This window comes from Carica papaya, chromosome 6 (assembly GCF_054855325.1).
Source record: "Carica papaya isolate Zhongbai chromosome 6, ASM5485532v1, whole genome shotgun sequence".
NCBI classification, from domain to species: domain Eukaryota; kingdom Viridiplantae; phylum Streptophyta; class Magnoliopsida; order Brassicales; family Caricaceae; genus Carica; species Carica papaya.
The window spans coordinates 3,939,271-3,998,270 of NC_142314.1; the positions used below are offsets into that span (position 1 = coordinate 3,939,271).

Sequence of the window (59,000 nt, forward strand, 5' to 3'; positions counted from 1 at the left end):
TAAGATGAGACTGACTATCACTAGGACTGAACCTCTGTAGTATATTTTTCCAATCACAAGAGACCCCATTGAATTTCTGTAATTCAGAGAAACAGAGGTGCTATGAGCTAGTGAGTTTAGGCAGCTGAAACACTTGGTGCATTTTCTTATATAAGAATTCCTCTTCCTGTTAACTTGCCCAGATAAAATTTGACTTTTGCACATGTTTCCTTCATATGTTTTTTTATTCATCATTCTGATATATTATATTTGAACAAAACTGTGTAAACTATATCAGAAAAGATTGCTTTTAACATTTAAAAAACCTGCAATTTCTACCTTCAACAGTCAACAATTTGGAAGGCACACTGTCACAATCAATGTTCAACATCCAAGCAGGATTGGAATCTTTTAAATTGATTTAAATAATCAAACCATGATTCGTGGCACTGGGAGATGCTGGTTTTAATTCTGGATATGCTGCAAAATAGCATAATTCATGGCCAAGATAGTTAAAAGTCTTTCCAACATAAAAAAAGGAAAACATAATTTAGTCTATGTATGCTAAGGATTAATATTATCTCAAAATAAAATGATAATGAATAAAGAAAACGTAGTGAAGACCAAGATAAGCTTAAAGATAAGAACAAACTAATAAAGAAATCAGATTGCTTAAAAAGTCAGGTTGGTTCTGCAATAATCATCTAAAATAACAAGATTGGAAGAAATGCAAGATAAAATAATTTAATAATGCACTTGGATCAACTGTAATCATTATTTGGGAAAAAAAAAGTTTGAAGGCAACGCATAAATATATTAGTAAGTGCAGAGTTTTTAGGACAGAGCTATGTTTCAACTACCTAATTATTCTATAACGGGTGAAAATTTCTAGTTATGACAGAAAAAGATTAAAAGAACTTTCTTCATGATGCAGCACAAGTAATATTCAATGTTCTACGCAAACCATATTGGTTGACTACTAAGCCAGTTGAACCATTCCAAGAACATGTTATAGTTTAATTATCACAAATCCAAAGAATTCTCTGTTATTCTAAGCATGCTTTACTGGATCAAGAATAATTTAGCTTGTGTAAAGGGTCAAGACTATGAAAATCATACAGTAATATGTATGAGTTGCAGATTATGTAAACTCAACTTAGTATCTTGGCTACTCTGTGTGTATTGCTAAAAATGGGACTCATAAATTTTCTGAGAGTTTTAACTGATTTCAGCTCTTGTTTCTGAAATATATGGTTTGCTTAATTTATCATGAATAAGTAATTTGGAGATAATACAGCATGAAGAATCTCAATTGAATCCAAAATTCAACAAATAAGAGTAGAGCAGCCTTTCGTCTGCCTCTCCAGACATATTTTGTCTCATTAGTGAATAAGGGAATTTCTGTAGTATTTTTGACGTGGCATGCCTCCAAGGCACCTGTGCAGTAATTTCTTAACATCTCATGGCAAATCTGTAACACGGTGTAGTAATTACTAGTTACTGCATGATATTACTATGTTACTACATAATATCATCGACTGTAAGATGTCAAATTTAAAATTGCAGGCATGGTGCCCTGGAATCACCACAGTAGCACCTGCGGAAAAGATCTAAAGTTCATCTGGGAAAAAATATATATATAGATAGCTCGCACACAAACACACACCAAAAAGAAAATTCATTCCAACTCAACAGGAAATGGCCATCTACCTTTCACAGCCACAAACATTATTTTCATCTTCTATTCTATACAATAACAGTATTTTCCCTGAAATGAGTTCTACAGCAGCACAAGAATATAAGTGCAATCCTAGATTTCACTTTGTATAGCATATTCTATATTTTATCCCCTTTTTTTTTCTTCAGTAAAGGATATAGCACAGAGGCTAAGTTTGACCCAGAAACCTATGCTGAAATTTTAAAAATCCATACCATCACCTCATATACACATTAAAAAGATTATCTACTCTTACTCAGCTACTGATCCAACCACCAAGCACAAGAACTTTCCTCCTTCGCCACTAGGTTAATGCCATGGACCCAAAGCTCCAAATTATCATCATAAACTGTTTCAAAGTGAATCTCTCTTCCTGTCTCAGTAATCACCCTAAAAACCAGGTTGTTCTGACCTGTAGTAATCTTCCTTCTGTTCTTCAAGAAGCTTGAACTAGGTCCCACCACTGCCTCCTGACATACCACATTTCTCCGACTGGACTTTCCCCATGTCAATAAGCCAGATTTGAGCATCTGAACAAACTTTATATGAGGCGAACCTCTTCCTTCCCGGGTATGCTTTAAGAGCTCCTCCCCCCGCAAGACGTGAGAACGAGCCAAGAAATCAAATATCACAGTTTCTGCAGCCTTACATTTACTGCTTTTCTTTGCAAGAGATAAAGCTGTCTCGCCTCTACCATTTAAAATCCCAAAATCAGCACCCTTTTGCAATAACAGTTTGCATACATCAGTATGGCCCTCTTTGGCCGAAACCATGAGAGCTGAATTTCCATTTTCATCAAGACAATTTATGGGAAATTCCATTTTCAAAAGCTGAACTATCGCATGCAAATTGCCAATTTGTGCTGCAAAGTGCAGAGCTTTGAACTCAGTACAGCTTGTAAGAATGTGATCAAGCATAGCATCAAGCAGTATTTCTTCAAACCGAGTTTTGACACCAGCATAGGCATGATGCTCCAAAAGAGATAGAACTGTCTTCCCATCCCGGCTCTTAATATTAAGGTCAGCCCCAGAATTAACTAGGAGTCGGAAGAGCTCAGTATGTCCTGCCCTAGCTACAACCATAATGGGTGTCAATCCTAACCCATCATGCTCATTAATATCATCTGTTGCATATTGGAGGACCATCTGTAAAAGCTCCACATTACCAATTCCTGAAACAAAATGCAGTAGAGAGAACACCTCAAGATTGGTTGAGGTGACTTTAACTCCTGCAGTAATAGCCTTCTGAAAGATGTTAGCCAAAGAAGAACCAAACATACTTCTTTTTGCCAATTGAACTGCACTTTCACCATTATTATTAACCAGACCCAAATCTGCACCTGAAATAATGAGTTCAAGAAAACAATCTGCCTGATCAGCTTTAGCAGCCAACATCAAGGCTGTATCCCCAGCCTCAGTCTTTGAATTGACTTGGCATCCATGCAAGATCAACTGTTTCAGAATGGGAATGCAACCTATTCTAGCAGCCAGATGAAGTGGGTGGGATTCATGTCCTTTCTTGGTTCTAATGGGGAACTCAACATCAGCGCCAGCATTAAGGAGTATGGCTACAGCATCAGGATTCTGGCAGAGGATAGCATGGCAAAGAAGGCTTCGGCCTTGTTGTTGGCTTTCAACAGATGAAATCTTGTGCTGAAGCAGAAGATTTAAAATTTGACCACTTGCTTCATAGTACTCAACCGCACACCAAATTTCATTAAGCGGTTCACCCAAGCATGCACCCACCCTCAATTCCTCACCAGAGAAGATATCCCAGGACCAGGCTCCTAATCTGATATAGCAATCAGTTTTTGCACCGGCCTACATATAAATGTGCAGATCCTGTGGTTCAATGTCAGGAATTTCGAGATCTTACATACATGCTTTTAGTTGTCAGTACGCAGTAAAAAATGAAAAGCAAATATGCAATTTTCAAGAAAAAGTAAAATACATTCCTCCAAACAGATATATAAAGTTTGCAACACTATATGCTTAATAACTGCACTGGCAGACTGGTTGTTGAAAGTGAAATCAAAAAATGATTTACATGATCTTTTTTAACAATAAACATATTGTGAATGAACTAAGAGAGCAATACCTCCAGCAAATATTTTACAACTGACACCTGTCGACTTACAATGGCAGCCATCAGTGGTGTGCAATCCACGTTAGCATGCAAAGCAGGTTTTACTGAGCGTAAGAGAACCCTATCTGTGCAATTCTTGTCCACCCCATTCTGCAGAAGTAAAGTTTAATACAAGCATGCAAAGACTAGAAATTGAGCTGATATCAACTAAAAAATGAAGACCACACCTTGATTAAAGTATTCACGACACCAATAAACCCTCTGCAGCTAGCGGATACAAGAGCATGTTGTGCAACATCAGGCCCCGTCATTTCAGAGCACATCAACAATTCCGCTGCTTTAGCATGACCATAAAGGCAAGCTTCAACTAGGGCACTTTCACAAGCTGACTGAGATGCACCAGCCTTGAGAAGCATGTCAAGAATGAGACAATGACCTTCACGAGCTGCGGCAGTTGTTGCAAAGCCTCGAAATAACTGTTGGTTAACATCAGCTCCAGCTGACTTTAATGAAAAATTCAGAAGAGAATAAGTATGTGGCACAGCGCACCAAAATAGTGAACAAATTCTTGGACAAGTTCATAAACAGTAACTAGATAAATTGCACAAGTACAAAAATTTTATAAAAAGCAACAATACACTGTTCTAGCAGGACGATAAACGAATTTTGTCATTTATATTTGTTCTGATCAAAGCTTTTTAAACAATTTGATTCTATCTTTTACAATTTTATCATGTCTGTCAAGCAAAACACAAAACCAACATATCTGACTGACCATCGCTTATCTTTTATAACGCGCTAAATTCCAAAAGGCTATCTAGTAGTCGATGTATTCAACATATGCTAGTTAGCATAAAAGACAGGAACAATTTTTTTCTGCCATGTTAAATTTGATCTTAACTGGTTTTTAACTGAGTAATCACTAGATGATAATTAAACTACAAAGCCTTCATCAATCAAACAAAATTCACACAAAATAAATATAGAAGCCAAGAACTGTAAAACAAAAAGTCAACAAGTAATAGAAAATAATATAGTACTCTGTCAATACACCAGATCAAACAGAGTTCATTATGTACCAGCAGCTTCCTGACGATATCACTGTGACCTGAATGAGCAGCTGCGAAAAGTGGAGAGACATCTGTGACAAAATCTCTATATACAACCTCAGTATCATCAGGTTCTTCCTCTCTCACAACACTCTCAAAGCACTTGACCCTCAAGCTCACTGTGCCTATGTAGTTGACATCAACCGTCTTTGACCTCAAGCTCTGTGTCACACCCTCTACATCCACACTCAAAGCAGCCTCTATCAGCCTCTGAGACGGCAATGCCAGCTCGTCCCTGTCCCTGGCACCGACAAAACTGTACCTCCCCATGGCTCTCATCTTTGCTCAACCACCCGGCAAAGAAAACTATATCCACATTAAATTATAAAGAAACCCAAATCTTTTAACAAGACAATACTGACTACAGGTGAAACAAAATAATATTATAGGTGAAAGAGAGGAGTACACGGAATGATTATAGATACTACAAGACAATGTCTTTTTTCCTTCGTGAAATATAGATAATTCTCTGGTGGGCTAGCTTTTGGTGTATTATTTGATATTATAATAAGGGTTTTGTTTGGTAATCATTTAATCATATAATGCAGCAAGTGACAGTGAATCTGGCAGAAAATAAAAGGAGAACAAAATATATATAAAAAGAACAAGAAAATGGAAGGAACTTAGAAGGTTAGTGTTATGGGTGTGTGTGATGAGAATGGGAGAGAATGGTTTTAAGCTGAGAAAACGAAAGAACCGGTATAAGAAAGAAAAAAAAAAGTTACCGGTGACTGCAAATTCTGTTATTTTCTTCTCCTCCTCCTCCTGCTTCACTGTAAGTCTCTCTGAGTGTGATAAAATGGATTAAGTTAAAAAAGAAAAAAGGTAGGTAAAAAACTTTTGAGAAATCAACTGCTATGAAAGTGGGATACAGCAGGCTTTTGTTTTACCAAGTGCTAATCTTTTCACCTTCTGATGAAAAAAGGAGAAAGCTTTTTTATTTCTTGCTCCCTCAAAATGCAAAATTTGAGGAGTGATTGTGAAAAGTTGCGAAATTTGCTCTGCTCTGATGTGCCAACATGTAGGCCCATGTTCTGTGCTTGAGTATCTTGATCATCACCCCTACACCATGCCAATTTGATTTTGTCATTTGACCCACTTTTAGCCTTAACTACATAGTGAATTTACTCATTATATTATAATTAAATTTTTTTATATTTCTAAGAAATTCTCCCTTTTTTAAATTATATCTACTTATTTTTGTATATAAAATACAATATAAAAAATCAAATAAATAATAAAAATACTATTAAATAATAGTTAATACTAATCAAATTTTACACGATTTATTTACTCGATATATAATCAAAAGAGTTTGACTAATTAACGGATTAGATCTCTTAAAAATCATGTCTAAATAAATTAACAAAGTTAATAAATAAATTGAATAATTTTAAATAAATTAGTGAGATTATAAATAAATTGTGCACGAATTTTATTATATGAATTATTTGCATATTCAATAGTAATTATATAATTTTTAACCAATCAACAAATTACTGTACGAGAATTATTTGAATTTATGATTATGTTAGATATTTCATTTTTAACTCTTGTTTATCATAAAAATTAAAATACATATTACATTGTAATTTTTATAAAAAAAAAAAAAATTGTATGATTGATGACTCAAAATAATGCTGAAAACATTTAATATATCCGTTATAGTTAACGGAAGGCAATTGACTTAAATTTGTAACGGGGAAGATGCAAGAACCGACAAGTTAATATTTTGTTCGTTTTGCTGTCTGCTCCGATCCGTTATTTTCTTTTTGATATCGTGATATATGTACCATATAATCTGCATATTTTATATATTTTTGTTCTTATTCCTTCATTTTTTTAAAAAATAAAAAATAATAAATAAATATAAATATAAATATATATAATTGTGGGATTTGCTGTGTGATTGGAAGAACTCAATTATTATTGCAATTAAAAATAAATAAATTGGAAGTGGGTGTTGTATTAAGATATATAATAATAAATATTACCATATAATTATTGTTATTACTATAAGATTTGTCCATCTTAAAAACATTAACAAAATAAATATAAATTTTTAAATAAATTTTAAGTGATTTTTTATTCACAATTCTAATTATATAACATAAAATTTATATTTATTTAATTATATTAAATATAATATTTAAATTATTTTCTTTCATTAATATATTTTAGTCTATAATTATTTTAATTATAAAGACTTATAATTTAAATAAAAATAAAATTATAAATTAAATGTAGAAACGAAATAATAAAGTTATGGTTTATATTTCTTACGCAATACTTTAAAATGCCCAATAAAATTATGAGAATATCCTTTTTAAAATGAACAAACAAAAACAATTAAGTAATCATAAAATAACTTTCATTAGCTTTTGAAGAGAGTTCGGGTGGTGAACTATTCATAACTCCCTTGTTGGTCGGGATCTGAATCTTGATCATCTTGATCTGAAATAGTTAATAAATTAGTGAGGTACACTAACACAATAAGAATATTATACTAATCACAAATACGGAAAACTGAATATTTGTAGAAATCAGGAAAATAACAAATAGAGCATTTTATTTAATGTAAATTCATTTACTATAAAGAAAGTCATTTATTATGTATTTGTGTAACAAGTATTTCCTATCAATAACTTATGAAAACTCATATTCATACACTATTATTTATCACATAAAAGATAACAATAAACGATCATCTTACATTTGTACCCGTTTACCGGTACCCCTAGGATATATAGAGATGTCATACTACTCGTGAACCCAATATCCAATTGAACAGTTAATCAGTCGTTTACATACCCCGTCTGGTATGGGCGTCAAACATGCCAACATCTCGATACCCCATCTAGTATGAGGGTGAACCGTGTCTCCGAAACCTTACTAGTAAGGGACTTCTCAGCCCCGTTTAACTGAAATAACGTTCACAGTAGGACTCTCTATGTACCAGGCTCGTTCGCCATTTTTCGGGTACCCAGTAAGTATTTTCTATACAGATTTCCATCAGTATAACAATCAATCATTCAATAACTATATTTTATTTTATACTCACCATTCACTTAAACAACAATATAGTTTAACACAGCTAACTAACCAATGACTTGAATACCGACACGCAATGCAGGGGAAACAAATAACAAAATAACCAAAAAGACCCTAAAAAATATCAATCGAGTTACGCACAGTATAATAGTAAATAAATATAGGTAATATAGGAAAATAAATAGAAAATCAAAACGACTGTGAACTAATCGGTTCTGCCTCTATTAGTGACCTGTAATTATTTTTAAGGTTCTCTAGTTTTTCATAAAAATATAAAATTATTAATTATTAAGCCTCAAATTGACGTAATAGAGAAAATGGTGAGAGATTCTTATCCGGATCGGTGTCCGAAATACCAAATTTTATACTGCGCCTACTGGCGGTTCCTAAGTTTTCTAATTTTTTATGCAGAGATTAAAACATATTTCACGTACCTAATAATACCCAAAAAAATTCAAAATCGGTGTTAAAAATCCTTTCCGGCCAATTTTGAGGTTCCAGCATGACGGCACTGCCGTGTTCCAGCGATGGCACTGCCGTATTCTAGCAACGACACCACTACCTGCGGTGGCAATTTGCCTCGACCTAGCCGTTTTCGGGCAGTTTTGGTTAGTTTCGACCGTCACCGCCTTTATATATATTAGTACAAAAAAATATGTTATGAGGTCTCGATTGGCCGAAAAAATAAAAAACTTACCGGTAATGGGACTTTTCGGGTGCGGTGGCTCCGCTTGCTCACCTTCGTGGCTGAGATTTTTTCTTCAGTCAACCTGTAGAAAACAGAATAGTGAACATAACAGTGAAAAAATCGCACGAAACGAGAAACGAGAAGGGGCTCATCAAAAGAGGTTGCGAGTTTTGTCCATGATGGCACCGTTGGGCTTTGTCCACGATTTTCGACTCACTCATCGTTCGTTTTGCTCTGATATGGCCACATGGGTGCTCGAAATTGAATTTTGAACGGGTAGGAGAATTTTTACCTTTTTTTAGTAGTTAAAGGTGGCTTTAGTGCAGTCGACTCCCTTCTTCGGCAACTGGTTCTTCTTCTCCGGCAAGAGGCTGACGGCTAGGGTTCGAGTTTAATGTGATGTGAAATATTTATAACCATACCACGTTCATCGCATTTGATCTCGATTGTCCGATTGCACCTAAGGAGAAAATGAATATGGACCGTTCATCGTATTTGATCTCGATCGTCCGATCGTGCTTAAGGGAGAAACGGATCTGGACTGTTCACGTGTAGCACCCGGAAAGGAGGAGGAAAAAAAAAAAAAAAAAAAAAAAAGGGCCACGTCAGCAGCCACGTCAGCAGGCCCGGTCAGCAGTACCGGCCAACCGGGGCCTGCCACGTGGCGAGATCGCGTCACTCCGAAAAGAGCCACGTTGGCGATCCGCGTGGGTGCGATCCGACGGCCCAGATCAATCACGCGATCGGACGGCCCAGATTCAAACGCACGGACGGCCCAGATTCAATCAAAAACGAACGGCCCAGATTAAAACGAAACGAACGGCTGTGATCAAAAGGCAAGGGGTTATAAATAGAACCCCCACACCAGACCAAAAACCCTAGCCGCCAGCCGCTCGCCGGAGAAGACGAACCAGAGGCCGACCGCCGCCACTCGCCGCCGCACCGGGGAAATTTCCGACCGCCGATCGAGGTAAATTTCATACCCCCGACTCGTTTTTTCCCCACTGATTCCTCCTATGGCCAAATCGAAGCCGAAATCCCGGTCAAACGGCCGGAATACGCGGCCGAAGCCCAGCGGCACCGCCGCGCCCCCTCTCGGTTTTTGCCTCCGTGATCACCATTCTTTTCTCTACAGGTTGACCGAAGCCAAATCACCAAAACACGAACTTCGCCGGAGAGTCGCCGTACCCGAGAGCGCCGCCGCCGGTAAGCTCCGTTTTTCCGTGATTTTTTGGCCCCCCGAGGGCCCTAGGGTTGTTTTCTGACAAGGACCAATGCGAGTGTGGCCGAATTCGGCCAAAAACGGCCGAAAACAGTTAACCCGAGGCGACTCGCCGCCGCCAGCGGCGGCGCCGTCGCCGGAGCACGGCGGAGCCGCCGTGCCGGAGTTGCGATTTGGGCCGAAAGAGGCCCTGGGCCTAATTTGGATTTTTTTTGGAACCCGTGCAGGTACTGTTAGCGTGTTTCAGTTCCCCGGAAAAAATTCAGGGAAAATTAGGGACAGCCTGCAGGCGCACTGTGAATCGTATTCGGATCCCGAAAACAAGTAAGGACCCCTCACCCTATTTCCTATCACGGTATTAAAGTTCAAAATGATAAAACGGTATTTCTTGAATTAACGAATGTGTGAAATTGCTTAAGGTTGCTAATGGAGCCCGAGTCTAGTGTGATTGATGATTTACTGTTATTTGGCCTGTTTACAGCTTTAAATGCATTATGGGGTTTGATGTGTTCATTTTACAGATTTGTGTGCACGTACTACGTCTTATTAATTATGGGTTGAATGACTGAAAAACTGATACTGTATGTTGTCTGTTTGGTATGAATTACGATTTGCTTGTTTAAATGTGAATTGATGATGCTGATTGAGGAAAAGGAAAATGAAAGATTGTGTAGACTGATAATTGTATTATGGGGGTCAGCCTGACTAGATATCCTGGGAGATGGTGGACGGACCGGGTCCGTAGGGAACCCTACCTGGATTGTGGTCTCACATGCCGGACGGGGTATGGAGATTTTATGGTTTTGGCGCCCATACCGGACGGGGTATGGGGACGGCCCGTTTCACCCTCATACCGGACGGGGTATTGAGGTTCATGGTTTTGGCGCCCATACCGGACGGGGTATGGGGATGGCCCTGGAAACCGATTATGAATGTTAAAGGTTAACGGGTAGCGGAACCCCTATGGACCCCCACGGATACTAGTAGGCTGGTAAATGAGAAAAAAAAAGATATGTTGTACAATGATTGAATTACAAGAGGCGTGATAAGTGTTATGTTTTACAGCGTAGATTATTCAATGATTATGATAATGTTATTGTTTTTCTCATATTGTTTTCATAAATTCCACCAAGGTAAGTGGATGGTAAAAGATTTATTATTGATGAAAGGTTTTGTTGTTAATAAACGAGTTTATTGTAAATTATGCTCCATTGGTCTTTTTGTGGTTTTCTACCCACCTTTATCTCCGTGACGGTGAGATATCGTGATGTTCTTACTGGGCTAGTGTAGCTCACTCCTTAATTAACCATTTCAGATCAGGAAGACATGGTTCCCGAGCCCGTTCCGCAGGAGGACGACGAAGGGGATGCCTAGAGACTCTGTAGTCATACGCATAGTTTATTTTCGAGTTTTCTTTCTTAGTTAGTTTAACCTTTTATATTTTAAGTACGTTTGTTTGGTTTTTCGTGTAAGGGATGTTAACTGAAATTTTGATCTCGCTTCCGCATTCGATATATTTAAATACTCATTTCATTTTAATATTTTCCGGGGCCGTTACAGTTGGTATCAGAGCCGCGTTTCCTCGGACCCATCCCTTACACTATAGTCCTTTAAAGAAATACTCACCGATTGGTCGTTACTCAACCATTCCTTGTAAATGCAGGTACACAGAAATGAGGAGAGGAAGGCCCCCACTAAACCGAGCGGCCCAAGATAATTCGCTTCGGGAGGATTTGGACAGATTATATGAGATGGTGGAAGCTCTCGTAGCTGCTCAGCGAAGGCAAGAGGAGAGAAGGGAGTTACCCGGACCTCCTCCGCTAGCGCAGGTTGAGCCCCCGTTACAGCAGGCTGATCCCGAGCCACCCCGGCAGGAGCCTGTTCCTCCACAGTACCACCCGGCACCACAGCCGCGGTACGACCCGGTACCACAGCCACGGTACCAACAGGTACCGCCACAGCACATTCCAGTGCCCCCACCCCATCAGCAGGCGCCACCACAGGGTCCCCCAGTTCACCCTCAGCCGGCCCCAGTTCCTTTACCTCGGGACCCCGCTCCCTCCTTGATCGACCCTGGCTTCATAGAGAGGTACAGGAGACTGAACCCTTCTACTTTTTCGGGGGAATCCTCTTTTGAAGAGGCCCAATACTGGCTGGCGGAGACTGAGCGAGCCTTTGAGACCTTAGGAGTAATTCCTGAGCAGAGGGCTGCCATTGCCTCCTACATGCTGGTAGGGGAAGCAGTACGCTGGTGGGAGCTCAAGCGGGCCACCCTGCCTGTACCAGTTACTTGGGAGCAGTTCCTAGCGGCTTTCCATGCGGAGTATCTCCCTAAGCACATCCAACATTTAAAGGAAATTGAATTTGCTCAGTTGGTCCAGGGTAATATGACAGTGTCGGAGTATGCCCGCAAGTTCCTGGAGCTGGGCCGACATGCCCCGGAGACATTGTTGGATGAGGGCCGAAAGGCCAGGAAATTCCAGTGGGGTCTCCGCCCGGCGATCAGACAGCACTTGTTGGTGATGGAGCTCGAGACATATTCGGCAGTCCTGGCAAAGGCGCAGATCATAGAAAGGAGCTTCGACACCCGCCCTCAGCTAGCGGGAAGTTCCCGACCTTCAGCCCCGCTCCGCAGGCCAGCGCCTACCATGCCGGTCCAACCCAGCAAGAGACCCAGGCCTGCCGCTCAGGGCCCTCCTCAGGCTATGGGGGCAGCTCGTGGGAAGATCTGCCAGTACTGCGGCAGGGATCATGGGGACCGACCCTGCTACCGCCTCAACAACACCTGTCGCATATGCGGTAGTGCCCAGCACTATGCGAGGGAGTGTCCTAGGAACCAGAATCAAGGGAGGCCTCCAATCCAGGGCAGAGTTTACAACCTTACCCAGAAGGATGCCGATGCAGACCCGGACGTGGTACATGGTATGTATACTATCTCTGGCCACATTGCTCATATTTTGTTTGATACTGGTGCATCACATTCTTTTATTTCACATGTTCTTGCTTCCAAAATTTGTGTACCACCTGATAGACTTGATTCATTATTGTTTGTATCTACCACTGGGGGGGAGACATTACTAGGAGAGGTTGTCTACAGGGCATGTGCCGTGGAGATAGCAGATAGGAAATTGAGGGTAGACCTGATAGGGTTAGACACAGGGGATTTTGATGTAATCCTAGGAATGGATTGGCTGGCGGCGTATCACGCCACCATAGACTGCTTTAATAAAAAGATTGTATTTAATCCTCCCAACGAGGAGCCATTTACAAGTTAATAAAATTATTCGATACTAATTCTCCCTAATGACAAATTCTTTTCTTCTTAATTCCCAGTGCGTTGATATTGTATTTTCCCTAACTAGGTAAACCCAAGAAGGAAGTTTGTATCCAAGAGATTCCAGTAGTCCGAGACTTTCCAGACGTATTTCCGGATGAACTGCCCGGTCTACCAGAGGACAGAGAGGTCGAGTTCACCATAGACTTACAGCCAGGAACCCAACCCATCTCGGTAGCTCCTTACCGAATGAGCCGCATCGAGATGGAAGAGCTAAGGAAACAAATCACTGAGCTACAAAACAGTGGCTTCATTAGACACAGCATTTCCCCATGGGGTGCCGGGGTTACTTTTGCAAAGAAAGGAGATGGAACGTTGAGACTGTGTATTGATTATAGAAGGATAAACAAGGTAACAATTAAAAACAAGTACCCTCTCCCCCGGATTGATGACCTTTTCGATCAGTTGCAGGGTGCACAGGTCTTTTCTAAAATAGATCTACGATCAGGTTACCATCAGGTAAAAGTGAGAGCAGAAGACATCCCCAAGACGGCATTCCGAACCAGGTACGGACACTATGAGTTCCTGGTTATGCCGTTTGGGCTAACCAACGCCCCGGCCATCTTTATGGATCTAATGAACAGAATCTTCAGAGAGTTCTTGGATAAATTTGTCATCGTGTTCATCGATGATATCTTAGTCTACTCAAAAAGTAGAGAAGAACATGCTCATCATCTTGCCCAAGTCCTCCAGGTACTCAGGGAAAAGAAGTTGTATGCAAAGTTGAGCAAGTGTGGATTTTGGCTCGAGCAAACCGCCTTCCTAGGACATGTTATATCGAAGGAAGGGGTGTCGGTGAACCCCGAAAAGATTGAAGCGGTACTTAGTTGGAAAAGGCTGACAACAGTTAAGGAAATTCGCAGTTTCCTAGGGATGGCGGGTTATTACCGCCGGTTTGTCGAAGGGTTCTCCAGTCTAGCGGCCCCTCTAACCCGACTCACAAAGAAGAATGCAAAGTTTGATTGGAATGAGAACTGCGAAAGGAGTTTTTCAGAATTGAAGAAGCGACTGACTACTGCACCCGTGCTGGCTCTATCGAGTGGATCAGGAGGGTATACAGTTTATAGTGATGCCTCCTATCTGGGCCTGGGTTGTGTCCTGATGCAGCATGGAAAGGTTATAGCATATGGGTCTAGACAGCTAAAGAATCATGAGAAGAACTATCCTACCCATGATTTGGAGCTTGCCGCAATCATACACGCCTTGAAAATCTGGCGCCATTATTTGTATGGAGAGACCTTTCAGATCTACACCGATCATAAGAGCTTGAAGCACATCTTCACTCAGAAGGATCTCAACATGCGTCAGAGAAGGTGGATGGAACTCCTCAAGGACTATGATTGTGACATCCTATACCATCCAGGTAAGGGCAACGTAGTAGCCGATGCCCTCAGTAGGAAGAGTGCAGGCACCCTAGCCCATCTGATGGTTTCGAAATGCAGGTCCATTGGGGCTACGCAGCAGGTTCGACTGCAAGATCTGAAGAGGGCCACATGTTTGAGCCACCTAGCAGTCCAACCCGAGCTAATCCAAAGAATAAAGGAAGCCCAGTCAATCGACTCCGCCCTAGTAAACCGCAAGAAGGATGCAGAACAGGGAGTGAACTCAGAATTTCAGATCTCTGCCGACGGATTGATTCGTTTCAAGGACAGAATGTGTGTCCCAGACGACAATGAATTAAAAAGAGACATCATGACAGAGTCCCATAGTTCAAGGTTCGCCATGCATCCAGGAAGTACAAAAATGTACCAAACTATGCGACCCCGATTCTGGTGGAATGGGATGAAGAGAGATATAGCCGACTTTGTATCTAAGTGCTTGGTATGTCAGCAGGTCAAAGCAGAACATCAACGCCCAGGGGGGTTGCTTCAGCCTTTACCGATTCCAGAATGGAAGTGGGAACACATCACCATGGACTTCGTATCGGGACTACCCAAGGCACGATCGGGACACGATGCCATATGGGTAATTGTTGACCGACTCACTAAGTCTTCCCACTTCCTGGCCATCAGAATGACTGATTCGTTGGACAAGTTGGCAAGAATGTATGTCCGGGAAATAGTCAGACTGCATGGGGTCCCAGTAACAGTGGTATCCGACAGGGATCCCAGATTCACTTCTCGGTTTTGGAATAGTTTCCAGCAAGCCATGGGAACAAAGCTGTCCCTCAGTACTGCCTTCCACCCCCAAACCGATGGACAATCAGAGAGGACAATCCGTACGCTGGAGGATATGCTCCGAGCTTGTGTCCTTGACTCCGGAGGCCATTGGGACGACCATCTACCCCTGATAGAGTTTGCCTACAACAACAGTTACCAAGCAAGCATCGGCATGGCCCCATACGAGGCGCTATACGGGCGTCCGTGCAGGTCACCGATTTGTTGGGAGGAAGTGGGCGATAGAAGATTGTTTGGCCCGGATTTAGTGGAAGAAACCACGTCCAAGATAGTTAAGATCAAGAAGAACATCCAGACAGCTCAGAGTAGGCAAAAGAGCTATGCTGATACCCGGAGGAGAGACCTGACCTTTGAGAAAGGTGACCGGGTGTTTCTTAAAGTCACCCCCTTCAAGGGGATTAGTAGGTTCGGCAGAAGGGGAAAATTAAACCCCAGATACATTGGACCCTTTGAAATCTTAGACAAGATTGGTACCACTGCCTACAGACTTGCACTGCCCCCTGAGCTCTCCCGGGTTCACAATGTGTTTCATGTATCTATGCTGCGCAAGTACAATCCGGACCCTTCTCATGTCGTGGCTCATGAACCGCTCTCACTCCGAGAGGACTTGTCTTATGAAGAAGTACCGGTCAGTATCACGGACCGAGAAAGCAGAATACTCCGTAACCGGGAAATATCATTTGTAAAAGTCTTGTGGCAGAACCACACGCCTAGGGAGGCGACTTGGGAGCTGGAATCAGAATTTAGGGCCCAATATCCTCATCTGTTTGATCAAGAGTAATGAGGCAAATTTGGGGACCAAATTTCTTTATGGGGGGGAGAGTTGTAGCACCCGGAAAGGAGGAGGAAAAAAAAAAAAAAAAAAAAAAAAAAAAAAGGGGGCCACGTCAGCAGGCCCGGTCAGCAGTCCCGGCCAACCGGGGCCTGCCACGTGGCGAGATCGCGTCACTCCGAAAAGAGCCACGTTGGCGATCCGCGTGGGTGCGATCCGACGGCCCAGATCAATCACGCGATCGGACGGCCCAGATTCAAACGCACGGACGGCCCAGATTCAATCAAAAACGAACGGCCCAGATTAAAACGAAACGAACGGCTGTGATCAAAAGGCAAGGGGTTATAAATAGAACCCCCACACCAGACCAAAAACCCTAGCCGCCAGCCGCTCGCCGGAGAAGACGAACCAGAGGCCGACCGCCGCCACCCGCCGCCACTCGCCGCCGCACCGGGGAAATTTCCGACCGCCGATCGAGGTAAATTTCATACCCCCGACTCATTTTTTCCCCACTGATTCCTCCTATGGCCAAATCGAAGCCGAAATCCCGGCCAAACGGCCGGAATACGCGGCCGAAGCCCAGCGGCACCGCCGCGCCCCCTCTCGGTTTTTGCCTCCGACGAGGCCCTTCCCGGCCTCCGTTCGATGCAATTTTTATATCACCGTGATCACCATTCTTTTCTCTACAGGTTGACCGAAGCCAAATCACCAAAACACGAACTTCGCCGGAGAGTCGCCGTACCCGAGAGCGCCGCCGCCGGTAAGCTCCGTTTTTCCGTGATTTTTTGGCCCCCCGAGGGCCCTAGGGTTGTTTTCTGACAAGGACCAATGCGAGTGTGGCCGAATTCGGCCAAAAACGGCCGAAAACAGTTAACCCGAGGCGACTCGCCGCCGCCAGCGGCGGCGCCGTCGCCGGAGCACGGCGGAGCCGCCGTGCCGGAGTTGCGATTTGGGCCGAAAGAGGCCCTGGGCCTAATTTGGATTTTTTTTGGAACCCGTGCAGGTACTGTTAGCGTGTTTCAGTTCCCCGGAAAAAATTCAGGGAAAATTAGGGACAGCCTGCAGGCGCACTGTGAATCGTATTCGGATCCCGAAAACAAGTAAGGACCCCTCACCCTATTTCCTATCACGGTATTAAAGTTCAAAATGATAAAACGGTATTTCTTGAATTAACGAATGTGTGAAATTGCTTAAGGTTGCTAATGGAGCCCGAGTCTAGTGTGATTGATGATTTACTGTTATTTGGCCTGTTTACAGCTTTAAATGCATTATGGGGTTTGATGTGTTCATTTTACAGATTTGTGTGCACGTACTACGTCTTATTAATTATGGGTTGAATGACTGAAAAACTGATACTGTATGTTGTCTGTTTGGTATGAATTACGATTTGCTTGTTTAAATGTGAATTGATGATGCTGATTGAGGAAAAGGAAAATGAAAGATTGTGTAGACTGATAATTGTATTATGGGGGTCAGCCTGACTAGATATCCTGGGAGATGGTGGACGGACCGGGTCCGTAGGGAACCCTACCTGGATTGTGGTCTCACATGCCGGACGGGGTATGGAGATTTTATGGTTTTGGCGCCCATACCGGACGGGGTATGGGGACGGCCCGTTTCACCCTCATACCGGACGGGGTATTGAGGTTCATGGTTTTGGTGCCCATACCGGACGGGGTATGGGGATGGCCCTGGAAACCGATTATGAATGTTAAAGGTTAACGGGTAGCGGAACCCCTATGGACCCCCACGGATACTAGTAGGCTGGTAAATGAGAAAAAAAAAGATATGTTGTACAATGATTGAATTACAAGAGGCGTGATAAGTGTTATGTTTTACAGCGTAGATTATTCAATGATTATGATAATGTTATTGTTTTTCTCATATTGTTTTCATAAATTCCACCAAGGTAAGTGGATGGTAAAAGATTTATTATTGATGAAAGGTTTTGTTGTTAATAAACGAGTTTATTGTAAATTATGCTCCATTGGTCTTTTTGTGGTTTTCTACCCACCTTTATCTCCGTGACGGTGAGATATCGTGATGTTCTTACTGGGCTAGTGTAGCTCACTCCTTAATTAACCATTTCAGATCAGGAAGACATGGTTCCCGAGCCCGTTCCGCAGGAGGACGACGAAGGGGATGCCTAGAGACTCTGTAGTCATACGCATAGTTTATTTTCGAGTTTTCTTTCTTAGTTAGTTTAACCTTTTATATTTTAAGTACGTTTGTTTGGTTTTTCGTGTAAGGGATGTTAACTGAAATTTTGATCTCGCTTCCGCATTCGATATATTTAAATACTCATTTCATTTTAATATTTTCCGGGGCCGTTACATCACGCGTGCGTGATCGCTTCTGGGTCATCCGATTGTGAGGCACGCGGATCGTCAGTGTGGCCTCTCACGTGGTATCGAGTCAGCATGTCTTACCACGCGGCGTACTCCAATTCGTTGAGACTGCTGATTGGACAGTCCTGCGTAACTAATTTTTTTTATTTGTATTTTAATTCTCAGTTTCTAATTTTTCTTTCAAAAATACTATCCGAATCTAAATTTTCACTTATTATCTTTAAAATTATTTCCAATTTCATCTGTAATTTTTTTTTTCATAATTTTATATTAAATTTTTTGAAATTTTTTATACATTTTAGAATGTTAAAATTAATTTCGAGCCAAATTTTGTACCCAAATGTTACATAAGTTCTTTCTATTTTTTTTTATGTAAATTTTTATATCTTAAATTATATTAAAAATAAATTATTATTTATTTATAAATCTTAGTGAATGGAAAATAGATGGAAGGAAAGTAAGCGTGGGTGGGTCCCCTTCGTTCTCTCACGTTCTGCCTCTTTCTATTTTCCTTCACTCCTTCCCTCACCGCCTTCGGCTTCATCAGCCTGACACCCCGTTACGTACCAACATTCCCACTATTCTACTTCCATGAAATATATACATATATTTTTGTTCGACATAGTGTGTGTGTGTGTGTGTATATATATATATATAATTATAGCGGGTTTATTTTTCTTTAATTATTTTAATATAAGCTTTATTATGTATAATTAAATTATATTTGTAAAATTGTTCCTAATAACAAACTTTAAATAACTAGTAATTTATGTGGGAGAATAGTATTAGGGTGGGTAATGTAGCCATTTTTGAATTTTGAAATCTTTGTACAGAATGATGTAGGGACCACTTTTTCCTACCTTTCCATTTGACCAAACTACCCTTTCTTTCCCACTCTTTTTAAATTTTTTATTAATTTTTTAACACATCTTAAATAAATTAATATTCAAAATTGAAATTTCTATAGTTACATATGACTTAAATAATTACGTTACAAAACCATTGTTAATTATATTTTTAAATTATTATAATTATTTCAATTAAAAAATTTAATTATTATACAAAATTTATTTTTTTAATATTATAATAAATTTATTTTAATTTAATTATAACAGTTGTACCACGTAATTAATACTAACTCGTTTTAATTTCTTAAATTTGAGACTACGATGTATTGTAAACTCCGCGATTAAATCGAAGTGTTTAATAATCTTTTAATTTAATTACATATAAATACAAGATTTTCTCTTGCTTGCTAAGATAAACCAAGCAATTTGGTTGTATGAGACAATTTCTTGTAGATTGAGCACATGGAGCCCCTTAAATTATTTTCGGTACTTTGACTTTCTTTCTTTTATAATCCACATTACAAGTTTCATTAAAATTAAAACTATATTTTTTTATACTTGGTGATATAATTGAATTAATTTGTTTTAATTCTTAAAATTTAACAAATTAACTCTTAAAAATTAAGTACTTATTATAATTTAGTATTTAAATATAAAAAATATATAAAAACCTGCAGATTGCAGGACATGTTGATATCTCAAGCTCTTATTGTATATCACCTGAGAATTTAAGAGCAAAATTTGTATTTTTTTTTTATATAAAATATATACGTATATATATATATATATAAAGAAAATACCTCTCACCCACCACCCTTGGGTCCATTACCCAAGTTTATAATCATACCATATTTTCTACATTACTGGGTCCCCCCTTTTTTTTTTTAATTTTTAAAATAGTCTTACAGTTTATTAAATTATTAGATATAGAGAGGTTTACTTTATCAGCAGACTAAATTATACCAACAATAAAGCTAAGTTATCTGTTTTAAAGCAAATAATTAATCTCCTAAAAAAAGCAAGTAATTAAAAATTATAAGAAATAACTAAAAAAAAAAAAGATAATAAAGAGAAGGAAAAGCTGATGGGCCCACGGACGCGGACTTTTGTCATTCCAAGAAAAGTCAGGGGTAGTATTGGTAATAAACACTGGACTGGACTGTACCCTGTTCATCGCTGCCTGTCATTTTATTAAATTCCATATATTATTTTCTCGTGACAAAAACAATCAAACTTTACAAAGCATATATAATTTACAGGTGGCCCATTCCTTCCATTGTTTCTGATTGAGCTCACGAAAGCCGCCACCACCACCACTATCATCACCATCTCCATTTTTTGCGTATTTAAACAGAAACTTGATTAGTTTCTGTGGCTGTTGATGTTGTAGTCTCCTTCGTTGCTGTAGTTAATGGGGTCCTCTCTGTAATGCGCCTCTCGGATTGAAGAGGGAGGAAAGTTGATTTGGTTCCTTAAAGTTGAAGCTTTCTTTTGTTAATTCGACATGGGAATCGGCAGAACTCAAAAGGCCGTTGCCAATGGCGTTTCCACCAGATGGGTTGCTCTCTTCTGCATCGCCAGCTTTTTGTTGGGTGTTAGTGTTGTCGATAGGTTCTGTCTCTCTCTCTCTCTCTCTCTCTCTCTCTCTCTCTCTCTCTCTCTCTCTCATTCTCTTTCGCGAACTCAAGATCTTGTTTTGAGTGATCGGCTTTTAGATTTTCTTCAAAGCTAACTTTTTACTGTTTTCATCATCTTCAAACTATTCTTCTATTTTCTGAGTTTATTTTGGTGTTTTCAGTTGTTTTGATACAGAATTTGCATGGTAAATGTTAATGCATTTGGTCTGGATTCCTGGTGACTTTCTTTTAACCAGTGTTTGTTATCTGGGTGTCTGGCATTTTCTGTCCATTGTTAGTAATTGGTTAGCTTTTATTGTTCTTTTCTGTGTGCGAGATGCGCGTACTATGTATGAGTGTGTCTGTGTGAAATGGCGACAGTTAATGCCTCTTTTCCCGGCGGCTAATACTAGATTTGGAGGATTTGGTTGTAAATGCTGTCTGATTTCATGGCTTTTCTGGTAGTAGATTCGCTGACACTTTGGCTCCGGTCAAGTTTGTGGACTTTGTCAAAAGGGATTCAGTTGTTTGAAAGTTGGTCTTAGACAGTGGAAGTTTCAGGAGTTTCTTAAGGGCTAGTTGAAAAGCTTATGGAGGGAAGTCATTTTGCAGGTTAGTAAAGGGTTTCTTGAAAATGGGTGGAGTATAAGAGAGCAATTGGTTCCTCAGGATGTGTCTGTTGAACTTTTTAAAATTCTGAGTCATTTGGGATGTTGGGATTGTGATCTTTATCTTGATTTGATCTGGGAATTCTTCTGTCTTGTCATCAACCAAAGTCCAAATGCGGATAATTTCTCATGGGGGTGTGATTTAAATGCGGTATTCAATTATTTCTCTCCAGTTTTTCATGTTGATTCAAATAATTCTGTAGTCAGGGATGAAGATTGCAAAGGGAGGTGTTCCCTTGTTTGAGCCAATAGTGAAAATGGTGGCAATCCATGTTTACAATGTCAATTAGCATCGAAACATCTTAGTTGCTCACAAAGAAATTGACTTCTGAAGAATTACTGGGGCTGTAGTTGACTACAAATTTTCATATTAGTATTCGTTTTGGTATTACTTGAAGAATGTTAGACTACTTTTGGTAAAATATATCAAATATTTTTATTTTGTCTCCATTGAACAATATGGATATATATATATATATATATATATCCATTTCACTCTGTACAATTTAGTTTCACTGGGTTAAGCTCTATTTCAGCATACGCCCTCTTGCAACTCCACTAATTGCATCAACTACGCCCTTAGAGCAGATTATGCTTTGTTTTGCAGTTCTAATTGATTGTGATAGGTCCCAATCAGAAGCCTGATTAATTTGATAAGAAAATTTTCTCATTTGGGTGAGAAAAACCACAATTTGCTTGCAAATTTTTCGATGCCTCTTATTGCTGCAAATGAGTGTTTAAACAAATAAAATTTCTAATTGAATTTACCGATAAACTAGAGGAAAGGATTCAAAAATAAAAGATAAGCTTAAAGATAAGATTGAGCTGATTCTGGCTAACATATTTTCTGCATGTTTTCTTCTTCCTCTTCTGCACATTCTGCACATGTGCTTTTACTCAGTCCAAATACCGTTTGGGTTTGATGGTGGGACGTTGTGGTCTTTGCGGTTTATCATTACCTCCCCCTTTTTTGGGAACCTTGTCCTCAAGGTTCAGGTTGCCATAGTGTTTTTGCAGTGCTTCAACATTTTCCCATGTTGCATCTTCTCTTGGCAATTGTTTCCATTGGACCAAGTTTTCTTCTATAATGCGGGAGCCATGCTTTGCCCAACGGGCATCAAGGATGGCATCTGGCTGTAGAATGGGGTCCTCTTCATCTGTCATTGCTGGTAGTGCATCTGGCCAACTGGGGGAGTCTCCTATTTTCTTTTTGAGCATGGACACATGGAAGATTGGGTGTATTCGGGCCTCGGAAGGTAGTTGTAGTTTGTATGCGACTGGTCCGATCTTTTGTATGATTTTGTAGGGTCCATAAAAGCGACAAGCCAATTTGTGAAAAACTCACTTGAAGGCTGACTGCTGTCTGTGGGGTTATAGCTTAAGAAATATCCAGTCCCCTTCCTTAAATTAAACATCGCATCTCTTGACTTTGGAAAACTGTTGCATTCTGTTTTGTGTTGTTTGCATATTGGCCTTGAGCTGTCTGAGTAGCCCATCTCTAGTAGTTAACTGAACATCAACTTCGTCAATAGAAGTTGCACCTGGTTGGTACTTGGGAATAATTAGTGGTGGGCGACTGTAAAGAGCCTAAAATGGGGACATGCCAATGGTTGAGTGGTAGGTAGTGTTGTACCAAAATTCTGCCTATGAAAATATTGTGCTCCATTTGCGAGGTTGTTGGTGGCTAAAGCAACGTAACTATTGTTCTAGACACCGGTTGACTACTTCGGATTGCCCATCTATTTGCGAGTGGTAAGATGAGCTCATCTTTAGCTGGGTTCTTGAGAGCTTGAAGAACTCTTGGCAGAAATGACTAATAAATACTGGGTCTCGGTTGCTTATAATAGATCTCGGCATGCCATGCAATTTTACTACACTGTCCACAAATCTCTCGACTACAGTCTTGGCTGAGAACGGATGAGATAGAGCAACAAAATGAGCTGACTTACTGAGGCGGTCGACTACCACAAATATGACAGTTCTCCCATTGGAAGGGGGGGAGTCCTTCAATAAAATTCATGGTGATGTCATCCCATACCTGATATGGAATTAGCAAAGGTTAAAGAAGACCTGTCGGGGAGAGAGTTTCCACTTTTGTCCTTTGGCATGTATCAGAGGCCGAAACATACTGATGAACTGTTTTGCGCATTGTGGGCCAATAAAATTGTTGAGCTAGGCGTTTGTAAGTTCTTACTACGCCTGAATGACCTCCTGATGGAGAGTTATGAAATTCTTGGAGTAACTATTGACTAATCTCAGTATCTGGGGGTACCACTACCCGATTCTTATAGTAGACCAGCCCATTTTTCTCGGTGTACGGTTGCCTTGGGGTTGTCGGAGGCTAGTTTTTTAAGTTTCTGCATATAAGGATGCCCAAGTGTTGCCTTCTAGATGCTGTCCCAGATATTACAGTGGGGAGGGGATAGGTGATGCAAGATGGGGCTTCCTTCTTTACGAGAAAGGGCATCTGCAGCGGAGTTTTCTTTTCCTGGTTTGTAGAGAATCTCATAGTCATACCCGAAGAGCTTGGACATCCATTTCTATTGTTCTGGGGTAGTGATGCGCTGCCCTAGAAGATACTTGAGACTTCTCTGATCTGTCTTGATGAAAAATTTATGGCCAAGGAGGTAGGGTCTCCAGAGTCGTACAACCACGACTATTGCTAACATTTCTTTTGCATAGACGGACCAAGATTGCTTTGATATTCCGAGGGCCCTGCATATGTAGGCTATGGGTTTTCCATCCTGAGTGAGGACAACTCAAATTCCCTCTCCTGAAACATCTGTCTCAATGGTAAATGGCTCATTGAAGTTGGGTAAAACCAAGGTTGGTGTGGTGGTCATAGCTTTCTTCAAGTTCTCAAATGCTTCCCCTGCATCTGTTGTCCATTCAAATTTTCCTTTCTTTAACAGGTTGGTCAGTGATCTGGCTAAGAGTCTGTAATTGCACACAAACTTTCTACAGTACCTGGTTAAACCCAAGAAGCCTTTGAGTTCGGTGGTGTTGCTTGGTGGAGGCCAGTAGGTTTTAGCTTGAATCTTTTTCTTATCAACTTTTACTCCGCCAGAGGTGACAATGTGCCTCAGATATTCAATCTCTTGTAGCCCAAACTCACACTTCTTTAGCTTGAGAAAGAATTGATTTTGTTTTAAGACTTATAGTACTTGTCTCACATGATCAAGGTGGAGGGTCCAAGTAGTACTGTAAACCAAAATATCATCAAAAAATACTAGAACAAACTTACGGAGGAACGATCAGAACATGTCGTTCATGAGAGCCCGAAATGTGGAGGGGGTGTTTCATCGGGTGAAAGGCATCACCAAATATTCATAATGGCCACTGTGAGTCCAGAAGGCCATCTTGTACATATTAGGGGGTATACTCTGACTTGGTGGTACCCAGCTATGAGATCCAATTTAGTGAAAAAAGTGGTAACATGTAACTCGTCGAGCATGTCATACACGGTTGGGATAGGGAAGCGATCTTTGATGGTGACCGCATTGAGAGCCTTATAATCGGTGCAGAATTGTCAGGTGCTATCTTTCTTCCGTACTAGTAATATCGGGGATGAAAAGGGGTTGGTGTTGTGTTGTATGAGTCTGGTTTTAAGCATTGCATCCACCTGTTTCTCTATCTCAACCTTCTGAAAGTAGGCGTACCGGTATGGGCGGACATTCACCGGTTCAGCCCTTTCGCGGAGGTTGATGTGGTGGTCAATTTTTCTGGCAGGTAGCAATGAATCAGGTGTGCGGAAAATTGCTTGGAATTCATCCAAAATAGTTTTCATATCAGACTTGACTTCGACAGTGGGTGTGGTGGAGACGTTGGTCTTCACACAGAGGGCAAATACAGAGGGTCGTCTACTGAGTTCTCTGGCCATGGTGTTGCCGGAAGTGGGTTATATTGGTTCGGTCTACATGCCTTGCAAGTGGTGGAGCCAACAGTCTTTGGTGAACTCCATCGTCCCAGTTTTCCAATCACAACAGACCGGACCCAAGTTTTCTAGCCATTGTATGTCTAGAACCAAATCCAACCTGATTAGTGGTAAAGTAAAGAGAGTAAGTCGGAAGGGAATACCGTTTAATAGCACCGGGATATCCTCAAAGCGGCCTCGGCATCTTATCGGGTCGCCATTTGCGACCTTGACCAGCAAGGGAGGTGTCGGCACCACTGGGAGCTGCAGAGAGTTGGCGAGTCGCTCACTAATGAAGTTGTGAGTCGACCGGTTGTCAATGAGGGCAATGGATTCTTGTTTCTGAATGGTGGCACGGACCTTCATGGTTTTTGGAGTCAACCACCCCATGAGGGCATAGAGGGAGATTTCTGGTTCATCGGGCCTTGCTTCCTCTTCGTCTTCTTTATTCCTGCCTTTGAGGAGTAGGAGTTGCGGTCGTTTGCACCAATGGCTTGCAGTGAACTTCTTGTCACAATGGTAGCACAAATCCTATGTGCGGCAGCGTTGTGCCTCGTTCCAAGAGAGTCGTCGAGGTGGAACATTTGTAGCCGCTAGGGTTTCTAGTGGACCGGTCGGATTTCGAGGGACCCGGATCAACCTCTTCTGTCGGATTTCGAGTTGCTCCTCCCTTATGTGGGCCAGGCTGGTTGCCTCTTTCAGTGTTTTGGGCCTGAACATGTGGATACTTCCGCGATTTCGGGTTTAAGCCCGCCGATGAAAGTGCCCACCAGCGGTTTCTGGGTCCAACCCTGCACTTGATTGCCCTGCACTTGATTGCCCAACTTCTCAAACTCCTTCTGGTATTCGGGTAATGGGCCGGACTGCTTCACACGGGATAGAGCCTCATCAAAGTCTTCGCACTCCGTCAACCTGAATCAAGCCCAAAGCTCCTCCTGAAAGATAGCCCACGTGACCTCTCTCCCTTCTTCTCTATCTGTGCGGTGAAGCCACTACCACCACTGGTTGGCTTCGCCCGTCAGGAAGCTAAGAAGACCTTCTGGTTGTTGGTGATGTTATGGAAGTCGAAGAATTGCTCGGTTTGGTTACACCATTCAGTCAGGTCGTCTTTGTCGAAGGTGGGAAAGTCCAACTTTGTAATTTTGGAACCAAACATCGGCCCCCTTCCGTCTGCTCTGGAACTTCTTCGCGAGGCAAATGCGATTGCTTGGGACGATCGGTGGTGTTGCTGCTAGCCCCCTCCCTATTGAGCATCAGGGAGTCAACGAGTCGTCGGGCGGTATGTTCGAGCTGAAGCATGTGGTCGACCAGGCCAATCTCCATTCGGCTGAGATGGTCCTGCATTTCGTCCACACTGTTTTCCAGGTTTTCTATCCTTTCTTTGTTGGTGGCCATGCCTTTGATACTAATTGATAGGTCTCAATCAGAAGCTTCTTTAATTTGATAAGAAAATTTTCTCGTTTGGGTGAGAAGAACCACAATTTGTTTGCAAATTTGTCAATGCTTCTTATTGCTGCAAATGAGTGTTTAAATACATAAAATTTCTAACTGAATCTACCATTAAACTAGGGGAAAGAATTCAAAAATAAAAGATAAGCTTAAAGATAAGATTGAGCTGATTCCGGCAAGCATTTTCTACACGTTTTCTTCTTCCTCTTCTGCACGTTCTGCACATGTGCTTTTACTCAGTCCAAATACCGTTTGGGTTTGATGGTGGGATGTTGTGGCCTTTGCGGTTTATTAGATTGTTTATTTGTTGACTTTTCGTGAAGTCCCATTCTTACGATCTTTATGTGATATGATTTTGCCTTTTTCTAATTCTGCTCTTAAGGGCTCAATTTACCAGTTTCCTATGCATCCTCACATGTTGCAGCATGTTCTTGCTTATTTTCTCTGCTTCATTTCATTGAATCTTGATTATAAAACATGGGTTTTACAGGTGAAGGTGGTCATTAATGAGATTTTGTGTTTGGTTGTATAGGTTTTGGTCTATTCCTGATCCAGTCAAAATGGATGAGGGAGCTTCTTCCACGGAAGAACATCAATCAAAAGCACTTCACCCCATAGTTAATTGTGAGAAGAAGGCAAGTAAGAAAAATAAAGCTTTAAGAAGCTTTACTGCTTTGTAATAATGGATTATTTTTTTTTATTTTGTATGTTATTACAGGATGCCTCTGTACAGGAGGGCGATATCCTTTCTCAGGTCTCTCAAACTCATGATGTAATCTTGTAAGTTACTTTTTCTTGCTGAGTAGTCTTTGTAAGGATCTTGAATCTTCCTTGAGGGTTTCTTCTGGTATCTTTTCAGATTTCCTATGAGAGCATTCAAGTGATTGTTAAAGTTACAATACCAAACAGCACGAGATCATTATTTGACTGAATTTATTGTCTATTTTAGTTTTATTTATTTATTTCTACTGTTAGTGGAGAAGTTAATAGATTTTGGTTTCCTATTATTTGGAGACTTGTCGTTGATGGAGAAGTTAGTGACAGAGAATATGACTTGGTTAGTGGGGAAGTTAATGATAGAGAATAAGAGAACATAATTTGATTAGTGGAGAAGTTAGTGGCAGAGAATAAGAGAGCATAGCTTGATTAATGGGGAAGTTAATGGCAGGGAACATGACTTATATGAGCTCTTAGGGACTAGTTGGGTGATTTCTGGGACTATGAGGGGGAAAATTTGGGCTTGGGATGGGCTTACCTGCAAATGTAATGTTGTCAACTTGATTTCTTTGACTGTTTTTTGGGTTCTTTGGAAAGAAAGAAATGCTAGAGTCTTTGATGGTAAAGGGTTAGGTCTGTATAAATTAAGAGATAGGTGGATTAACTATTTTGGGACTAGTTTGTTGGGTTATAATATTGTTAGGGATGAGGATTGTGGAGATATCATTGGCATACTAACTACTTTGTAAATCTCCATGGGTTGGTACGCCCCTTTTTTTTGGTACTTTGTTAATATACAAGTTACATTTTATTTCAAAAAAAAAATATGCCCATAAAAGACAGCCTATTTAAATGAATTTATTCCTTTGTAGCTTCACTTACTGTTTTGTGATTTATCTTTCTTTGAGTACATTTCCTCTTTCATCTCTGCAATGTTTATATTTTGTTGTGACTCTTTTGTTGTGTTCCTCAACAGTAATGACGTTGGTTGCTAAAATGTATATAAAACTAAAGATGACATTTATGACTATTAATGCTGATATACTTTCAGGACACTAGACAGAACAATCTCTTCATTGGAAATGCAGCTAGCTGCAGCAAGAGCTGCCAAAGCTGACAGTGAGGTAGGATCTCCAACAGTTACACAATCAGGAACTGAGCAGTTGAAGGACCGGCAGAAGGTTTTCTTTGTGATGGGAATAATTACAGCATTCAGCAGCAGAAAACGACGGGACTCAATCAGAGAAACTTGGATGCCAAAAGGTCCAGCTAAATAATTCTGGTGTTCACTTATAGGATGAATAAGTCCAGATATTAACAAAATAAGTCTGAAATTTTCCATTTCAGGCGACGAGTTGAAGAAGTTGGAGAAGGAGAAGGGAATTATAATACGATTTGTTATAGGACACAGGTAGCAGTCTCCTCAATTTGGTAGGATTAGCATACTGATTTATCGTTTTGGTTTTGATTAATAGAGACCGTAAAATCTTGTGGTTTCCAGTGCAACTCCTGGTGGTGTCTTGGATCGGGCTATTGAAGCAGAAGAAGAGCAGCACAAGGATTTCTTGCGATTGGTATGATGATAATTCGCCTAAGCTTTTTCTTTTAACAATCATTTACCTGGAATATTTGCTGAGCCTGTCAGAAAAGACTTGCTGATAAGTTATCCTGTTGCTTATCTTGCAGAATCACATCGAGGGCTATCATGAATTGTCTTCAAAAACTCAAATATACTTCTCAACTGCTGTGGCTAAGTGGGATGCTGATTTCTACATCAAAGTTGATGATGATGTCCACATTAATCTCGGTAAGTTTATGTGCCTGTTTTTGGGCTTAACATGCATGTCTCTACTTCAAGAATAGCACGAGCATGTCTAATTAATATGTGGCATATGTTGGAGAAACTTAATTGATTTTAACAATTTCCAGGGATGGTTGGTTCCACTTTGGCCCGTCACAGATCAAAACCGCGTATTTATATTGGTTGTATGAAGTCTGGACCCGTCCTAGCACAGAAGTAAGTTCTCAAGCTTACACTATATGTCGTTTGCATATATCAGCATCAAATTTACCTGGACCATTATGTGCAGAGGGGTTAAGTACCATGAACCAGAATACTGGAAATTCGGTGAGGAGGGAAATAAGTATTTTAGGCATGCGACAGGGCAAATATATGCAATCTCCAAAGATTTGGCAACCTATATTTCAGTAAACCGGTGAGCCCTTACGGAATGTTAAATCATTCCACTTTGTGTTATTTACCATTATACCCTTCGCTAATCATATTTTATTATTGTTAGGCACATACTTCATAGGTATGCAAATGAGGATGTTTCCCTGGGTTCTTGGTTTATTGGTCTCGATGTAGAGCATATCGATGATAGAAGCCTCTGCTGTGGAACACCCATGGGTAAGATGGTTGATTATGTGTTGAAAAATTATTTGAGAAGTTCAGTTCGTTTTTTCTAACATCATTGATTGTGTCCAATATTTTAAAAGTTTAACACGATAGAAAATGACTAGATTCATTATTTAAACATTGACATGATCCCTCAACCTTCCTCACTTACAAGCCCACTTAGTTGAAAGCATGAATCGAACACAAGCCTCATATCTTGTGCTGAAATTTGATTGACAAAGAAATAAGCGGTAGTCAAAATTTGACCTTTAGACTTTTGGCTTCAATATCATGTGAAATAATATAATATAATTAATCACCAAAAGCTTAATGATTAAAATTTGAACTTCAGATCATCAGTTATCTGTTTAAATTCCTATTCATTTGTCTGCTGGGACGACCAGCAAGCTCAATAGTAGACACCCTTTGAAACTAAACTTTTACTGATACTATTAGCATGACATTGATAGATTGTGAGTGGAAAGCCCAAGCGGGCAACCCCTGTGCAGCATCGTTTGACTGGAGCTGCAGTGGCATTTGCAAGTCTGTGGAGAGAATGGATGAAGTGCACCAGCGGTGTGGGGAAGGTGACGGAGCTATCTGGCATACAAGCTTCTGAAACATGACATATGATGAATGTAAATTGATTATGTTAGATCAAACCCTTTGTCGATACAGTGCCATCTGCCCGAATTTTGGTTGTTTGTTGCCTCGGGACAGCTGGTACATGATTAAACGAAATCAATGAAGAGAAAATATGGATTCTCTTTTGCGAAAAGAGAAGTTAAAGTGATTTCCCATGGATGAAATTCCATTTCCATGTATTATATTATCGTGCTCCCGATGCACCATGCCTTAAAAAGCAATTATCGAGTATCTGATTGTAATCCCCTAACTTTTTTCATAGTAATTAATATTTATGTAGAAAAATTAGGCATCAAAGATCTTTCCCATTTGATTTTGTCATGTGGAACACATGGATTTGTAATTGGTTCCTATATTTTGAATTGAGCGGATTTACAGAAAAAAGAAGAGAGAGAGAGAGATGCGTTACCCAGAAAAAGAAATCCAGCCGGGAAGGTTTTTAGTGAGGTCTGAGTTTGAAAGACATGTGAAACTAATGGTTGGTACGGCAGAAATCATGACTCAAAGTGAGAAAACTGAGATCTGTTTGGCAGCCGAGAATCCTGAATTCAAAACTCCCCTTCCCCCACACCAACAGTATTTCTCTGGGTATATTCAAAAATTTGGACGGAAAAATTATTTTCCTCTTCCTTGAATATAAATTATTATTCTCCATCAATTAGAATATTTCATGATGGACCAAAGATTTTGATGGTACCAAATATTTGTAAAGATTCAATTATCACAAACAAGTCAAAATCAATGCCGTGTTTTCTCTACGGATCACATCTGACTTGGAAACTGAAAAAGATAAAGAACATGTGGTCAATGCCCGAAAATCAAACATGCACCGCACGAGCAGTATAAATACAAAGTTAAAAAGTGATTTTGGTTTAGTCTAACCCAGTTTAAGGTGTTGACAAATTAAACCCTTAGCTTAATTTGACTTACGATTGGTTATATATATATATATATATATATGTATGTATGTATGTACGTATTTGCATAATATTTTAAGTCAACAATCATCACCTCCACGAGAGGCAGCTCGGGACCGAGTTTGGCAACAAGGGAACACACACGCTAATCAACAACTTAAATTAAATAAATAATAAACTAAGTACTTGTAATAATTATTATTAAATTGCTTAATTAATCTTCAACCAATATATTTATGATATCACCAAAAGAATATTCTTTAGTGGCAAGTGTTTTACAATAAATTTATAAATAATGTAATTAATTATTTTACAAATATTCAAATAAAATATATCTATAAACACTATTTTACAAATATTCAAATGTACCGTACCGCGCAGAGCACTAGACCAGCATTATTTATTAACGTCTCTCTCCCTGCTAAGTTGAAACTTTCAACTCGCTAAAAGTATATGCATGATATATATACATTCACACGTGTGTATATTGTAATGAAGATTGAAATCCTCCTATAGTTTGACCAAAGATAAATGTTGACCCCCTTTTTAATTAATTACCACCATCCTATTCCATTAATCTAACCCTAACACTGAGTATCAAATTATTGTTATAATTAAATTTGCCTTTCGGATGTGCCAGCTACCTCATCCATCATTTTATTAATTTTATATCATCCGAAATTATTGTATTTACTAAAATCATAACGACAGGTTCAAATTTTTTGTATAATTAATATTTTAAATTATGATTAAGGATTAAATATTATATTAAGACGAAGTAGATCGATATAAAAAGTCAGCTACTGTATATTTGGTGTAACATTTGGTTCTTAGATAGAAAAACTGAATAACCAGTTTAGTCCCAATTTGGCCAGTAAATAAATAAATAAATAAAATCAAAATTCTCAAAATTTAAAATAAAAACCATAATCTGATCCTAAACTAAAAAGTCACTCCCCCTTAAAATCAATTGCCACTGCCCATTAAAGTCATTAATTTTGTTACTGTTCCGAAATCGAGTATATTGCATGACTTGAAGTCTGTAACTTGCTTAGGCCTCAAATCTAGCTCCAACACCTTAGCTCTTAGGCAATAAGGCCCTCACTCCAACACCTCTCACTTGTCAGCTTTCACTCTACAGATCCAGTAGTTCCTCCTCTCAACACATGCTCGTTGCTCTCTTCAGTCCCTCAACTCAGCTCTCACTTGAGTCACCTATCCTAACTCTTTGCAACCTTGGCCTTTGAGGCCTTGTTCATTCTCCAACTCCAGCAACACCTCCTCTCAGCTCATGCTTGTTGCTTTTCTCAATCCATCAACTCCAGTTCATTGCTCGTTACTCATTTATATATAAATTATTTATGATTTTATTTTATGTTTTAATAAAAAAATATGATCCATTTTAGTCAGAATCAAAAAATTCAATTTATACTGAATTAAACTAAATCTAATATAGTATAATTGTCTATTAGAGAGTTACAGATTTTTTCAGTACTAATTCAATTTATAATAAGAGGTTGAATTCAATTATAGTGAAACTTGTTTAAAAGTGTTTTGTTATCATCACCAATTATGAATATAAAAAAGTTATACATTAATATTAGATGAATTTTAAGAAGGTAATGAGAATAAGATTTGAAACGAGAAATTTATTGTTAAGATTCTAAAATTTCGATATCTTTATCTTTTAACTCTATTTAAAAAGATTTATTAAATAATTGTCAGTACTTCTTTATTTTTATCCATAAATTTTTTTAGGAAATATAGGTACGTTTATTTTCATGTCATACACGTGTGCATAGTTAGTTTTTTTACTCTATCTTTACTTTCTTAACTATTAATTCAATTTTTTTAATCTAATAATAAACTTTATTTTTATTAAACAGTATTTCAATTCACAAAAAGTGAAAAAAAAAAAAAAAATTGAGGATCTCCATTAATCACATTCAAAACAAAAAAAGTTATAATGTGCTATAAATAACATATTGAATGACGTAATAATTCAAAATATTTTAAAAAATACATTGCGTAATTTATGGAAGAATTTAATATAAACCAACTTGTTTTGGTTCAATTTTTATGGGTCATAAATTGTTTTATTTTCTACACTTTTCAATTACGTCACCTAAAAATAGTAAAATAATAATATTAATAAAAAAAGTTTGAAAGGTGAAAAAAAAATGTGAAGTAAAATCCAAAAGGGAAACGTGAAAAACGAGGATGCGGCGACTACAAAGACGTGTAAGGTAGTGGTGGGGAGGCAATAGCCAATAGAAAAGCTTAAATAAATAGTAAAACGCACACAATAACTTCATAAAACGACATCCTTTGCCCAACTCCCAATCTACCACCAACTCAGACCGTAACTCCTCCACTCAGTTCTTATCCCCTTCTCCTCCATTTCTTTTTCGCCACTTCGTTACCCATTTTGATTTTTTGCCCAAACGCTTTCCTCACTTTGGTCCAAATTATACACAACAGAAGAGCGCAACCTCATTACCAATATAATATTATATATATATATATATGTTTGTATAGACGTATCAAGCTCTGGTAAGCCGAGGGGGAAAATTGGTATAATAGTCTGAAATGGGCCTACGGTAATCCTGCCAACAGCTCTCTCTACCGCTGATAACAGAATCCTTATCTTCATCGCTGCTTAATCTTTTGTCTCCTTCTCTCGGCTGTGTTCTTTGCAATACCCATATCTTTATCTCTTATTCAATTCAGTCCCCCCCTCCTCTCTCTCTTCTTCTTTTTCTTCTTTTTCTTTCATTTCTTTGGTTTGGTATCTCTGGTTGGTGTCTTCAAGGGTTTTCTTCCTTAAAAACCCTCGAAAAATCGCTGTGCTTAACGCTGACTTTTCTGATTGAATCGAGGGTTTTTCTTATTTTTCCGCTTTGATTGTCTGTGACTTTATCTGGGTCATTTTTGGATATTCCTGGTTTTGCTCCGGCTGATATGGGTTTAGCTTCGGTTTTCCTGGAGATTCTGAGGAAGCCCACGATTGGAGATGTGTTTAGTGAGCTCATGGTGCTTATAGCGCCGTTGTGGATTGCAGTGATTTTTGGAGTTCTTGTCGGCTGGGCATGGAAGCCCAAATGGGCCAACTTGGGAAGAGAAATGTTCGATTGCGTCTCTTCTGCAAACGCTTCCGGGAAATCTGAAACGTCAACTTCTTCCGCCATCGCTTCTTTTCCGTGCTTGAATTTCGTCAAGCTTCAGTTGCCCAATTACATCCCTTGGATTGCCGATGACCGAGTCCGAGAGGACTCAATCTCTGCGCCGTCGAACCAAAGCACTGCTACTGATTGCAGGTTTGTGAAAATTCTTTCAAATTTTTGTATGTATAGCTTGTTTTACTCGATTTTTTGTTATCTTCCCCTTGGATAAATGAAATAGCTGACAGCTTAACTTCTGCAGTTCATCGCAGCTGGAAAAGGATAAAAACGCGCTTGTGACGGAGGAGGATTTAGAGCATTTATGCAAGTTAGTTGAGGTTAAAGATGGAGGTCCAGCTTGGATTCAGATGATGGATCGGTCTACTTCAACTATGAGTTATCAAGCTTGGCGGAGAGATCCTGCGGTAAAATTTCTTCCATTCCACCTGATGGATATTGCTAAATTTTTGTCTTTTTGATTGCATAATTAGCAAGAAAAGCATTTTGAAGGTTAACTTTTCACCCTGTTTAAATTTGTTAGCTTCTGTGTAATTATTCAGTCTACTCAAGTTATTGATTGAATTTATTTGGTGGGTATGATAGACTGGTCCTCCCCAATACCGTAGCAGAACTGTCTTTGAGGATGCTAGTCCTGAGATGGTTAGGGATTTTTTCTGGGATGATGAATTTCGTTTGAAGTGGGATGACATGCTTGTATATGCTGGAATTTTGGAGGAATGCCCTACTACTGGAGCTATGGTTGTTCACTGGGTGCGAAAGGTTGGATTCTGTTCTACTTCGTCTTTGCTTTCCTCAATTCTCTTGCTTTCTTGAATTATCTTATGTTTTAAATGCTTTCTTTGTGCAGTTTCCGTTCTTCTGCAGTGATAGAGAGTACATGATAGGGCGGCGAATTTGGGAATCAGGACGATTATATTACTGTGTTACAAAGGTATGTGAATGCAAAAGCTCTCTGCTTCTTCCCTGATCTTGTACCAGACTTGAAATTCATATACCTGCATTTATTTAGCTCCTCTATAAATTGATATTGTTGAGTCTAATTGGTTTGTAGTTGGGTTTTAGAGGGCTAGAATCTTAGCATCAGAATGTATAAATCAACTTACTGGTTTTGATTTGAATGTTTGATGAAGTCTTATAAAGAGAGTCAAGTTGAGTGGAGTTGGCAGGATCCATTCACTGTGTTTACGGTTTTTGTCTGGATAATGAAGTCTCAGATGAAAAGTTTTCCTGGGTTGAGACTATAAGATTATATATGTATTTTTTGAAATAATCAAACAAAATTCATCATCCCAGAAAAAATCCCTAACCATATCTCAGGACTAGCATCCTCAAAGACAGTTCTGCTACGGTATTGGGGAGGACCAATCTCAGGATCTCTCTACCAAGCTTGATAACTGATAGTTGAAGTAGACAGATCCATCATCTGAATCCAAGCTGGACCTCCATCTTTAACCTCAACTAACCTGCATAAATGCTCTAAATCCTCCTCCGTCACAAGTGCCTTTCTTTCCTTTTCCAGCTGTGACGAACTTCAATCAGTAGCAGTTCAGATGAGATTATAATTTTGCAATGGCATGCTAGTTGTTTGCCTATAATTGCCAAGGAGCTAAAGAAAATTTTCTTGGTAAAGACTATAAGATTATATGACTATACAAAAGTAGAATGGCATGCTAGTTGATTGCCAACAACTGCCAAGCAGCTCAAGCCTCCTTGATTCCATTCAGAAATGCGCCTCCTTTAAGAACTGAAGTACGCTAAAAGACTTAGTTGAGCTGATAATGTGGAAAAATGGTTATATGTTAGCTGATAATGTAAAACTCGGTTGGTTTATGGTTTACATTGCCATCTGGGAGAACCAGATGTTCACTGCTGCTGGCAATAAATTCGCTAGGGCATTTAGTTTTGTTGCCTGCGATTGTTTTCAGTTGCATTGCTGATCATATTTCTTCATTTTCAGAATGCTTCCTTCAGTTTGCTTTTATTAAGTGTTTGTATGTTCTTCCTTTAGGGAGTACCTTACCCCTCTATGCCAAGACACAACAAGCCACGGCGAGTTGACCGTTACTATTCAAGTTGGTGCATTCGTGCGGGTAATTTTTCATATATTGTTCGTATAAAATGTTTCTCTATTGTAAGCATAGTGCCTTGTTTGGCTCTTCACTTGATGAATTTTTCTTATTCATACCATAACCTCCGAAAGATCTATGATTAACAAATCTCTTTGTTGGATTTAAATCAGTTGAATCGAGAAGGGGTGATGGGCAGCTGACTGCGTGTGAAGTATTACTGTTCCATCATGAGGATATGGGTATACCTTGGGAAATTGCCAAGCTTGGAGTGAGGCAGGGCATGTGGGGAGCAGTCAAGAAAATCGACCCTGGTTTGCGTGCGTATCAGAAGCAGAGAGCATCCGGAGATCCATTGTCACGGTGTGGATTCATGGCTCGGATCAACACCAAAGTAAGTCCAGACTACCTGAGGTCCTTGGAAGACAATGACACTGATTTATCAGCGGTTGAAATTTCAAATTCATCAGAGAAACCATTAGGGAAAAATATACCTAAGCTTCTAGTGGTTGGAGGAGCTATTGTTCTTGCTTGTAGCCTTGACCGCGGACTCCTAACTAAGGCAGTCATCTTTGGTGTTGCCAGACGGTTTGCGAAAATTGGAAGGAGGTTGTGATCAAAGATTTTTTTTTTTTTTGTTTTTTTTCTCCATGATTCCGATAGTGCAAGCCAAAGAAGCCACAGTAAAAAGCGGGTAATGGATTTCCCGACTTGCTACAGTTTTTATAAGATGGGAAAGAAGAATTCTTTTGTGTGATATTTGAGCCATGACAAAGCTGCATCGGATGTAAAAGAAGTAGAGATTAGAAAATAGAGATGATAGAGTTGTAACTTTCTTTCTTCCTTCTTTTGTTTTTTTTTCTTTCCCCCACCCGGAAAAGATTGGCAGTGGAAATAACAAATTTTCAGCTTCCTTTTCGTTCACTCTTTATCTTGCTGACATGAAATGCAATGCTTTTAGCTAAAAAGCACATGATGGTGTCCTCCAAAACGTTGCTAGTGGCCAGGAAACCCGGTGGTGACGATCTCCAGTTCATCAACGCAAGTTGATATTTCCCGTGATTTGATTACTCTTCTCTTCGAAGTACGAAGAAGCACTTGTATTTTTAAACGCAACAAAAGATATTTATTCCGGAGAGAAAAAGCGGCGTGCAATTCGTGTTTCTTCTACTAATCTCTCCATTAATCCAATCATATTCTTTATTATTAATTTCTTTACTAATTAAATAAATTTAAGTTAATATTTTTAATTATTGATTTTAGATAAATAAAAAAAAGTAACTATTGTTTTCTTCCATTAGATCATTAAATACTGTTTCAAAAAATTAAAATTATTAATTTAATTGGGTTAAAAAAAACATTTTAAAAATAAAAAAAAAATTATATCTAATTTGATGCAGTTGAAATTAGTTATTCTAAAACTGACAAATTATTGCATTTTTTAATCCATTATTCTAATTTTATGTATATAAATTAATTTTTTTGTTATTTCTAGATTTGCATAAAATTTTTAAGTTTTAAATATAAATCCACAGAAGAATTTTTGAGTGTTTTTAATATACTTAAAAAGTATGGAATTTATAAAAATATATTTTAATTTTTGAAAAATAAAATTTTACTATACAGTTATATTCATTATATCCTCATTATCTTTTAAATGTATTATTACTGAAGAAAATCAATTTGGATATTTCTTTTTTTCTTGTTTTTGAACCAAAAGTAAATTAAAACAAGAAAAGAATTCACGATTGATTTGGCGCCATCCAAATTGCTTGACAGTTGACGCTTAAAGAGTTCTAGACGAAAAAGTGAACTACTCTGCAACGTTTGCGTGTTCGATATAATCGCCGGCTAATCAATAAACAAAATTGCAGATAATCATGGAATTGGAATTATCAGTTAGACGAACAAATTCGTTTCTTGCATGAACATGGAACTGGAATTTGGGAATTTGATCCAGAAAAACCAATACCCTAAAGAATGAATCGAACCAGATGTTTTTACAACTCAACTTGTATATCGGTATATAAAATCAGTCAAAATCCCTAGTTAAGACCTCAACATATGAAGAAACCCCAAAAACAAAAAAGAAATATCAGGTATGATATCAGATCAATAGGGGACAAGAGTTTCGAAACAGTTCAGCCCATCGAGTTCTGGAGCAAAACGCGGCGTTTTTCGCTGCTGTCGCGCTTCGGCCTTCTCGCCTGCGTCAGAGTTTTTCTTCTGTTGAACACTTTTAGCTTTTTCCTCCATCGTCGTTGTCGAAGCAGCAGCACCTGAAGACGAAGAAGAAGCAGAAGGAGAAGGAGCGTAGACAGCCTTCACCTTATGTCCCAATAACTCGGCACACAGAAAATCGAAGGAACTGAACATTGAATTCATTATGAAAACTTTTGTTATTGCTTGAAGGATTTTCGGAGCAAGTTAAAGATTGAAAGAGAGCTTTGAGAGAGGGTTTGTTGATTGTGAGGGACTCAAGGTTAGAGAAAGGATTTTATATACAGAGTCGTAGAGACGAGTAAGTCTTCTAGGAAAGCGACACCGAAAGAGGAAAGAAGAAGGAGTTGATTGGGTTCCAAGTCTTGACGACCAAAACGACGCCGCCTACAGCTTCAAACCGTGTTGTGTAACGTATTGGACGGTTGTTAGGGCCCCACCTACTTCTTAACTGTCTTACCAGGTCAGAAGCCACGTGGCAAGATTCTTACGCGATCGGTCAAAGCCGTCGTGACGTTGCCGTTCGATAACGGCCACAAGGCTTAACATAATAAATTTATAAATTAAAGTTATTGTGAGATAATAAATTAAACAAGTAATTAAAACAATTGAATTATTAAATAAAAAAATATTATATTAATGTAATAATTATAATTATGAAAAAACAATAGGTGTAAAATGGACGGTGAGTCATCATCCGACGTGGAACGATGAGAACGAAATAAAATATTTGATTTATTATTTATTATTTCCGCGGTGCAGGTGTCTACAAAGCATTAACCTGACACAAAGTTGAATCTGGAAAGTGTACTCATCAATTCCCAAAAGATTTGTGTGGTAACCGATTAATCTCGTACAAAAATTAACATTACTTAATTAATTATGGATTAGTGAAATTAACTTCATCTAATTCTTCTAATCAATGTGATATTATACGTTGTACCGATATAATGACACAATGTTTTTACCTACTGGTTCCTCTTTTAACCATAAAAGGCAATAAATTATTACCAATCAGTATCGCACTGTAAAAAAATAATTACCGTACTGTATCTGTATTATCATGTGCATTACTTATTATTTTAATTTTTTTTTTTCTATAGAAGCTATACGCATTTTTTATTATTTTGGAATATTCAAATTTCTTGAAAGTAAAGTTTCAAGGGAAAAATAATATTTTAATATTTTTTTTTAATTTTTAATAGTAAATATCTATTATTATTTATCTGTTGATAAATAATATTATAAATTTAAATATATTAAAACATATCCAACTAGTTATTATTTTTTGTTTTTTGTTTTTTTATTTCTGTGAGGTTCTCTCTCTCTCGATTTTGGAACATAAATTCTTTTTTATTATCGTTGTTAATTTTTTTTTAGTTATCAATCATTTATATCCAAAATTTTGAAATAAAAATATTATCTGTGATTATATTTATTAATTTACAAATGAAACTTTCTGCGTACGAATTAAATCTCATTATTAGTAAAACTAATAAAATATCGTATGATGATTTAATATTTGCATTCAACAATACTCAAAAAGATAATATAATTGATAAAAAAAATTTATTGCATGTTTGAATAATAGTATATATATTTTATATTTAGATAGACAAATTTATCGACAAAATAAAGAGATTAATCTTATTGCATGCATTTTGTGTTAAAAGTTAATATAAAAATACATTTGTTTGCAAAATAATAATTAACAATGATATTATTCTCAAAATATGAAAAATATATTACATTTATATGTAATATTATAGTTCGTAACTTCAGTTCTTATACCATTGTTTTGTTAATAAATATTGAATTATACTTGAGATATATATAAAATGATCTTATTCAAAATTTTAATATCAATAAAAAGTATTCGATGCCGATATTAAAATAGTAAAATATTAAAGAAAATAAAAAAAAAAAAAATTAATGATAAATTAATAGATTAAAAATTATCTTGGACATAAATTTCAAAAAATTTAAATGGAATACCTTATATTTTAACCAAATAAGTCAGATGGATCAAAATTTTGTAACTTGCATTGAACTTTATCAAATTTCTATGCGTTTTATACCCATTATAATTTTTTGCTTTTTCTATATATTATTCATTATATATATATATATATAATCAACGTTGACTCTATAAGATATTATACATTATAGTTGACCTTGACTAAACCTAGCATGCCTATATATTTAACATAAGCGAATGACGTCATCCCCGCGAAAACACACCCAACATGATTTTATGCGCCACCCAACAAAGAATTGGTCGTGGACCATTAGCTTTTCAAAAACCACAAGAACAAGCCCATTAAATAAACTTTTAATTATTTGTATTATAAAATACTAGGCACATAATATAATCTTTATGATTATAATAAAAACATTATTTTATATAAATAAAATTATAAAGAAGTAAAAAAATATATAATAAAAAATTATCGTGCTTTAGTTTTTGGTAAAAGATTTACGGAATGAATAATATATGTGGATAAAATATATGACCAAGAGTTTGTAATCAACTAAAAATAAATTACATAAAAATATAATTATACGCCCGCATTATCTGTTTATATTTAAAATATTTAAATAAATAATTATTATATATTATCACGTTAAGTTATTATTTTAACATATTTAAAATTGTTCCATGAATTTTTAAGAAATTTCATTTTACACTTTGTCATGGTGATCTTAATCCATGTATATTTTACTCTCTTTTTTATTTAACAATCCATTATTAATTTGTGATGAAGAAGTTTCGTTGATTATACACAGTAGTCTGATAATTTACTAATTAAAATAAATAAACAATGTTTTTTATTCTAAATTAATTATTACATCTAAATTAACAAAAATATAACAATTATTAGATTGTAATTTTAACATTAGATTTTATTGATCAACAAAATAGTAGTTTAATACTTAAAATATTTGTATTATATTTAAAAATTACGATTTTTAATTTAAATAATAACGTAAAGTTTATCATTTTATAGACGTGTTATGAGTTAATGACGATTGATTTATAATATTTAATTTAGTGAGATCAAAAATTTAATTCAATAGTTTGTCAAGAAGATACCATGACTATATTTAATAAAATTTCAGTGAATCTATAATGTTTTTGGGCAAAAAAAATATTCTGTAACAAATATATTCTTTTAATTAAAATACACATGTAATACCTTTAATTAAATTTAATATAATTAAAATTAATGTATAAATATAATTTTTTATTTAATATAAAAATAAAAAAATAGGTAGATGATGAAATTAAAAATAATTTTGAAAAAAATTGATAAAAATTTGAGTTCCAATGGTGTTTTTAAAAAAAAAATCAGAAACTATAGGTCAAAACGCAATTTAAGAAAATTGTGACACGTAGGATGTCTAGCCAACAACCCCGACGAACCGGAGCACGCTGACGCGCGGTGCCACGCTGGCGATCTGCATGCCCGCGATCAGACGGTCTGGATTTGTTCCTGCGTGCACAGACGGTCCAGATTCGTTCTCTCTTTAAACACGATCAGATGGTTCAGATCAAATTGTGATAAACGGTGTAGATCCATTTCATATTTAAACGCGATTGGACGGCTCAAATCAAATCGAGATGAATGGTCGAGATTCATTTCTTATTTAAACGCGATCGGACGGTTCAGATCAAATGTGATGGACGGTTCAAATAAAAAAAATGAATATAAATAACCATCTTCACACCAAATCCTAACCCTAGTCGCTAAAACACCCCCCCCCCCCCCCCGGGCCGTAGAAGAAGAACCAGTCGTCAGGAAGGGAGTTGATTGTCGTTTGCCGCCGCATCGGAGCTACTTCCGATCGCCAAAAGAGGTAAAAAAAAAATTCATTAGCTCAAAATTCAATTTTGAACACCCATGTGGCCAAATCAGAGAAAAAAAATTGATGGACAAGGCAAAAACTGCGGGCAAAGCCCGGCAGCACTGCCGCAGAAAAAAATAAAAACTAAATCCGATGAGGTCCTTCCCGATTCCCGTTTAGTGTAATTTTTTCACTATTGTAATTATCATTCATTTCTCTACAGGTTGACCGAAGTAAAATACCCAACCGTAAATGTGAGTCGGCAGAGTCGCTGCACCCAAAAACTTCGCCACCGATAAACTTCGATTTTTCAATTTTTTCAGCCAACCGAAGCCTCTTAACATGTTTTATCGTAGAGATGAGTACAAAACTAGCCGAAATTGACTAAAAACGACCGAAAATGGCCAACCCAAGGCAAACTACTACTGCGGGTGGCGGTGCCATCGGTGGGGCACGGCAAAGCTGCCGTGCCGGAATTTTAGAATTGGCCAAAAAAGGTTTCTAAACTAATTTTGGACTTTTTATGGTATTTCTAGGTACTTGAAACATGTTTTAATCTTAAAGAAAAATTTAGGAAATCCGGGAACCGCCAATAGGTGCAACCAAAAGTTTAGCATTCGTACACCAATTCAAATAAGAATCTCTTACCTTATTTCCTGTTATGGAATTGAAGTTTAATTAATAATAATATGATATTTTCTATAATTATAAAATATTTATAATTAATTATATGTCACTAATGGAATCGGAACCGGTTATTTATTATTGTCTGTCGTGTTTAGCTGATTAGTTGATTTTACAGTTTTGAATGCATGGTAATATACTGGAATTGGTATGATGATGTGATTGTATTTCCTTGATGCATATATTGGTTGTTTTATGTTAATTACAGTTAAATTAGAAAATAAAAAATTTAAGGTAAACGAGAAATTGTTTGATTAAGTAAATAAATGAACGGTAACCTTACTGGAAATTCTGGGAGATGGTGGACAGATTGGGTACATACAGAATCCTACCGTGAACGTTGACTCATATTGGACGGAGTATTGAGGATTAGTATTTTAACGCTCATACTAGACAGTGTATGGGGACGACATGTTTCACCCTCATACCGGACGAAAAATTGCGGGATGGTATTTTAGCGCTCATACTGGATGGGGTATGGGGACAGTCGTTAATTGAAAATGTTAAAAAGATAGGTCACGCATAGTGGGAACATCCTTGTAGACCCCTGTGGCTACCAGTAAGCTGATAAAAAAAAAGTTATTATTGTCGACTGATTGCATATTAGATTATAATATTGTTTATGTTATTTACTTTATAGATTAGTTTTGAAAATTTCGCTACAGTAAGTATGCAGTAAATTATTTTATTTATGATAAATGAATTTATTTAAATTAAGAACTTCATTAGTTGTTTTCATGATTTTTACCAACCTGCATTTCTGTGTCGGTGAGTAGCGTAATATTCTTACTAGACTAGTATAGCTCACTCTTTCATTAATCATTTCAGATCAAAAGGACTAAGATCCAAAGCTCGATACACAAGAGGGTTGCGAGTAAGATGCCCAGTTGTTTATTTTCTATTTATTTATTTGATTTTCGTTATTTTGTTTAAAATAGTCATTATCGTAGTCCTATTGGGTAATCTGAATTATTGTGTAAGGAGTGTAAACCCTAACTATTTATTTTGTTTCCGCATTCAATTCATAATTTATTTCCTTTCAAGTTCACGGAGTCGTTACAACATACAACAAGTTAAAAGTTCAATTTAATATTTTTTCTTTAAAAAGTTAGATTTTATAATATATTATTTATTTACTAAATATTTAATTCTTATTTTTACGATACAATTATTGCTTTGTAAAACCTATAGGAATTATAATAGTTAAAAGTATTAGTCAATTATCCATCGTTTGGATTGTGGTATTTCATGATTAGTTAACATAGGGTATGGTGTTGAGATGATAAAATTGTATTTATTTTTTGATAGCATGGTATCCAAAAGACAAATTTTGGGTAAATTTTTAAAATCACCGATTTAGTGATTTTTTATGGGTTTATATTTTTTGTTATGATTATACTCTCATTAAATCTTGTTATTTTTTATTTTATCCTAAAAAATCCTCATTTGTTTACCACCATAATTATTTAAAACATCTTTCAACTTTTTATTTATTAAAATATTTTAAATTTAATATAATAATATGTCATTATAACCACTTGTTTTTAATATATAAATAATTTTAATTTTATTAAAATAAAATTAATGTAATAGTATAAATAATAATTATATATTATTAAATATAATAATTTAATGTAACAGTGTGTAATAATTATTTATTTAAATATAAATTTAATTATTTTTTTATATAATTTACTTTTTCTTTATTACATTTTTTTATATACTATTGTTTTATTTAATATTACATACAATAAGATAGAGATAAATTAATAATTTGACTGAATATAAAACTATACTATCATATCAATTCAAACAAAATAATTGTTATTATCATACATTAATATACAATTTTTTCATACGTAATATAACTTTATCATTACTATTATGTATCATTATTAAATATTATGTACATTAATTATTCATCACAAAATTTATTCAAATAGAACATTACTATCCTATAATTTTATGATGTCAGTAGTTTTCATATGGGTGACTTTTATATGTTAGGTGTCTATTAATTATTGTACGATTCTACTTTATAATAATTAACAATTATGAAGCATAGTCTAATTTTGTATTTGCAGAAAAATTAATAGTTTATGTTTATAAATGAATAATGGGTTTGCTAATAATAATTAGAATAGAAACAATTATTAAAATACGTGTAAGTTTTATTTTTACACCCACACAAAAATTGACATTGAAGATATATATTAAATTACCACCATTCTAAAAATGCCTCCTAAATCTTAGATGCATGCATGAAAGCTCCTTGTTTAATAATTTGTTTTCTTCTTTTTCTATTTTTTTTTTTAAATTAAAAGTTTAATTTCAATATTTCAAAAATTAAAAAATAAAACATTACAATTAAATAATTTTAAAAAAGTTTACATGGAATAATAAAAAAAATATAATTAATAAAACGGCGTCGGCCCTCAGCACAAAAAACGTTCACGCAAACCCACCAGAATTCCACCCACATGCTCTTCTTTTCTTTCCATCCAATCAAAGCATAATTTTATTATTATTTATTATTTTTTTAAAAAGAGAAATAATCTCCTACTGCTAATCCACCCAATAAATCTGGAATCAACAGATTCCCGCAACGCACGCGCATGCACCATTCGTGGGTCGCCGCTTTCCCTTAATATTCGGGATTAAAAAACTTACACCCTGTTCTGCGTCTCTATCTCTAGATGCCACGCTGTCAGACAATATTCCACGTGGCAGTCAATAATCGAAAGTGAAAAGTGACCTGGCAACACGTGGAATTGACGTGGCCGAGGATTTAAAAATAGCAACAGAAACCGGAACTAACATCAAATTTCAATTCGGTTAAAATGAAGAGGCTGTCGACGTCATCCTCTGTCTCGTCTGGGAATATAAAAACGCGTTACCCACCAAACTCTAAAAACATCGTCGGAGAAAATCCCAAACACCAGACGAGGTGGTCGAGATCCGGCGGAGTTCGTCGGGTTTCGCCCATTTTATCTGAGCTCCGGAAAATCCTTCCCTCGAATAGACAGGTAGGCAGAGAGAATCAGAAGGAGAATATGAAGGGCTCCGCTACCCTCGTGGCTTCTTTGTTTGCCGCATCCACTGTGGCTCTCACATCATCTTCCTCAGCAGGACTCCACGATTCTCCTTATTTTCCAATCAGCAACCAGGTTTTTTTATTCTTCTATATACTCTTTCTTATTTTCGTTCGCGCTCCTGTTTCTGAGTGCTCGTGATTGCAGATTCGATTATGAGTTTTTTCTTTTCCAAAATGTAACTTTGGATCTAGACGCCGCTCTCTGTCATGTATCCACCGTTTTTTGGTGTTAATTACCCCGAAAATTTCATTTAAAACATAATTTATTGATACAGCCAGTTACGGTTTTTCGTCCTCGAAATCTGGTGAACATGGAAATTTCCCCTAAATTCCATCTCACGTGATTTCTTTTAAAGCAGGATTTTGCATTTCAATGCAAACGAATATTAGACCCAATGCATATACTAGGGCTAATTACTCTGTAAACTTTAATCGGTGATTGGAATTCGGGAAAAGAAAAAGTTCTTTTTGTTTTGTCTGTCTCTTTAATTGTCGTAAATTTTTGACTTTTTAATCTTCATCGTGTCGGTGTTGTTTTTAATTAGGGGTTTTCTCATTCAACGAAGAATGGTGCTCGCGAGACGCATACGACGTCGGATAAGGAAAAATTCGCGCCCCGATTTGATGGGTTGAGGTTCATAGAGACATTAATCACGGCTCACAGATGAATAATAATAACCCATGCCATTAACATCAAAACGGCGTCCATTTTCTTCGTTTTGAATTCCGGGTCGGGTTAATGGGAATACCAAGTAAAAATCATTTTACTCGGGAAATTCCTGAGGTGTGAGTGTACGGATTATTGGGAGCTTTTCTGTGTTCTATTGATGGGTCGTTTTTTCTTAACTTTGGACGGTGCAGATTAAAGCAAAAGTCCAAAGGTGACAGATTTTTTTCTCTCTCTCTCTTTTTTTCCCTCTGGAACTATGTCGTATCGGTGTTTTGGATTCTTATTCTTATTGGTATCTCAATACTGAATTTGATGGGAGAGAAATTGCCCATATTTTCTGGTCTTCGGCTCTTCTGTCTAAACTTGGGTTGGAAATTAGCTGGATTATATCTGGATGCAAAGTGAGGTTAGGTGTTCCATCACATGCTTAATTATGGGCATGACGTAAATAATAAAAATGTTATTAAAAATATAAAATATTGACTTGGTATGATTGACATTATTGAAGCTCGACAAATTGGTGAAAATTCAAAATTTTTTGTATTCTTAGTATAGTTTGGACGAGTGTACCAACTCTAATATATACACACGAGAGAGAGGAGTATGTAGAGATTCTCTTTTGCTTTAACGATATGTACACAAATTATATATACATACAAAAGGGAGAGCCACGAGTCTTTTGGGTTGACCCCAAAAAACGGAATAGGGTAAGGAAGAGAGAGAGAGATTAAAGTATATGCCAATTTGGTGCTGTCTTTTTAATTGGTCAAAAAAAAAATGTAAGACTCAAAAAAATGGTGGCAAGGAACGTCGCACCTTCTTCTTCTTTAAAAGTTTATTTACTCACCACAACATTATTTCCTTGTACTTGGGACTGAAATTTAGAACAACATTGTTTTTAATTCAAATAATAGGCTTATATATTCAATATATATTTGAATTTATTCAATCATATATATACAATTTCCTATTAAGGAAACAATAATAAAATACTCAATATAAAATTCATTCAAAATTATAATCACTCGTATTATTGATCATACTTTGACATCGTGTTAATTTCAGTACATACGTTATTAACATTAATGTAAATTTTAGATGTCTGTATGAAAGCCAAACTGACTTTTTCACACGGCACCAATTAAATGAAATTAACAAAAGATAACTTCTTCTCTTCAATATATATATATATATCTATTTAATTAAAGTTAAAAACCGTCACATATGGTATTTAAGAAATTATTTATAAGATAATTCAAATTCAAATTCAAATTCCACCCTAGCAAGCCCAATAAAATATTTTTAATCTTATCTTAGAAATTAATAAAAATACACGCCGTAACACTCGTCGAAGTCATATGGTGGTGATCCAAGTGATTGTGACCCATAAAGTCTTAAAAAATAATGACTACTCGTAAATAGTAGCCATCAAAGTTCGATGTTCAGCTTGTGGCTTAGTCATGGCTAGCCAGCCCCCATGTTTCTTTCAGCCATAACAAGTTTGAGTCCACAAAATCTTTATTTACATTTTCTTATTTTAAACATATATTAAAACTAATTGATAGAATTTGATTCTCAAAATAATGTTATGATTATTACAAAAATATTTTATTTGTACTTAAATAAACTTCCCAAGTAAATAATTTTGTAAGAAATTAAAGGTAAATTAGAAAAACTAAAAAAATAGTAAAATTACACTAAAAAAAATTGATTTCTTCCTATTATAACGGCTAGAGTTAAGATTACGTGAATGAAAAAAAAAAATTAAAATTTTTATATGATCATTATTATGTCGTTCAGTTAGTTACAATTTCTTATCATTAGAAAGGTTTCTACCTTATTTTTTTGTTATATATAGTTTTTAAAATAGTAAGGTCTCTTAAATAGAGATATTAAAAAATATTGTAATCATAAAGTATCTCTCTATCTCTAAAACTTTCTTTTTCTTTTTCTTTTTATTATTTTTTTTAAATTTCAACTATAAATAAAATCCGTTATATAACTCTTATATAGAAAAACTTTAATTCAATGCACAAAAATATGCAACATTAAGAAAATGTTGTTACTTCCAAATTCATAGTTTAGTACATATCTTGGTGTATATGCTTCCAAAACATTCTTGTACATAGAAAATTCGATTCTCAAGGTTATGGTCGGTCCATTGTCTCACTCAAAGGAACATGCCCAATGAGCACACATGACTCTTGTGACCATGAGTTTACAGGTAATAACTGTAACTATTATAAATATTTTAAAAAATTATATTTAAAAATTTTCAAAAAAATTAAAAATAAATAAAATATTAGAAAAAAAAAAAGAAGGTAATAATACTCTTTTTATTTTCTATTAATAAAAAACTACGCCCACCTGGTACTTTTGCTCTATTCTCCATCGTCCATTTTAAAATGTGTATAAAAATCAAAGAGAAACACGACAAATATGTTAGGATCCACCATCCACAATCCTGAACCGCTAGGCGCATCACTCCGGTGTCGTTTTCGCCACTTGATATATCATTTGTGCTTCAGCTAAATTTCACGTTCAAAATGCCAAAATAATTATAATAATTTCCTCAAATTAAAAAAAAAAAAAATTATGAATATTCTCCAATGATACTCAGCCATGTGGGCCCATCCGTCACGTGATGAGAACCAGACTTTGAGGCGCCTAGATTATGTGACTAACCTCAACCATTGAGACGGTGCCACGTGTCCCAACACAGGCTCTCATGCCATCGCTACAAATGCCATTACTTCCCTCCCCACCTGACCATAACGGAAGCTGATCATAGAACCCGGCGACCTCCTACTCGAGCCTTCACTTGCTGTCAATTTGGTAAGCACACTGCATCTATACACGTAGTTATAAATAAGCCTGTAACGAACTCCTCAGATTTTTGCGGCTGATGAAGAGATCTTATTGTTTCTACTTTGAATTTTGGTGGATTACAGCTCTGTTAATCGGGCTGAATGTTGGATTATTTTCTTTTTCCACACATACATACACATACACAAGTATATATAATGGCTACTTTGATTCTCTGTTTGTCAATATCTATGCTCTTAAATTAGTTCATCTCCTCCGATTAGTAGTATAGTTTCATTTTATCGATTATTATTTCATTGTCTTTTTTTTTTTTTTTGTTGTTTCGTCATTCACCATTTCTATCCTCTGCCAGTCCGAGTATCACAGGAATGGCAACTGTAACTGCTTCTCACTTCGCGTCAAGAAGCTCGCACGTTAACAGCCATGGAGGCTCAGGCTCAGAAACTAAAATAAACTTGGCTCAGGTCGGTTTGCGGGGTCAAGTGCTGACCCACAATGGTTTAAGGTCTTTGAACCTAACAGATGGGATTCAATGGAGATCCCTCGCCGTGGCTAAGATAGCAGCAAACAGAGCGCTGGCAGCGTCTACTGACAAGGCTTCATCTAAAATCGTTTGCATGCAAGGGATGCCAGTGGTTTTCGTGGGAGCTGAGGTTGGTCCCTGGAGCAAAACTGGTGGCCTTGGTGATGTCCTCGGTGGATTACCCCCTGCAATGGCGGTAAGCATAAATTTTCATGTTGTTAATGGTATGCTTTTATTCAGGTTTTATGTGTATGAATCTGATATCTGCAGCCTGATTGTTGTGCAGGCTAGAGGGCACCGTGTAATGACGGTGTCTCCTCGTTATGACCAGTACAAAGATGCATGGGACACTACTGTAGTAATTGAGGTAAATTCTCACATCTGATCTTACAAACGAGCCCAGATTTTGGTTCTGACAATACATATATGTGCATGTATATACAGTAGGACTTTGGAGAAATATGCTTTACTGTAATGCGGGTGATTGTTTCCGCATCCCCAATAACCTTCTCGAGAAAGTGCTTTATTTACTAGTCTTACGAAATCAAGACGTGTAACAACTCTTCTTGTTATCCATGTCAATTTAATTGAACTTCATTTAAGCACGTGTGTGATTTCTTCCCTCAAAAATGGCTTCCTCACATGCACAGATCCAAGTTGGGGACAGAGTTGAGAAAGTTCGGTTCTTCCACTGCTACAAACGAGGAGTTGATCGTGTCTTTGTAGACCACCCGATGTTCCTTGAGAAGGTTTGCTTAAATTTTCTTGCACATATGTAGAGGACTAAAAGCTTTCTTTTCTGATCTTAAGCTGTTTGAATATGTAAAAAGGTATGGGGCAAAACTGGGTCCAAAGTCTATGGCCCTAATGCAGGAGTGGATTATCAGGACAACCAGCTTCGATTCAGTTTGTTATGTCAGGTAATTAATGTTATTTTCGCCAGCTTGTTAAACCCAAGAGGGCTGAGCAGCTAAGTTCTTAAATTCAACATTCTAGATTAGAAATCAATTAGTGCTGTATGTCTACTCCCATGTCACAACATGGTCCATGGTCTAATACTGGGTTAATCTATGATCAGAATCAGCCTTATTATTCTGTTCTGGCAACTGTTCAGGGTACATATTGAGAGTTATTTTTTCTTTTTGTTCACTTATAGGCCGCTCTAGAAGCTCCAAGGGTTCTGAATTTAAGCAGCAGCGAATATTTCTCTGGACCTTATGGTGTGAACCCCTCTAGATCTCTTGAAACTATGAATTTCCTTTCATGAAATTGCTTCAGCTGTAACATCTATGTTTATGCAGGGGAGGATGTTGTCTTTGTTGCCAATGACTGGCACACTGCTCTTCTTCCGTGCTACTTGAAATCCATGTACCAGCCCAAGGGTATTTACAAAAATGCGAAGGTATTGTGATTCTTATTCAGATGAAACCATCTGGATTCCTAACTTAAAAGTGCTATTTGATGTTCATGTTGCTTCATTAATCAATACAGGTTGCCTTTTGCATCCACAACATAGCCTATCAAGGAAGATTTGCCTTTTCAGACTTCTCGCTTCTCAATTTGCCCGACAGTTTCAAGAGTTCTTTCGATTTCATTGATGGGTATGAAGTGCAGGATACATGTTTTCTTTTCATGAAAACCAAACTTCATTGTGTACTTGCCAAGATATTCAGGATTCTCCTTTTGTATCCAGGTATGAGAAGCCTGTGAAGGGAAGAAAAATCAATTGGATGAAGGCGGGAATACTAGAATCAAACAGGGTATTAACAGTGAGTCCATACTACGCCCAGGAACTCGTATCGGGAATTGACAGAGGAGTTGAATTGGATAACATCATCCGCAAAACTGGCATCATGGGCATCGTGAATGGTATGGATGTTCAGGAGTGGAATCCGGCAACAGACAAGTACATCGATGTCAAATATGAAGCTACAACTGTAAGTAAAATTTAATCTTAAAACATAGATGGCGGGAGAAGTATGTACTTACTACTTGTCAAAACATCATTTTCAGGTCATGGATGCAAAGCCTTTGCTCAAGGAAGCCCTGCAAGCAGAAGTGGGTCTGCCGGTAGACAGGAATATCCCATTAATTGGCTTCATTGGTAGATTGGAGGAGCAGAAAGGTTCAGATATTCTTGCAGCAGCTGTTCCTAAATTCATCGGAGAGGATGTCCAGATAGTAATTCTTGTAAGTATTGCATTTGAAGTTAAACTTCTCTTCAATTAATTTTTTGCTTTGGCAATACATGAAAATCATTAAATACCCGTAGAATACAGATCAGTTGAAATGCTTCATATATATGATTGATGTGCTTTGAACTTTTGTTGTTCGAATGTGTTGTTTTGGTCCAGGGAACGGGCAAAAAGCGAATGGAGAAGCAGATTGAGGAGCTGGAGATCAAATACCCTGGCAAGGCAGTAGGAGTTGCAAAATTCAATGTCCCGTTGGCACATATGATTACTGCTGGAGCTGACTTTATGTTGGTCCCGAGTAGATTCGAGCCATGTGGTCTTATCCAATTGCACGCTATGCGCTATGGAACAGTATGTCATTATTCTTTGAACTTTACATGGTCAAGGATGAACTTATATGGTACTAGACCCCTTAACTATATATCCCTTAATTTTGGCATAGGTGCCAATTGTTACCTCAACTGGTGGACTTGTTGACACAGTAAAGGAAGGTTTTACAGGATTCCAGATGGGCCAATTCAGTGTTGAAGTAAGTTAAACAAATGACTCCAATTAATGGAGGTTTTTCAGTTGTGTAAGTCTAAATTTCATGAACAATAAAGGATTACTGACTTGGTGGGATTGATTTTATCAGTGTGAAAGTGTTGACCCAGCTGATGTGATCAAAGTGGCAACAACAGTTAAAAGAGCCCTGGCAACCTACGGCACGGCTGCCTTGAAAGAAATGATCATGAATTGCATGGCTCAAGACCTTTCATGGAAGGTAATTAGTATTTTTATCCTCCTTATCATTCCACATATATATATACATTGTGAATGTGGTATTTAGAAAGCTTGTAATGGGGGTACGATGCAGGGACCAGCAAGAATGTGGGAGAAGATGCTTTTGAGCTTGGATGTTGCTGGGAGTGAACCGGGCATTGAAGGGGAGGAGGTGGCTCCTCTGGCCAAGGAAAATGTGGCCACTCCTTAAACCCATCTCTTCACTCAACCCAATGTGGATCGGCTAAGTGACTTGACTCAACCTAAAGGTTGTCTCAATACTAACTCCTAAAATGTTTCGGAGGGCAGTAGAGAAAATAAATTGGTCTCAGCCTACTTTTCTTTTTGCTTTCCCTTTGGAGGGTTTTATACATAATGTAAGTAAATAATCTGTAGAGACACAATTTCTCAACGTGAGTAGGCCAAGGCATGAATTCATATTAAACACCCTCCTCCTTTTTTTGGGGGTTTTTTTTTTCTTCATATACATACATACATATTAAGTGTGGTTGTAATTTGTAAACAAAGATGGCCATATAATATGATAAATGGGCTCTTGATCCAATCTTTTCAAAAGAAAATATGAATTGGGTGGTGGGTTCCTCAATAAATAATGCAAGAATTTTTTTTGTTGGGTCTTAAAATCTGGGCTTACATTCCCAAGCAACAGGAGAATTCTGTGGTACCTCTTAGAAAATAAAAAAGGGAATCCATTGGATTGGGTGCAAAGACAAGCAAAGGTGACATTCATCAACAAAATCCCAATTAAGAAACAAAAAAGTTGATTACTTTACCAACTTTTTTAACCTCTTTCCCACTAGTTTTCTCACCTCATTAATCTTTGACTTTCCCAAGCAAAAGAAGAGAGAATCCAATGATTTTTCTCAAGAAAATTCAATTTCATCATTTTTAATTTGGTATTTTATAAAGTTTAGATGTACAGAATCTAAATCTAAACAAAAATTTCTCCTTTCTCAAGTAATATACACCTATATATTTATACAATTAATTGATGAATAACATTACACCTACATACACGTGTGTGCATGTATATATTTTTGTGATGGGGACATCGGATGGGTCCATGCGCCGACAATCTTCACATGGTCACCCTTTTTCAACACAGAAAGTGGATTCTTCTTAGACGCGTGTTCAAATCATGTGGCAGTTAGAGATGTTTCTGTTTCAGCTAATCCGGCGTCGTTTAGACATTATTGCTTTACAGAAAGACACGACACAAGGAATAAGAATCAGATACGTGGCACACATGCAAAGCAAAGCTATTCTTCCCACTCCCCAACACTGCCTGCTAACTCTATATCGTAAATCTAGACCGTTGGTTGAATCACACGGAAAGGAATCTCAATTATTACGCACGACGGCCCAGCCCCAGTTCGACCCAGGAAGACCGCACGGTGGTTCAGATTAAATGTTTTGTTCAATTTGTTTCGTAGGCATAAATATAAATTAAGATAAATATAAAAATAATTTTATTTTTGAATCTTAAAAAAAAAAAATTGTATGTATAAATTTTAGTTAAAACTTTTTAAAAAGAGAAATTATCACCTACTTCGCGCATCCACGATTTCCACCATATGAACTTGCGACAACAGATTTGCGCAATGCACGCGCATGCACCGTGAAAAAATTTGTGGGTGACTTACTTTTCCCTTAACACTCGGGATCAAATATACTCTTCCTCTCTCTAGATGCCACGCTGTCAAAAAAGAAGTCCACGTGGCATTCAATTACACAGAAGCCGGAACTAAAATTAAATTTAAATTGGGAGACTGTCCACGTCATCTTCCATGAAAATAAAATATTGAGAGATAAAAAAATTGGGTTAATGGGTGGTTTAGTGGAGGGTAGTGGGGAATAACCGTCTTCTTAACTGTCACTATGAGACCAATGCCAAGACAAAAAATTAAGTCTGGTTAAATTAAATAGAAAATTAAATCAATTGCTGGGTCGTAGACGAGTTCTTCTGATCAGTAGTTTGGGGTAAATAAAGATGGAAGGGAAGAGAGAAGAGATAAGGAAAGGCCCGTGGAAGGCAGAGGAAGATGAAGTTCTGATCAACCATGTCAACAAATACGGACCCAGAGACTGGAGCTCCATTCGATCCAAAGGTCTACTTCAGCGAACCGGCAAGTCTTGTCGTCTTCGTTGGGTCAACAAACTCAGACCTAATTTGAAAAAGTACATATACCCACTTCTCGTGATTTTCTTTCATTGTTTTCTCTGATCTTATTCTGGTTCATAACTATATATGGGTACGTGTATATGTGTTACTGTGATTAGTGGGTGCAAGTTTTCAGCGGAGGAGGAGAGGGTGGTGATAGATTTGCAAGCACAGTTTGGAAACAAATGGGCAAGGATCGCTACTTATTTGCCGGGAAGAACCGATAATGATGTGAAGAATTTCTGGAGCAGTAGACAGAAGAGATTGGCAAGGATTCTCCATAATTCTACACCTTCCTCTTCCACTTCTAAATCACTCAAAATCAAAAGGGAAATTCCCACTTTAGAGGTAAATTTTTATACAACAATTTTTGGGTATATACATACATATATATATATATGAAGTTATGATCCACCCAACATTTCCATATGGTAATTGTTTATTTGATGTGTATAGATTTTTCTTCTTAAAAATAACAATTCCTGTTGTTCGATATAATCCCAGGTTCCAAATTTAAGTTCTTCAATGGAGGAAGAATCATCTTATTCTTGTATTGGGATTCCAGAACCTATCAGCATGGTGACATTACCGGACCTTGTAAACCCTAACCCTAATCTTGATGATGCTGCAGCACTACACCTTATTGATCATCATCCCACTGAAACAAATCTCCACATTCCCACTCCTACTTTCTCACAAGAAAATCAACGACTGTTGAATAGACTTGACGAAGATCCTTACTTTTTTGACGTTGTGCTTGGGCCACTAGATTCTACTGAGATTTCTCTGGGGCAGCCATTTTTCGAACCTGCAAGAAGCTGCAGACATATAATGAGAGATGATGAGAATGCCAACTCGGTAACTCCGGATTCCTTCTTTGATGATTTCCCTGCGGACATGTTTGATCAAATGGAGTCACTTCCGAGTCCATCTCACACATCATGATAATATAAATGGCTAATCTTTCTTCTTAACTATGTATGTTCTTCTAGGTTTAGGATTGATTAACTCTTAACTTGGCTTCTTTTAACATGCAATATATATGTACCAATGTCAACTACATGTATTATGTTTATACATATATATGTATCTCACTAGTTTGGAACCCATCAGTTGGCTTGTCGATTCAACCAGTTAGTCAGCAGATATGCTGAGTTAGCTTTGTTTTGTGCCATTACGTTGAGCAATGCATAAAGTTTTCTAGTTCTTCCTTCCTTCTATTTTCTTTATGTTAGAAATGTGAAGATCAATTATAAATATTTTATGGAGCCTAAAAATATATGTTGAATTTGTTGTTATCTAAAATTCCTTATTCTTTAAAAGTGAAATACAATTATGTTATTCTCTTAGAAGTGTTAATTATATTAAATACAATTATATTATTGTTTTAAGTGTTAATTTTTCACTATATAATTAGTATTTCTACTTTTTTTAATTAAAATATGAATTTGAGTCGAGATATGCATTTAAAATGAGATTATAGTATTATTAATTATGTTATTATTAATGTATAAATGTTATCTAATTATTTAAATATATATTTTTTTGTAAAGATCCAGAACTTAAAAGGAAATAAAGTTATAAATTAAATGCGGAAGCGAAATAATAGAATTTAATGTTTACATTTCTTATACAATAATTTAAAATGTTCAATAGGTGAATGTTTTTTTAAAAGAACATAGGAAAATTAAAGAAATAAATAAAAGTTAAATAACTGAACATTTTAAAATGATCTTTACTAACTCTTTATCTGAAATAGTTAATAAAATGGTGAATTACACTACTCCAGTAAGAATATCATATTGCTCACCAATACAGAAACTGAATGTTGGTAAAAATTATAAAAACAACAAATGAAACTCCTGATTTAAATAAATTCATTTATCATAAGAAAAAAAACCATTTATTGTATATATTCATCGCTGCAAAATTTTTAAAATTGACCAATATAGACAATAACTCAAATAACACTATAATCTCATATTCAAGTGAGTAAGAACAACAATTTTCTATTTTTATTTGTCTACTAATATCCCTGGGGTCCATAGGGATGTCCCACTACGCATGAACCAGTATCCAACATTATCAACTAACTGGCCGTTCCTATACCCAATCTGGTATGAGCGCCAAAAATATCATCTCTCAATACCCCATTCGGTATGAGGGTGAATCGGGCTATTCTTATACCTCGTCCGGTATGAGTACTAAAAATATCATTTTTCGATACCCCGTCTAGTATGAGCCAACATTCATGGTAGGGTTTTTTATGTACCCAATTCGTCCACAATCTCTCAGGATATCCAGTAAGACAACCATTCATTAATTCACATAACCAAAAAATTTTTTCATTTGCATATTAATTTTTAATTTCATAAATTAACAGTAAATCACGCACGACAAGCAATAAATATACATCAAGGAAGTACAATTGAATTATTTAACCATTCCAATATATTCTTAGGTATTTAAAGCTTTAAAAATAAACAATTAGTTACTTTGGACAAATAAATAAATAACTAACTGATTCTGCCTCTATTAGTAACATGTAATTATTTTCAAATTTTTTTAAATTACACAAAATACCATATTATCGATTATTAAGTTTCAATTTCATAATAGAGAATAAGGTGAGAGATTCTTACACGAATCAGTGTCTGAAATACCGAACTTTCTATTACGTCTACTAGCGGTCTCTGAGTTTTCTGAATTTTCCTGCATAGATTAAAAAACATTTCACATCTCTAAAAATACCATACGAATCCAAAATTTGTGAAAAAAATCATTTTCGGCCAATTTTGGGGTTCTGGCACTGCGGCACCGCCATGCTTCGGCGACGACACCACAACTCGCGGCGGCAGTTTGCCTTGGCCTAATCATTTTTGGCCGGTTCTGATCGGTTTCATTCGATTTTATACATATCTCTGCGAAAAAACATGTTTTGGGGCTTCAGTTAGTCCAAAAAAAAAAAATCAAAAAACAGAAACTTACCGGCGGTAGAGTTTTTCGGGTGCGGCGGCTCTACCGGCTCACCTTTGCGGCTAGAAGTTTTTCTTCAATCAACCTGTAAAACATAGAATGACGAACACAACGATAAAAA

At 37.2% G+C, this 59,000-nt stretch overlaps 8 protein-coding genes across 13 annotated transcripts in view; 5 read left to right on the top strand and 3 right to left on the bottom strand.

Moving 5' to 3' along the window:
- The window catches only part of LOC110810846 (subtilisin-like protease SBT3.3), a 4,134-nt gene extending 3,677 nt beyond the window's left edge, over positions 1–457 (bottom strand). The window contains exons 1-2 of one of the 2 annotated variants that reach the window (XM_022037146.2): positions 319–457; positions 1–76 (exon numbers count right to left, since the gene is read on the bottom strand). The exon at positions 1–76 is cut by the window's left edge and continues 48 nt beyond it. In XM_022037146.2, coding sequence (XP_021892838.1) covers positions 1–69 — 69 coding nt within the window. In that variant the 5' untranslated portion in view covers positions 70–76; positions 319–457. Of the gene's footprint in view, positions 156–318 lie in introns of those variants that run through there. The other variant, XM_088206421.1, reaches the window with a different exon arrangement.
- A 1,183-nt stretch (positions 458–1,640) lies between these two features.
- LOC110810856 (uncharacterized) lies at positions 1,641–5,801 on the bottom strand. Of its 4 annotated transcripts, XM_088206422.1 has the most exons (5): positions 5,616–5,801; positions 4,861–5,196; positions 4,009–4,284; positions 3,794–3,931; positions 1,641–3,516 (listed from the first exon to the last, which is right to left on the bottom strand). In XM_088206422.1, the coding sequence occupies exons 2-5, from the start codon at positions 5,167–5,169 to the stop codon at positions 1,957–1,959; spliced, it is 2,283 nt and encodes a 760-aa protein (XP_088062548.1). In that variant the 5' UTR covers positions 5,170–5,196; positions 5,616–5,801; the 3' UTR covers positions 1,641–1,956. The 4 variants fall into 4 exon arrangements, with proteins under 4 accessions (XP_088062548.1, XP_088062549.1, XP_021892850.1 ...); XM_088206423.1 differs by lacking the exon at positions 5,616–5,801 and having other exon boundaries at positions 3,833–3,931; positions 4,861–5,581; XM_022037158.2 differs by lacking the exon at positions 5,616–5,801 and having other exon boundaries at positions 4,861–5,580.
- Positions 5,802–20,685: 14,884 nt separating this feature from the next.
- On the top strand, positions 20,686–30,900 carry LOC110816546 (Galactosyltransferase family protein). Of its 2 annotated transcripts, none has more exons than XM_022044778.2 (11): positions 20,686–20,941; positions 27,509–27,611; positions 27,695–27,756; positions 28,745–28,956; positions 29,041–29,104; positions 29,195–29,267; positions 29,380–29,500; positions 29,623–29,710; positions 29,784–29,909; positions 29,994–30,103; positions 30,562–30,900. In XM_022044778.2, the coding sequence occupies exons 1-11, from the start codon at positions 20,835–20,837 to the stop codon at positions 30,708–30,710; spliced, it is 1,215 nt and encodes a 404-aa protein (XP_021900470.1). In that variant the 5' UTR covers positions 20,686–20,834; the 3' UTR covers positions 30,711–30,900. The 2 variants fall into 2 exon arrangements, with proteins under 2 accessions (XP_021900470.1, XP_088062789.1); XM_088206663.1 differs by lacking the exon at positions 20,686–20,941 and adding an exon at positions 21,463–21,558.
- A 3,309-nt stretch (positions 30,901–34,209) lies between these two features.
- On the top strand, positions 34,210–37,825 carry CP5 (Polyketide cyclase/dehydrase and lipid transport superfamily protein). Its single transcript, XM_088206662.1, has 6 exons — positions 34,210–34,970; positions 35,077–35,239; positions 35,418–35,594; positions 35,683–35,766; positions 36,844–36,925; positions 37,075–37,825. Exons 1-6 carry the CDS (start codon positions 34,615–34,617, stop codon positions 37,515–37,517), a joined length of 1,305 nt encoding a protein of 434 aa, XP_088062788.1. The 5' UTR covers positions 34,210–34,614; the 3' UTR covers positions 37,518–37,825.
- A 944-nt stretch (positions 37,826–38,769) lies between these two features.
- LOC148253231 (uncharacterized) lies at positions 38,770–39,384 on the bottom strand. The gene has a single exon (XM_088206262.1). The coding sequence runs from the start codon at positions 39,284–39,286 to the stop codon at positions 39,014–39,016; it is 273 nt and encodes a 90-aa protein (XP_088062388.1). The 5' UTR covers positions 39,287–39,384; the 3' UTR covers positions 38,770–39,013.
- Positions 39,385–46,495: 7,111 nt separating this feature from the next.
- Positions 46,496–47,564, top strand: LOC148253232 (uncharacterized). The gene is made up of 2 exons (XM_088222279.1): positions 46,496–46,818; positions 47,291–47,564. The coding sequence occupies exons 1-2, from the start codon at positions 46,705–46,707 to the stop codon at positions 47,411–47,413; spliced, it is 237 nt and encodes a 78-aa protein (XP_088078405.1). The 5' UTR covers positions 46,496–46,704; the 3' UTR covers positions 47,414–47,564.
- Positions 47,565–50,107: 2,543 nt separating this feature from the next.
- Positions 50,108–54,166, top strand: GBSS1 (UDP-Glycosyltransferase superfamily protein). Its single transcript, XM_022044776.2, has 14 exons — positions 50,108–50,250; positions 50,594–50,960; positions 51,051–51,131; positions 51,415–51,513; positions 51,595–51,684; positions 51,921–51,984; positions 52,066–52,166; positions 52,256–52,365; positions 52,458–52,701; positions 52,778–52,954; positions 53,119–53,310; positions 53,402–53,488; positions 53,594–53,722; positions 53,816–54,166. Exons 2-14 carry the CDS (start codon positions 50,610–50,612, stop codon positions 53,930–53,932), a joined length of 1,842 nt encoding a protein of 613 aa, XP_021900468.1. The 5' UTR covers positions 50,108–50,250; positions 50,594–50,609; the 3' UTR covers positions 53,933–54,166.
- Positions 54,167–55,409: 1,243 nt separating this feature from the next.
- DUO1 (myb-like HTH transcriptional regulator family protein) lies at positions 55,410–57,107 on the top strand. Its single transcript, XM_088222663.1, has 3 exons — positions 55,410–55,920; positions 56,023–56,251; positions 56,408–57,107. The coding sequence occupies exons 1-3, from the start codon at positions 55,733–55,735 to the stop codon at positions 56,846–56,848; spliced, it is 858 nt and encodes a 285-aa protein (XP_088078789.1). The 5' UTR covers positions 55,410–55,732; the 3' UTR covers positions 56,849–57,107.
- Positions 57,108–59,000: the final 1,893 nt, after the last annotated feature.

Coding starts and splice junctions, on each gene's coding strand:
- DUO1 (XM_088222663.1), top strand. CDS start 55,733: ATGGAAGGGAAGAGAGAAGAGATAAGGAAAGGCCCGTGGAAGGCAGAG. Junction 55,921..56,022: donor CTCAGACCTAATTTGAAAAA/GTACATATACCC, acceptor TACTGTGATTAG/TGGGTGCAAGTTTTCAGCGG. Junction 56,252..56,407: donor GGGAAATTCCCACTTTAGAG/GTAAATTTTTAT, acceptor ATATAATCCCAG/GTTCCAAATTTAAGTTCTTC.
- GBSS1 (XM_022044776.2), top strand. CDS start 50,610: ATGGCAACTGTAACTGCTTCTCACTTCGCGTCAAGAAGCTCGCACGTT. Junction 51,132..51,414: donor ACACTACTGTAGTAATTGAG/GTAAATTCTCAC, acceptor TCACATGCACAG/ATCCAAGTTGGGGACAGAGT. Junction 52,167..52,255: donor GTATTTACAAAAATGCGAAG/GTATTGTGATTC, acceptor TAATCAATACAG/GTTGCCTTTTGCATCCACAA.
- CP5 (XM_088206662.1), top strand. CDS start 34,615: ATGGGTTTAGCTTCGGTTTTCCTGGAGATTCTGAGGAAGCCCACGATT. Junction 35,595..35,682: donor TTGTTCACTGGGTGCGAAAG/GTTGGATTCTGT, acceptor TTCTTTGTGCAG/TTTCCGTTCTTCTGCAGTGA. Junction 36,926..37,074: donor AAGTTGGTGCATTCGTGCGG/GTAATTTTTCAT, acceptor GATTTAAATCAG/TTGAATCGAGAAGGGGTGAT.
- LOC110816546 (XM_022044778.2), top strand. CDS start 20,835: ATGGGAATCGGCAGAACTCAAAAGGCCGTTGCCAATGGCGTTTCCACC. Junction 27,757..28,744: donor CAAACTCATGATGTAATCTT/GTAAGTTACTTT, acceptor ATATACTTTCAG/GACACTAGACAGAACAATCT. Junction 28,957..29,040: donor AGAAACTTGGATGCCAAAAG/GTCCAGCTAAAT, acceptor TTTCCATTTCAG/GCGACGAGTTGAAGAAGTTG.
- LOC110810856 (XM_088206422.1), bottom strand. CDS start 5,169: ATGAGAGCCATGGGGAGGTACAGTTTTGTCGGTGCCAGGGACAGGGAC. Junction 3,932..4,008: donor TCGTGAATACTTTAATCAAG/GTGTGGTCTTCA, acceptor TTACTTCTGCAG/AATGGGGTGGACAAGAATTG. Junction 3,517..3,793: donor TTGTAAAATATTTGCTGGAG/GTATTGCTCTCT, acceptor ATTTATATGTAG/GCCGGTGCAAAAACTGATTG.
- LOC148253232 (XM_088222279.1), top strand. CDS start 46,705: ATGAAGGGCTCCGCTACCCTCGTGGCTTCTTTGTTTGCCGCATCCACT. Junction 46,819..47,290: donor ATTTTCCAATCAGCAACCAG/GTTTTTTTATTC, acceptor GTTTTTAATTAG/GGGTTTTCTCATTCAACGAA.
- LOC148253231 (XM_088206262.1), bottom strand. CDS start 39,286: ATGAATTCAATGTTCAGTTCCTTCGATTTTCTGTGTGCCGAGTTATTG.